The sequence below is a fragment of the Arachis ipaensis genome, chromosome B5 (assembly GCF_059453495.1).
Source record: "Arachis ipaensis isolate K30076 ecotype BB chromosome B5, ASM5945349v1, whole genome shotgun sequence".
NCBI lineage: Eukaryota > Viridiplantae > Streptophyta > Magnoliopsida > Fabales > Fabaceae > Arachis > Arachis ipaensis.
In genome coordinates this window covers 9,043,871-9,115,489 of record NC_142440.1, presented here as the reverse complement: position 1 = coordinate 9,115,489, position 71,619 = coordinate 9,043,871, and the positions used below count along the sequence as shown (strand labels likewise).

The 71,619-nt window shown below is 32.4% G+C and overlaps 6 protein-coding genes across 8 annotated transcripts; 4 read left to right on the top strand and 2 right to left on the bottom strand.

Moving 5' to 3' along the window:
* The first annotated feature begins 1,422 nt into the window (after window positions 1-1,422).
* Window positions 1,423-3,594, top strand: LOC107642793 (Peroxidase superfamily protein). Its single transcript, XM_088488830.1, has 4 exons — window positions 1,423-1,851; window positions 2,007-2,198; window positions 2,458-2,620; window positions 2,796-3,594. The coding sequence occupies exons 1-4, from the start codon at window positions 1,636-1,638 to the stop codon at window positions 3,203-3,205; spliced, it is 981 nt and encodes a 326-aa protein (XP_088344956.1). The 5' UTR covers window positions 1,423-1,635; the 3' UTR covers window positions 3,206-3,594.
* Window positions 3,595-20,495: 16,901 nt separating this feature from the next.
* On the top strand, window positions 20,496-25,183 carry LOC107642792 (CDPK-related kinase 5). The gene is made up of 11 exons (XM_016346266.3): window positions 20,496-21,389; window positions 22,012-22,142; window positions 22,322-22,363; window positions 22,524-22,632; window positions 22,946-23,024; window positions 23,111-23,407; window positions 23,487-23,599; window positions 23,887-23,994; window positions 24,074-24,136; window positions 24,235-24,402; window positions 24,698-25,183. The coding sequence occupies exons 1-11, from the start codon at window positions 20,823-20,825 to the stop codon at window positions 24,833-24,835; spliced, it is 1,815 nt and encodes a 604-aa protein (XP_016201752.1). The 5' UTR covers window positions 20,496-20,822; the 3' UTR covers window positions 24,836-25,183.
* A 2,261-nt stretch (window positions 25,184-27,444) lies between these two features.
* Window positions 27,445-30,038, top strand: LOC107642791 (SAP domain-containing protein). Of its 2 annotated transcripts, none has more exons than XM_088488864.1 (8): window positions 27,445-27,701; window positions 27,813-27,930; window positions 28,370-28,431; window positions 28,537-28,588; window positions 28,677-28,782; window positions 29,110-29,208; window positions 29,293-29,416; window positions 29,506-30,038. In XM_088488864.1, exons 1-8 carry the CDS (start codon window positions 27,485-27,487, stop codon window positions 29,934-29,936), a joined length of 1,209 nt encoding a protein of 402 aa, XP_088344990.1. In that variant the 5' UTR covers window positions 27,445-27,484; the 3' UTR covers window positions 29,937-30,038. The 2 variants fall into 2 exon arrangements, with proteins under 2 accessions (XP_088344990.1, XP_088344989.1); XM_088488863.1 differs by having other exon boundaries at window positions 27,458-27,701; window positions 28,516-28,588.
* A 1,708-nt stretch (window positions 30,039-31,746) lies between these two features.
* LOC107642790 (Transducin/WD40 repeat-like superfamily protein) lies at window positions 31,747-44,081 on the top strand. Its single transcript, XM_016346264.3, has 24 exons — window positions 31,747-32,188; window positions 33,543-33,652; window positions 34,317-34,482; window positions 34,586-34,686; window positions 34,816-34,888; window positions 34,987-35,125; window positions 35,326-35,486; window positions 35,646-35,770; window positions 35,850-35,949; window positions 36,644-36,740; window positions 37,194-37,245; window positions 37,380-37,481; window positions 37,575-37,721; window positions 37,865-38,027; window positions 38,107-38,337; window positions 38,930-39,096; window positions 39,380-39,508; window positions 39,777-39,894; window positions 40,016-40,211; window positions 40,368-40,479; window positions 40,551-40,705; window positions 41,265-42,681; window positions 42,832-43,026; window positions 43,253-44,081. The coding sequence occupies exons 1-24, from the start codon at window positions 32,056-32,058 to the stop codon at window positions 43,721-43,723; spliced, it is 4,860 nt and encodes a 1,619-aa protein (XP_016201750.1). The 5' UTR covers window positions 31,747-32,055; the 3' UTR covers window positions 43,724-44,081.
* A 362-nt stretch (window positions 44,082-44,443) lies between these two features.
* Window positions 44,444-48,574, bottom strand: LOC107640078 (ternary complex factor MIP1 leucine-zipper protein (Protein of unknown function, DUF547)). Of its 2 annotated transcripts, none has more exons than XM_088488917.1 (11): window positions 48,278-48,574; window positions 48,021-48,161; window positions 47,571-47,663; window positions 47,384-47,500; window positions 46,824-47,243; window positions 46,430-46,728; window positions 46,254-46,353; window positions 46,100-46,159; window positions 45,893-45,976; window positions 45,658-45,774; window positions 44,444-45,036 (listed from the first exon to the last, which is right to left on the bottom strand). In XM_088488917.1, exons 2-11 carry the CDS (start codon window positions 48,084-48,086, stop codon window positions 44,746-44,748), a joined length of 1,647 nt encoding a protein of 548 aa, XP_088345043.1. In that variant the 5' UTR covers window positions 48,087-48,161; window positions 48,278-48,574; the 3' UTR covers window positions 44,444-44,745. The 2 variants fall into 2 exon arrangements, with proteins under 2 accessions (XP_088345043.1, XP_088345042.1); XM_088488916.1 differs by having other exon boundaries at window positions 47,571-47,666; window positions 48,278-48,416.
* Window positions 48,575-55,848: 7,274 nt separating this feature from the next.
* On the bottom strand, window positions 55,849-61,608 carry LOC107642789 (uncharacterized). The gene is made up of 3 exons (XM_016346263.3): window positions 61,327-61,608; window positions 58,660-60,496; window positions 55,849-57,918 (listed from the first exon to the last, which is right to left on the bottom strand). The coding sequence occupies exons 1-3, from the start codon at window positions 61,338-61,340 to the stop codon at window positions 55,927-55,929; spliced, it is 3,843 nt and encodes a 1,280-aa protein (XP_016201749.1). The 5' UTR covers window positions 61,341-61,608; the 3' UTR covers window positions 55,849-55,926.
* Window positions 61,609-71,619: the final 10,011 nt, after the last annotated feature.

Here is a 71,619-nt window from a genome sequence, read left to right as displayed (position 1 = left end):
ATAATTTGTAGTCATCAAATAGCTATCAATGATGATTTTAATGGTGTAAAATTGGTGCGAAATTTTATTTAATGACTCACTTTTTTTGCTGGTTACATGCTGGTCAGAATTTGAAAAAGTTGCTGATGTCCTAAACTTTTCCAATATTTTATTCAATTACTTTGTATTTTATAAAAAATCATGGTACGTATTTATATAAAAACAAAAATGATATTTGTATACTAAAATCAGCTATCAATATATTTATATATAAATATATGTGTAATTTAATTTATTTTTAATGTGTATTTATATTTTATTATATATTTTATACTAATGACTAACTCGGATGGCTGATTTTAGTCTACATATAATATGATTGGTATAAAAATATGGGAGCCACTTAAATAAAGATGTTAAAAACGTCTTTTTTTAAAGATATTTTTTAAAAATTAAAATTTAACACATAAAATAAATTAAATTGTATTATTTTTATTAAAATTAGACCGGACAAATCAATTTAGCAAAAAAATTAATAAATTAAATTTTGAAAACTTTAAATTTTAACCCTATAATGATAGAGAAGAAAATGGCTAGAATTTAGAATCCTCAAAATTAATATATATAATAAGAGTATTTTAATCATTTTATATAATAGAGATATTGTAGTCATTTTTTATAAAAAATAATATTAATTTAGACAGATTCAAAATTTGATTCACTATTTTTCGATCAAATTAATTTGTTTGACTTAATTTTGATAAAAATAATATAATTTAAGTGATTATATATGTTAAATTTTAATTATTAAAAAATATCTTTAAAAAAAATATTTTTTACGTCTTTATAAAAATATCCCCTAAAAATATATAAAAATTCAAAATAATAACTATTTTAAAATAAAGAGCATGTAATTTGCCCAATAACACCACCCTGCCACTTAAGCAATTGTTAATGGCCTCCCATTAAAAATGGGAATGTCTAAGAAGAATATTATAGCGTCACTAAAATTTATAGTTTTTATCATTAATAACTAAAAATAATGATAAAAAAAAAAACAACACTGAATTTTGTTAGGAACTAACTAAGGTCTAGTCAATTTTTGTCAACTCTTTAATAAATTGAATTTTAAAATTTGTCTTAACAAAAATAAATTGATATATATAGATGTTTGTTTTGCTAAGTATTGTAATATTTTTTTTTATATACTAAATAGATATTTTTTAATATATTTTTTGAATTTTTTGTATTACAGCTGTAAAAAAAAAAAAAATTTTAATTTTTAATTAAATTTACTTAATCAGTTTTTAATTATTTAAATTTAAAATTAATTATTAATAATTATAATTAATTAAATTATTTAATTCTTAGACGATTATACACTTGGTTGCTATACTTTTCCATACTAATCATCCTTAAATATTTCTCCTAGTGTAATAAAATATTTGAGGAAGAGCCGCAAGTTTTGACTAAAACCAAAACGGGAATTGGATAGTGGCTCTGCCACTCTCTGTAAAAGTTAACTAGCATGCATCATGCATGTACCTTGTCTTCTATAAATTGTTATTCATGTCACACACACATCTTCTAACATATAACTCAGTTGTTATTACTTGTTTGCTTATCTTATAACACGTTTTTTTTTTTGCTTTCATTATGGAATGTACTAATAATAAGCATCCTTTTCTTTTCTTGTTCTGGCTAGTGTTCCTCACTCCTTTAGTGTGCTCTCAACTTTACTATAATTTCTACGACTCAACTTGCCCAAACCTCACCAGAATCGTTAGATACAACGTTTTGTCAGCTATGAACAATGACACAAGGATTGCAGCTTCTCTCCTGCGCCTTCATTTCCATGATTGTTTCGTCAACGTAAACAGGCTTTCAAATTATGTTATTTGCTTGGTTTTGGGCTTGTTCTATATATAACCCACATAAAACACAATCAAACTATAAAAAAAGATATGTTATTTACTAATAAGGTTGAATCTACATATGTTGTTCATCTTTCATTTCTTCCTATATAGGGATGTGATGGATCTGTGCTGCTTGATACAACCAGCACTTTTACTGGGGAGAAAAATGCTCGGCCTAACAAGAATTCAGTGAGAGGATTTGAGGTGATTGACACAATCAAATCAGCATTAGAGAAGGCATGTCCAGCCACTGTGTCATGTGCTGATATACTAACTCTAGCTGCAAGAGAAGCTGTTTTTCTTGTAAGACTCTCTAATCTTATTAATTAATGAGGAATGCTAGGGCCAGCAACTTTTGTGATTTGTAGCCATCAAATAGCCATTAATGATGGTTTTAATGGTGTGAGATTTCACTTTTCTTTGCTGGTTACATGCTGGCCAAAATTTAACAAAGTTGCTGGCCCCTAAACTTTTCCTTAATTAATTAGTACTCTATAAGCTACACCCATATTAAACATGCATGACAAACTAAACTAAACATTTTTCCTTCAAATTTGGTAAGAGTAAAGGGCCATTTTGGGTTGTCCCTCTTGGTCGTAGAGATGGCACGACAGCAAGTGAGAGCGAGGCAAATAATTTGCCATCACCCTTTGATCCACTTGAAAATATTACAGCCAAGTTCGTTGCCAAAGGTCTTGAATTGAAGGATGTAGCAGTGCTCCTAGGTTTGCTTCGCTTCTTCATTCTTAATACATTAAAAATGTTATGTACACGTAAAAAATCAGTCACAAAATCAGCTACTATATATTTGTATATATATCACAAACATATGTTCTATATAAGTGACTGATTTAGATAATACAAGTCATCATTTGAATATTATGTAATGCATGCATGCAGGTGCACACACCTTTGGGTTTGCACAATGCTTTACATTCAAGGCAAGGCTATTCAACTTTGGTGGAACTGGTAAATCGGATCCAACACTAGATGGTTCACTACTACAGAATCTACAAAACCTATGTCCAAACCAAGCTAGCTCTGACACAAACTTGGCACCCTTGGATCCTGTGACAACCAACACATTCGACAACATGTATTACAGAAACCTGCTGAACAATTCAGGGCTGCTTCTATCAGACCAGGCTCTAATGGGTGACAATACCACTGCTTCATTGGTCAACACGTATAGCAAGTGGCCTCTTCTCTTCTTCAGAGACTTTGCTGTTTCTATGGAGAAAATGGGCCGCATTAGTGTGCTCACTGGACAACAGGGCCAAGTAAGGACTAATTGTAGGTTTGTCAACTAAACAAAAACACTCCATGTTTGGATTTGAATTAGTAGTGTCTCATCATTTGTGTTTTTTTTTTTTTTTGAAAACAAACACTTTAATTTGAAAGTGAGGCTTTGGTTAAGTGACAATATATGATGCCTCTTAATATGTTGCATTCGAATTCATAGTAGATAAAATCTTTAAAGGTGTGTGTAACTGTGTAAGTGTATAGTATACATAAGTTTGTGATGTCTAAAATTAAGAGTTGTTGTCCAATATATTTGACAAAAAAAAAAAAAACTTTTATTTGTAAAAGGGGAAATTAAAAGAAATATCACCTTTGTAGATTTGTATCAAAGTGGAACAATATTGTATCATCAAGTAATAATGGCAATATTGCATAAATAATGTTTTAAGCCCTTCAATTCTTGATATGAATTTAAAAATCTTTGTTATGTGCTTCACGATTGTAGAAGAAGGGAATGTCTTATTTAGTTGATGATGTAATAATATTGTATTATGTACTAGAATATATTAAGATTAATTAATATTTATTAGAATTATTTATTATATTTGAATATTTATTATAGGATATTATGTTTTTATTATGAGTTTAATGTTGATGCACTAACAGCGTAAAGCACTTTACACAGTCGTGCAATCACATCTATTCTTTTGGATGACTATTCATGCGGTCAATATAAAAAATAGTTATTTTTTACTGATGTGACATTATATAATTGAATACACGTGTAAAACTACTCTGCTTACATCAAAATTAAATTCTTTTATTATATCAATTTCCTTAATACTTATAAATATATTTGCATATTGTATCATTTCAATGAACATAAATTATTAATTTTCACCCCAAATAAAATTATAAAAGGAAGAGAATTGCCTTCACCAAGTCCTAATTACTTATAGCTATTTCTTATATATAGAATTTTCTTCAGGCCCAGAGGAATCATCAAACTCACTGGTGATTTCGTACTTTTTATTTATTTATGTATTCAAAATTGTGATGATGGTGATTAGTCATATGAAGGAATATTGAAACTTTGATGAATATTGACAAGGAATTAATGTACACTTGGCTGTTTGCTTTATGTTTTACAAGTTTCAAATACAAAATTTGAGTTATAAATGTAGTGTAGGAATATTTGGTTTGTGTTTGTTTGTTATGGTGTTTCGTTGTGGAAGAGGGAGGGTAATAATATAAGCATGCGCATCAATAATATATAGTGGGGGCTCTTTCTTATGATGGTATAATTCTGAGGTTGCTATCAATGCGTTAACCACCATGTCCACTTCTTCATTCCTCTCATCTCATCACTCTCTCTTTGACTTAGCTTCCATTAGTAACATCATTACCACAAAGCATCTTTTTACATCCATCATTATTGTTTTAGCAGGTCAACTAATACCTTTCTTCTATTTCAAATTCAATTAACCATTAAATAATATATAATATAATGATAAAAATGATATCTTTATATACGTATATATCATATCATATAAGTTGAACTTCACTTATGATATTATCCAGCTAGCCCTGAATATTGATTACTTCTAACCTCCCTTCATGATCATATACCCAAAAAAGAATGAGCTTATTCAAATGGTAAACCTAGCACAATATTTTAGTAACGTTCGCAATAACGTTATATGGAAATGAGTTATTTGAGTTTACTTATTTTACATGATAAGGGAGGTTAAGTGATTTTAAAAAATTATTTTTATTGTATGAATGATGATAAATAATCATATACTTATTATTTGGAAGTAAAAGAGTAAGTTCTAAGTATTGGTTCTCGTATTTTATACATCTCAGCAAAGTCGTAGAAAAAGAAAATTCTTTGCATTAGATTAATTGTGTGAATTAATGTAATAGTTGAAATGGGAACTAAGTTAGTTGTTATAATTAATTTAAAAATGAATATATTTTAACTAAAAGTTCACGTAACTTTATCAATTCTATTTGGGAGCTAATTTCAGGTAATATTATTAAAAGAGTAATGTTATGGAATTAATATTATAATAGTCAATTTCAGTTAATACTATATAATAAGTTACTAAAATCTAACTATTTTTTTTTGTTGAGTTTGATTTTAGATTAGTTTTGGAATGATCTTATTTTTAATTAAGAGTTTTCAAATAATTTTTTTAAATATTAGTGTTGGTTGCAATATTGATCGTGCAATGTTGGTTTTCAGACTTCCTCTTATTTAAAATGGATCTCAACTAATAATTGGGTCAAACGAAATAACAAACTTATTCGTTGAAGTTATATTTTTATATCTTTTTACAATTATTCTCTGCATACAAGTTTATACAAGTCATTTTATCCTAATTCACTTTAGGCGCCTTTTAATCTAACTAACTTTTTAATCAATGCGCGAATATATAACTGCCTTTTACGAAAGGATTTCGTTTTTGTTTTCGAATTTTCTTAACGTTTTCGATCTACGTTCTCTTCCATCTCTGCGTTCTCTGCGTTTCTCTTCGTTCGTTCTCTATGTTTTTGAAATCAAGCTCTAAAATCAGTTTTGAACAGTTATCTCGTTATTGAAAATAATGAATAATTCAAGTTTAGATTGTCAAGTGAACCAGAACGAAGTTGATTATTGTTTTGAATCCAATCAAGTGGCTGAGATGTGGTTCGATTCTAGTTAATGTTTTCGTTAGTAGTTTAAGATTCTGTAGGTGAATAGTGTTGTTTTTGTTTGTAAAAATTGTTGCTCATCGTTGATGGTTTGAATTAAATATAAGAGTAAATTACCATTTGTACCCATAAAAAATACAAACGCTGACAAATATACCCATATAAGAATAAAACGACAATTATAACCACGGAAGATGACCTCCGTGTACCAAGAGTACCCAGACATTGGTTACGTAATTGGTCTGGTTGGGTACTCTTGGCACACGGAAGCCATCTTCCGTGGTTACAATTGTCGTTTTATTCTTATATAGGTACATTTGTCAGCGTCTGTATCTTTTATGGGTACAAATGGTAATTTATTCTAAATGTAATGTAAAAGTTCTGCATTAAAGAAAATATTTTTCTGTATTTGTAGCAAATTTCGGTGTAACACGAAGATATTTGAGTGTATTGTTTCAGAATTTTCAGTGTATGTATGCTGATAAGTTATGCATAATTCAAAACTCTTCTTCTCCCTCCTCCTCATCTTCTGCTGCTTCTTCTTCTTCTTTTTCATCATCATCATTATCATCATCATCATCTTCTTCTTTTTTTTCTTATTCATCTTTTTTTTCTTGTTTTATCTTCTCAAGTTTCATCTTGTTTTACTCTCTTAATAAGAACAAAAAAAAATCAAACAAAGAAAAAAAAGAAACACATAATGGTACAAAATTACTTGGAAGAGGATGAACTTACATTCATTCAACTAAAAGAAAGAAATAAATAAGGAAAAAAAGAAGAAGAAAAAATACAACATTAGAGAAAATATTTTTCTGTATTTGCAGCAAATTTGGGTGTAACACGAAGATATTTGAGTGTATTATCTAAGAATTTTTTGTGTATATGTGCTGATAAGTTCTGCATAATTCAAAACACTTCCTTTTCCTCCTCCTCATCTTCTTCTGCTTTTTGTTCTTCTTTTTTTCTTATTCATCTTTTTCTTTTTGTTTTTACTTTCTCATGTTTTTTCTTGTTTTACTCTTTTAACAAGAATAAAAACAAAAAAAATTAAACAAAACAAAAGAAGAAACACATAATGCTGCAAAATTACTTGAAAGATGATGAACTTATATTCATTCAACTAAAAGAAAGAAATAAATAAGGAAAAAAAGAAGAAGAAAAAAATACAGCATTAGAGAAAATATTTTTCTGTATTTGTAGTAAATTTGGGTGTAACACAAAGATATTTCAGTGTATTGTTTAAAAATTTTCAGTGTATGTGTGCTAATAAGTTCTGCACAATTCAAAACTCTTCCCCTTCCTCCTCCTCATCTTCTGCTGCTTCTTCTTCTTCATCTTCTTATTTCATTTTCTCATAATTCTTTTCGAATTCAGCTTCGCAACTTCCTTCATTTTTTGCGATGATTTTCAGAGATTTTGATCCTTGTTTGAATTTTGAGCGTTGCGGTTTTGATTGAGGGAAAAGAACCGTTTGCATTATTCAAGAGTTAGGGAAGCGTGTGTTACATGCAATCTAAACTGAAGGTCGTTTTTGTTGAGTTTGGACCAACTTGTATAAACTTATATACCAAAAAGATTTATATGTGTAGCAGATCTCATCTTTTTATCTCTTTTTTATTCTTCTTTTTAACACCACAATTTCACTTCTCACTGTTGATTCTAATCACCAGTTGATTGTTTGTTGTCGTAGACTATTTTAAATTTTAAATAATAATTTTTAAATTCTAAATCTAAATCTTATAAAAATAAGGATTTAAAATATAATTTTATAATAAAAAGTTGATTAATGTTGATTAATTACATATTAAATTTTTATATTTTTTTAGTAATATAAGGGAGGAAAATACATGTTTAAAGAAAAATAGAAAAAGAAAATGTAATATAATATTATTGGTCTCTCTCTCAACTAGGGCTGAAAGTGAGACGAGTTGAGTCGAGTTAGACCAAGCTCAAGCTCGGCTCACGAAAATTGAACTTGGCTCACAGCTCGACTCATTAATAATCGAGCCTATTTCTTAAACTCAAGTTCATCTCACCGAAAACTCACGAGCTAACTCAAATAATAGGAGCATAATCTATAATTTCATATCAATAAATTATAACTTATATATTTTTAAAAATTAATTTTATATATTTTGTATCTATTAATTATAATTTTTTTATATGTCTAATATTAAAATTATACATAAAAAATAAATATAAAATTTTAAATAATTAAAAATTTTAATATATATAATATTAAAAATATAAATTAAATGCATATAAAATATGTGTATTAATAATTTAATATATATATATATATATATAATCGAGTCCGTTTATGAACTAATAAACAGAACTTATTCAAGCTTAAATTTAACTTATTTAATTTATGAGCTCAATTTTAGATTTAAATTCGATTTTCTATCCTATAAATTCAGTTTATTAAAATATTAACGAATCAAATTCAACCTAATTTATGAACTAACTTGACTGAATTTAAAACCTACTCTCAACAAAATTAAAGAGGGTTGTATTATACAATATACACTACATTTAATATTCATTAGGAAACTTTTAAAGCATTGTATCCACTAGACATTAGTTGCTTATCCATGACAAAACCCATTTTTCTTAATCAGGTTGATTTCCTATTGGTCATTGGTGATGTGATAGGAAAGGAAAGTAGTCGCTTTTGTGTGTCCAACACGATGAATTAATTAGTGGCGGTTGAAACAGAATTTCTGTTAATCGGTGTCTCGATGATACTTCATCTTCAATCGAACTCTTATTGAAAGTATCCTAAAAAATTAAAATTAATACGAATAAACTACTAAAATAGTATTCAAAAATTTGTATTACTGATAAAATAAATTTTAAAAATATTAATTATAAATAAATTTTTAAAATATTTAAAAATATGATAAAAAAATTAAATATTAAATATATATTTTAAAAAATGATTTTAAAAATTAAATTTTGATATAAATTTTTTTAATTATTATTAAAAAATAAAATTTTTTCATCCTTCAAATTTAGTAACCTTTTTGTCTAATGAATTAAAAAAAAATTTGTCAATGACTATATTTTTTTAAAAAATAAAAAAATCTAGAAATTAAATTTTACTTTAAATATTTTTGTGTGCTTTCTAAATAGTTATTCAAATATTGTCAAAAAATTTAGATATAATGAATAAATTGTTTGCTAAACATAAAAGTTTTTTTATTACTTACAAAAATATCATATTTATTGATTTTTTTTGTCATGTTTTTAAATTATTCTGATGCTGTTTTGTCGACAATATTTTTCAAAAAAATTTTTTGTCATGAATTGAATCTTTCGGATATCAAATTGGTACTTCATCCAAATTAAAGCAAACATAATAATAATCCAAATTAAAGAGGGCATATCAACGAATGTGGCAACTGGGCAAAAATGATTAAGTGCCTAACAACAAAGCAACATTAGCTGATAATAATAATCACACAAGTGATGATGATGCATGCTCCAATACGTGTGCTATGTGCTACTTTTCTACTTTATATGTTATAGACATAGAGATAAATTAAGGTATGAGTAATATTGAGTGTTGAAATTTTGAAATTGCTTAGGAACATTTATTTACATGGGGAACTGAATTATGTTGATGGCGTGGTAAGTGGGTAACAAGAAACATACACAATGAATAATCTGGGAATGAATCTCTTCGTATGAAGTTTCAATTTGAAACAAAGATGGGAAAACGAAAGCATATATTAATAATAATGAAAGGAAGATACATAGGGGACCATTTAGGACTTATCCATCATTTGTATATTAATTCTTTTTCCAATAAAAATTGTCTGTTAATTTTATATATCATCATGAAATTGTGAAAGCGGGTCGGATGGATTCTTCTGTTTGTCATTTATATAAAAATGGTGATTCATTTCAAAGAATCTCAGAACCAGACGCCAAGAAAGGTAGAAATTCTATTGAAGGTAAGTTACTTCATAAAAAAAAAAGCGTTTATGACGTTTCTTTAAATATTAAACTTAGGCTTAGTTTTGGAGAAACAGCTTAATTAATTTTCTTTTGAAAAAATAATTTAAATAATAAATGATTATATTAAAAATAGTTTATAAATAAGTTATTTTATTTTTGGGTTTTTAGCTTTAAAAGTGCTTATTTTATAGAAATATGATAAAAAGTAGAAGTATTATGAGAAAAGTCATTTTTTTTTAACTTCTGTATAAACTCTTAAATAGCTTCTTAAAAAGCCGTAATTTGATTTTAAAAATTATACCAAATATTAATACTACTACTTTTCATAAGTTAAAAAGTTAAAAAAATTTACTTTTTAAACTTCATAAACGGACCCTTAATGTTATTGATAGTTGGAATTGGTACTAGTTGTTAGGGACGGATTTAATCGGAAGAGTGTGGGGACAAGTTCTGAATTTTAAAATATTTTTATGCAGTATATAATAATAAAATTTATTTTTATAATTAAATTTGACCCTATTATATTATTAAATTATTTTGTTGGATTTAATTTTATAAATATATAAAATTTTTGTATTAAATTAATTTTAAATTAAATAAAATTATTTTATTAAAATTGTTTTAAAAAATATTAGAGAATTAATATTTTTTGTTAATATTAATTAATATTTTGAATTAATATTAATAAAATATTAGAATTTAAGAATTAAAATTTAATATTTAAAATTTAGAATATTGACCAAAAATAATAAATTTTATTAGTTTTAGCATTATTCTTATTTTAAATTTTTTTTTGGTTAGGCATAACTGAAAGTAGTTTAAACCTAAAATTTTATATATAAACTAACTACTAAACTATTTGCCGTTGCTTTAGTTGCTACATTGAAAATAGACAAAGAAACATATTTGTTATAATAATTTTCAAAATTTAAAAGAGCATGTATATATATATTGAGACACACTCACGCCAACCTCTTTTAACTTTATTTCTTACTTGGTTATTTTTTTGTTTGGCCTTCACCAAACTAGTGTTTATCATCATGTGGCAAAGAGAAAGTTAGCAAACACTACATAATGTAAGGCGATAAATACAAATTGCTAACTTCCTTTTTACTTTTTAGAAGCGTTTGACATATAGCGTTTTATTTGTTTTATTTAATAAATAAAGATTATCGAAGAGGGAGGCGGTGAGAGCATTGATTTGCCTCAAAAGGGAAAGCCATATAGGGCCTCCGTCCTCGGCCCCTCTTCATTAATGATCCTTTCCTTCCTACATCATCAAAACCCTCATCCATACTCCAACTCCATAGGAAGGTTTTAATTTGTATTTTGTAAGAATAATTGATTTTTGGTGTATAAATAATATGTTGGGTAAATAATTAAATTAGTTTTTAAAAGATTATTTATTTTTAAATTGGTATTCGAAAAATTTTTTTAATTAAATTTATTTTTTAAAGATTTTAAATTAGTCATGCTAATTATTCTGTCATTTTTATTCCTAATGACGTTAGAGTTTATTGATATGATACGTTAAGTAATATTACAACATATATTTAGTAGTCTTAATTGACTATTAACATAATTAATTTATAAAATTAAATAAAATCAACTCCAAATTAAGAGATTCCAATGTCTTAAGTTTTTTTTCTCAATTATTAGATTTTGATTTGATCTAATTTCATAAATTTATTATGTTAATAGTCAATTAAAACTACTATATGTGTGTTGTGGTGTTACTTAATGTGTTACATTAATAAATTTTGACATCATCAGCAAAGAAAATAATGGAAGAACTAACGTGATTAATTTAAAATATTTGAAGGATGAATTTTATTAAAAAAAAAAATTTGAAAACCATTTTAAAGAACAGGTATATTTCATAAACGAATTTGACCATTTACTCATAACATGTCTGATTATATATATGTAAATTTTTTTAATTTTTTCAATACATCTGTAATTAATATTTGGATGTCAATGAATTCTAGATAGAGTAAAATAAGAAAAAGTAATATAAGAAATTAATTTTAATTAGTTTTTATTAGTTATTTTTTTCAATTTTAAAATTTTTGTTTTTTAAAAAATTTAATATTTATAATTTAATATTTAAAATTAAAAATATTTGATTTAGAGTTTATAATTTAAAATAAATAAAATAATTTAAAAAAAATTAATTGGTATCGGCTAAAAAAAGTTAGCTCTGAAACTACTCGTAAAATAATATTTTAGTTGATCAATAAAAAAATAACACTCTTCTAGTTATTTTTTTATTGATTGATGGATATATTCTCCCTAAAAGATAGAAAGATTACTTCATAATACAAGCACCATGTTGACATAATAATAAAGGTTTATTATTAAATATAGTTTAAGAAAATGTTTTATATATATAAAATAGGGTAATTCACATCAATAAATAAAATAGCATCTAATTTTACATCAATGTTCTAAAATAAAAAATGTTATATGTATGTCTCGTTTTTATAATATATTTATATAAATCGAAGTTATTGATTCGATTTATTATATATTGATGTAAATCGAAATGCATTGATTCGATTTAGTTAGAATAGGAGTAAATCGAATTACACTGATTCGATTTACTAGAAAAATCTAAATCAACACTACCTACTTCGATTTATTGTGGTAAGAACCAAATAATTTGAATATATCAAATTCGATTTACTAATATATTGATGCCAAGATATAAATTGAATTCATCTAATTCGGCTTACTATAAGATACAACCTATATAAATACAATCAGAACGGTGGTGGTTCATTATAGTGGGAGTTTTAATGGCTAGTGAATATAGTTTTCTAGTTTTTGTGTACTATAGAAGGACAATTAAAAAAAATGCGAGATGGAATAAAATTTACGGATAATAATCCGTTGAGTGTCTTTATCAAACTTTCTATAAGTTTTGTTAAGTTTCAGCATATTATAATCCAAAAACTGGGACTGTATGGCATAAAACGGGTGGAGAGGTTATTTTATAGAATTCCAATTTCTGTTGTACGAGATGGTATAAAGTACGACTCCTTTGTGATAGACAGTGACAAAGATTTGCAAGTTTTGTTTCACTATCGTCGTCAGTTTCTCGAGGTTAGAACCTATGAGCTATTGGCCAAGTTTGGAGATGTGATATGTAGTTCAGGAGAATCGAACCGGAATTCTTAATCTTTAGCAATGCCTGGATCCTTTAGTTCAATGTCTGTCGGTGTCTCTTCATCTGTGCCTGTCATTGCACTTGAGGTAGTTTTTGTGACATCTCCGTCCTTCATAGCTGATCTAAACTGCGATGGTGATGGACAGATAGGGGATAATCGATCTTTCGGTCAGCTAGTTATTGCAATGGTCGGTACTCCTGTTATGATTTCAGTTTCTGGGGATGGTGAAAAACCAGATGGTGTGGAAGATATTCTGCGAGATGATGATGATGATGTGGAACCCGCCATGATTGATGATGATCTAGGGAGGGGTATTCTAGTTGGGGCGGTAGAGCATCGAATTCGGGAACTCAATAATACCCCCTGCACTTTTGGACTTTAAACTTGGAAGCCACGATACAACAGGGGTTACCAGGTGTAGCATCTGGATTTGGGGGCCAGATATACACAAGATATAGGAAGTCTAGCCGAGTTTCATGTTGGTCAGCAGTCTCAAAATAAAGAGGAAGTCGTCTTAAGCGTGAAGACTTATAGCATCCGTTATGGGGTTGGGTACAGAGTGCTGGAATATGATCATGTCAAGTATCATGAAAAGTGCAAAGAGTTTGGAAACGGTTGCACATGGTTGATTTTGATCACTCTTCGCCAGCGAAAAGGTATTTGAGAGGTAAGAAGGTATAATGGACCTCATACATGTCTGACCATGTCGATATCCAGTGATCACTGGATGCTTGATTATCATGTTATTTCTGCTTTCATACTGCCTATGATAAGAGCTAATGCGGTTGTATCGATCAAGATACTGCAAAATGCGATAGAGATACATTTTGGATTTAGACTGACTTACCAAAGGATTTGATTGGCTAAGCAAAAGATCGTTGCGCGAATTTATGGGGATTGAAATGAGTTATACAATGAGTTGCCACGATGGGTATTAAGTGTGTAGATGACGATGTCTGTTACTGTTGCAGTGTTAAATATGAGCCCTATGCGAGTTGGTGGCATAGTAAATGAGTCCTCACCTTATTTCCATCGGCTGTTTTGGACGTTTCTACCCTGTATCTAGACCTTTAAGCATTGTAATCTATTAGTTAGTATTGACGGGACCCACTTGTATGGCAAATATGAGGGTATATTGATGGTTGTGATTGCTCAAGACGAAAATTCTAACATCATTCTCATTACTTTCACACTTGTAGAGGATGAGAATGCCGAATCGTGGTCATTTTTTTTGTCTCACCTTCGACAGTATGTGAAGCTTCAGCTGGGTATTCTAGTCATATCAAATAGGCACAACAGAATCAAGGCTGCATTGGAGGCTCCTGACGATGGATGGCTTCTGCTTAGTGCCTACCGGGCATATTGTATCCGACATGTGGCAGCAAATTTTTCCTTGAGTTTTAAGGGCAAGGATGCAAGGAGTTTTTTAGTGAATGCTGCTTACGCCAAGATAGAGGTCGAGTTTTTGACTATTGGTTTGACATTCTACGATCCGAAGACCATGCAATGTGTGACTGGGCTAACAGAAACAAGTATAAGAAGTGGAATCGGCATCGTGATGGAGGTTGGAACTTCAGACATATGACAACTAACATCTTTGAGTGTGTAGACTCCATCCTAAAAGGCGTAAGGAAGCTTTCAATTTGTTCGTTGGTGAAGTCCACTTATGCAAAGTTGGCCAAACTATTGTTCGTAAGGGAAGAGAGGCAGAGGCACAGCTGAAAATCGGACAACAGTTTAGTCAACATCTGATGAAGACAATAGAGGCTAATTTAAAGGCATCAAGGTGTTTCACGGTGACTATGTATGATAGGGATAATTTTGACTTTACTGTGGCCGGCATTACTCTGACTGGTAACTTCTCACTTAGCTCTTACAGAGTGTCCTTGAGGGATCAGACATGTGATTGTGAATATTTTCAGGCACTTCATTCTCCATGTTGCCATGCTTTGGCATGCTGTGCATACTTATGTCTGAGTTGGGCAACCTATGTCCATAAGATGTATTGCCTAAGTACGGTGTTCAATGTCTACCAGATGAAATTCACCTCTCCGATCCCAGAAGGTTTTTGGCCACCATATGATAGTCCCACCCTAAATCAATATTCTAAACTGACATTTTTAATTAAAATTTAATTCTAAATAAATTTTTACTCACTAATTATTCTAACATTTATAACATACAAATTAAGGGAAAAAAAAATCTAAACACTACTCTGACCAACATTTATATTCACTATTCTAAGTAACATTTGTAGTTTCAAAGTTCTAACAAACTACTAAATCACTACTCTAACTAACATTTGTAATTTAAAAATTTTAACTACGGATTATAATAAAAAACTCTAAGTGACTTAACATTTCTAACATTTATAATCTATCGTGAAAAAAAAATTCATTCACTAACCTCTTTATTGATGTTACGAGCAACATGAGCGACTCTATCAAACCGGTAGCTAGATACGATGCGAGTCATCTTCCATATCCGTAGTTTTGACTCTTGTCTTGTTGGGGCCTCACTTTTCTCTCTTCGGTGGGTATTGTGGGGGGAAGAAGTCGTGGAAATGTAATTCGAAACAAACAAATTCAAATTATATATATATATATATATATATATATATATATATATATATATATATATATATATATATATATATATATAGTAAATCAAACCCACCCAATTTGATTTACCTTTGGTATCAATTTCCTATAAATTGAAGCACCCTATTTTGATTTACTAGGGGCTGTAAATCGAACTCACCTATTTTGATTTACGATTTACTATGGGCCTTAATTCGAAGCTCCTTGTTTCGATTTAGCAGGTGGCTAGTTCATTTCAACTTTTTCTCCTACTAATTCGAAGTTGGTTGTTTTAATTTATCATTTTTCATACTAATTTAAATCTTGTTTGATTCGATTTATCATGAGAAGTCCTAAATCAAATCTATTTGGTTCGATTTACATAAAAATACAAATAAGACAAATCATATAATATTATTGCATTTAGAACATTTATGTAATATTGACTTTCATTTGTTTTGTTTATGTATTTTATCCTATAAAATATATCTATACAAATAATTGGATATAAGAAGGATAAAGTTTTCAAGATTGAAAATGTGAGGATGGCTCAATTAATGAAGAGAAATTGGGAATCTGTATTTTTTATTAATATTCATTAACGTATTTAATTAATATTTTATTAGATAAGAGTATTATTTTGATTTTTAATATTTTATTTTAGTCTTAAAAAAATGTTTAAATGTCTTATTTTAAGTTTAAAAAATTTTAAACATATTTAATGTTGTCTTATCATTAAATTTAATATAAACAATCTGTATATTTAAGAATCTGTATATTTAAGAGTTAATAACTTTTAATTTCAACATGTAAGTAACATTGATTCATTAACGATTATTAACGAAAAATTTTTCTTTTGATTTTAAAACGTTAATGATTGATTGATAGGATTTGGACTTTTTTTAACAAGGAGATCAAGAAAAAAAATTGTTACAAAAATATTTTGGTTATATGTCTCTAATACAAGGAAGAAGATGTAACTTAACAATAATATTATTAACTTTCAAGTCATTTATTTCGTTAACTATTCGTGTAATTAAATTTAAGGATAAGACAATATTAAACATGTTAAAAAAATTTTAAAACAGAAATAGAACGCTTAAAATGTTAAAAACTAAAATAAAATTTGATCTAAAAATTAAAAATCAAAATAAGAGTGAAATGCATATTTAAACCAAAATCAGGTCAAAATTACACAATTCACCAAAAAAAAAAATATTACATGGATCTCCCATTAAGACGTTTTTATATAAATCGAATGAGCCCCATTTGATTTGCCCACTCCCACACTAATTCGAATCAAGTCAAGTCAAATTACTATAAAAAGATGCAAATCGAATCTAACCAAGTCGATTTATGCATGCATGAAATATAGCCTAGTAAATCGAATCAAACGGATTCGAATTATGGATGCAATTCATGTGCCTAGTAATTAGAAACAACCTGTTTCGATTTATCTCTTGTGTTGTCCTTATATAATTCGAATGGGATTGATTTGAATTACCACAAAAAAAATAAATCGAACAAGGTAAATTTGATTTACTGTGAGGCCAATGTATATAAATATGATATAAACGTGAATTCCTCATGGGAGTAAAACACAATGGCTAGTGAGGATAGTTTTTTGGTGTTGGTGCACTATAGAGGGTACGGTCGATTAAGAAAAAAACACGCTCTGGAATTAAGTTTACTGTTAAAGATCTCCTCAGTGTTTTTCTGAAACCTACAACGACCTTCACTGAGTTCCTGAATTCTATAATCCAAAAACTGGGGTTGCAAGGCGTGAAACGGATTGAGAAGTTATTCTATCGAATTCCGATTTCAGTTTTGCGAGATGATGTGAAATACGATTCGTTTGTCATAGGAAGTGACGAGGATTTGGAAGTTCTGTTCCATTATCATCGGCAGTTTCCTAAGGTCAGGACCCATGAGCTATTAGCCAAACTTGTAGATGTGATCTCCAGCTCAAGAAGTTCAAACCAGAATCCCTAAACTCCAGCAACGGCAGCCTGTTCAAGTTCGAGGCCTGTTGGTGCCTCTTCATCCATGCCTGTAATTGCACCTGAGGCAATGGTGGTTGCCTCCCCGTCCTTCACAGCTGATCTAAACTGCAATGGTGACAGAGAAGTTGGTATTACTGATACGGCACCGGTTTCATTACAGGATGGAATACCGGATGGTATAGACAATGTACTGCAGGATGATGATGACGATCATGATGTGAAACCGGACATCATTGCTGATGGTAGTGGTGATGACATAGCAGGGAGCAATCCAGCTGGGGCTGGTGGAGCGTCTAGCTCAGGGACTCAACAGTACCACCGTATTTTTCAAATTTGAACTTGGATGCCATGAGACAGCAGGGGGATCCTGGCGAACCTGTTGGAATTAGTGCCAGAGATACACATGGTACCGGAGGTCTAGCGGAGTTTCAGGTTGGTCAGCAGTTTCAGGATAAAGAAGAGGTCGTGTTAAGCGTGAAGACCTATAGCATCCGACGCGGGGTTTAGTACAAAGTGGTGGAGTCTGATTATCACAAGTACTTTGGGAAATGTAAGGAATTTGGCAACGGGTGCATATGGTTGAATCGGATTAGTCTCCGCCAGCGTAGAGGTATTTGGGAGGTAAAACGGTACAATGGACCTCATACTTGTCTGACCACGTCGATATTGAGTGATCACAGGAGTCTTGATTATCATGTAATCTCGGCATTCATACTGCCAATGGTTAGAGCTGATGGAGCCGTGTGTATCAAGGTACTGCTGAATGCGACAGAGGCACATTTTCAGTTTTAGACCGACTTACAGGAGGGTTTGGTTGGCTAAGCACATTTCGCTCCACAAATGCACTAACCAACGGCTCATCCAACCTAAACCAAGTCTCGTGCAGCCTCGCAAGATGGTATAAACTGGCCATATGCAAGTACGGAACGATCCTCCCGTCCAGTCGCATATCTTGCTGCCGTCGCATGCTCGTGATACGTCGGTGGGGTTGCATAAACAGTGTAACAAATTGTCTCTTAGGACCACATCGGAACATATTTATATAACATTATCAACTAATGCATATCTTAATCCAAATAATACAACTTGTACGCAACCAAATAATGTTACGCGTTCAAATACAAAATAACATCATATATTCATCAAATTGGACCTAATAAAAATTAGTTTAATATTAACAAAAAAATTTACTTAATGACTAAGTTTAATATTAACAAAAAAATCTTACTCTAACTAAGTTTCATTCCCATTATCTTCACTACTTATACTCTTCTATTTATTTGTAATCACTATCCAAATTAGAATTTGCTCTGACAAACCTCTAAAAACTAATAAATCACTAATATAACCACTCTATCTAATTTAACAATTGTAAATAATGACTAGCGTTATAAGAGACAAAAAAAAGTAACACATTAAATCCTATTTTTGAAAAAAAATGTGCACACTAACCTCTTCATTGATGATACCAGCTATATGGGCGACTTCATCCAAACGATAAAGCTGGTCCGGGTTATCCCCCATCAACAAAATATTCGAATGTTAAAGTCTTTCTTGGAGTTTTAGGGAAGAGGTTTCTCTGGAATTTGGTAGGGCAGGGTTTTGGAATTGTAGTTTGAATGAGTTTAATTCGAATTCTATTTATAGGGAAATCATTAGTAATTCGAACGAGTCAAATTCGAATTACTATAGGCGCTCATTGGTAGTAATTTGAATCAAGACACTTTGAATTAGTAGAACTATGGGTAAATCGAAACAGGTTGTTTCGAATTACTAGGTGCACAAAACTAGGATAATTCGAATTGGTGTGATTCGAATTAGTGGGACTCACGTGCATGCATAATTTGAATCCTTATTATTCGATTTACTATGCTATATTTCATGCATGTATAAATCGACTTGGTTAGATTCGAATTGCATATTTTCAGAGTAATTCAACTTGATCTGATTCGAATTAGTATAAGAGTGGGCAAATCGAATGAGACTCATTCAATTTATATAGAAACGTCCTAATGAGAGATCCATGTAATGTTTTCTCTTTTGGGCGAATTGTGTAATTTTGAGTTCCATTTAGTTTAAATATGTATTTTACCCTCAAAATAATATTTTACTCTATTTTATTTTATACTATTAAAATTAAAATTTAATATCTAAAATTTAAAATTTAATATTTATAATATAAAATATTAACTAAAATATTAATTAAAAACAATAAAATTTGTTGGTTATATAATATTATTTATTAACAAATACTACACGATATATTTTCACGTTATATTAAAATTTAATAATTTCTATTTTTTTATTTTTAATAATATTTATTGTAAACTAATAAATACTCGTATACAACAATAATAAAGTCTTGTCCTACTAGGTGGAATCGACTACATGAATCAAACGATGCTATTGAGTTTTATCGTGTATCATGTTAATAAAAAAGACCGTTTACATATAAATTTCATTTGATCTTTTTTTAAATCTTTTTGTCTTTTATCCCTTGTCCATTTTCTATCTTATCCATCCTCTTACATCCTCCTAACTGAATTTTTTACTCATATTCAAAATAAAATTTAAGTAGTATATGAAATTTAAATATCTAATACTTATTTAAATAGATAATTAAACTAATTACTCGAAAAATCCATGTTAGTTTTTGGTAGTTCCAACTTAGTTTGTCTATGTATAAAAGTGATCTCATTAGAACGTAATAAAAAAGAGCTCCAGCAGAAGCTTTCCACGTAGAGAGTCTACTGTGCGATTTGCATAGACAATTCATGTGGACCACTGATGGGCCGGGTCCACACTCCACAGTCCACGGTCCACACTCCACACATCTTCCCTTTTCTTTCAAGTTTCAACGATTAATCACAAAAAAATATATATATTATTAATTAATTAATTGCAGTAAACGAATTAAAATCCAAAAGAAGATCAATTAATTTAGCTGTTAGCTTAAGTCAGAAAACGAAACTATCACCAGTTTCCATTTACAATAAGAAGCTCAGTCAGTAGTACACTACACAACTACACACTTTCTCTTTCTCTCTTCTCACTCAACCCAGTCCCCACCATTCTTTAAACCACTCTCACCTTCGTTCATCAACCAACCTAACCAACCTTAAATTCTCACAAAACCAAAAACCCTACCACTACACTATCCTCAACCTCGTCTATGTCATGAGGTTACAATTACATGCACTCCTTTAACTTCTTCCACCACCATTCTTTAATCCCGTTACACACAACTTTTTTTTTTGAGTTGGGGAAATTCGAATGGGTCTCTGCAATTCGAAACCCTACTCGAATCCCACCCGTTCTTCTCGAAATTTCGATCCTCATGGCAATTCTTCAACAGCTAATAATAATGATGGTGCTGGAGCTCATTCCAGCTCCGTTAATGGCGGAAACCCTAGCGCTGACGCACCCAACGACGGCGTTAAGAGATCCCCGTTCTTCCCATTCTACACTCCGAGTCCGGCGCATTACTGGTTCTCCAAGAAGTCGCCGGCGGCGAGATCTCCGGCGACGTCCGACTCCACGCCCAGGCGGTTCTTCAAACGGCCGTTCCCGCCGCCATCTCCTGCGAAACACATAAGGGCGGTGCTCGCCCGGCGGCACGGTTCGGTGAAGCCTAACGAGGCCACCATACCGGAAGGTAGCGAGGCCGATGAGGTGGTTGCGCTGGATAAGAATTTCGGGTTTTCGAAGCATTTTGGAAACAAATTTGAGGTTGGAAGTGAAGTTGGGAGAGGGCATTTTGGGTACACCTGTGCTGCCAAGTTCAAAAAAGGGGAACTGAAGGGGCAGCAGGTGGCAGTGAAAGTCATCCCCAAAGCTAAGGTTTGTGAATTATATTAGCATTCATTTGATGAGATTCTTAGCTGTTAATTTCTCAGTAATTGCAGTTACCTTCGTCTTTTTGAATGGTTTCTTAGATTAGCTTGGTTATGTTGTTAATTTTCTTAAAAAGGGTGTCTTTTGATGGATATTTGATGAAGGAAATCAATGGATCCTCATGAGAAGATCAAGTATCAGAATATACATATTTACACATGAGAAGATCCATGACAATTCTCAGTGGATAATTCGTTGGGAATGTTAATCAGTGTAGTTGTAGAGTTAATGACATGTGTTATGCTTGCCAATGGTGGTGATCATGCATTTCTCCATTTCCGTTAACATATGAAGTTTCTATCCGCGACGACTGATGTATAAGTTTATCCTGTCTAAAATCTCTAAACGTGGCACAATGTTGAGGCGGACATTATGGGATGTTCAAATTATCCAACAGTAATGCTGTGATGTAAGGAAAAAAGTCTTACCACTGGATGGGTTCCCCGAATTAGGCTAGCCTTGGTGAAAATGAAGCAAAGTCACATGGTTCATGTGGCATGTGCAACATATATGTTATCTTTTTGAAATTTATGTAAAATGTATTTTAATTTGTATGTTTTAACTGTAGATGACTACTGCCATTGCAATTGAGGATGTCAGAAGAGAAGTAAAAATATTGAGAGCTCTAACTGGGCACAAGAATCTTGTACAGTTCTACGATGCATATGAAGACCATGATAATGTCTATATAGTAATGGAGTAAGCTTTGATTACATTGCTTATGTAATTTGAATGCTATATTTTATTATTTGTGATCATTTTGCTTATAGTGTCAAGACTCTCTGTCCTTTTCTTCTAGATGATTAAGCAGAAAAACACTTTAATTTTTCTTCATGAATAACGTTTTTCCCCCTCTTAATCTCTTCTGCATCCTGCAGATTGTGTGAAGGAGGGGAGCTGTTAGACAGAATCCTATCAAGGTATCTGTCTTTCTTTCTTCTTCTTCCTCTATGTGTGTGTAAATTCTTGTGAGTTTCCAATATTTGGTTTCTGATGATGGAAATTTGGTATACACAGAACTGAGTTGAAGAGACAAAAAATTGTGTTTCATGGCTAATGGATATCTCTCTATGTACACAGGGGTGGAAAATACACTGAGGAAGATGCAAAGGCTGTCTTGAGACAAATATTAAATGTTGTTGCGTTTTGCCATCTGCAGGGTGTTGTACATCGTGATCTTAAACCTGAGGTAAAATTATATTCACAATTTCGGTAGTTGTTTTTCTTCTCCTGCATCAGAATATTGAGCCTAGGCCATGTTGCCCAATATATCTTTCGCGTTAGAAAAAAGATGTTTGTTTCCATTTTATGTTAAACAAGATGGGTAGGAGACAGCAAATTGTAGGCTCTAGTGAAGGATTTTCTCATTAATTGATGTACTCCTATACTCTTGCATGACATATTTCTAATATTGTTATGATTTTGTTTCATGTGGTATGTGGATGTTATTTTCTTATTCTTATCAAGCATTATATTCTAAGGATTGCTAATTTTTGGATCAGAACTTTTTGTTCACATCTAAGGATGACAACTCGGAGCTAAAGGCCATAGACTTTGGGTTGTCAGATTTTGTTAAACCAGGTATATTTTGATTTCATTCATGCATGTTGCATGCCATTTACTATCTTGGAGTTGCTTTATATTTTACTTTTTGTTGTGCCTTTCAGATGAAAGGCTTAATGATATTGTTGGTAGTGCGTATTATGTGGCTCCTGAAGTTCTACATAGAGCTTACAGTACCGAGGCTGATATCTGGAGTATTGGAGTCATTGCATATATTTTATTATGTGGCAGCCGTCCCTTTTGGGCCCGAACTGAATCTGGTATCTTTCGTGCTGTATTGAAAGCTGATCCAAGTTTTGATGAACCTCCTTGGCCTTCTCTGTCAGCTGAGGCAAGGAATTTTGTTAAGCGACTATTAAATAAAGATCCACGGAAAAGAATGACTGCAGCACAAGCATTGAGTGAGAATCTCAGTAAATCACTGGAGGTTCCCATGATTTATTATATTTCTATTTTGTTGCTTACTATTGTATGTCACAGGTCATCCATGGATTAAAAGCAACAAGGATGTAAAAGTACCCCTGGATATTCTAATATTCAAGCTCATGAAAGCATATATGCGTTCCTCATCTCTACGAAAAGCAGCTTTAAGGGTGTGTATATGTATATAATAAAAATTTGTATTCATTTAATGTTTATATTCTTTTCGAATGAGTTGATTATCTTATCATGAAAATGCTCTTTGGAAGTATGAACTAAAGACATGACAAGAAGTTTTATTTATGCATTTTCTTTCCAATATTGAAGGTGACTGAAGCATTGCACTTTTAGGTGCTTCTTTTCTTTGTTATGTAATGCTCTTTTGCTTTCAACTGATCACACTATACATTAAGCTTCTCAATAACTAAGCAGAATATTATTGTGATGGGCACCAACACAGGCACTGTCCAAGACGTTAACTGTAGACGAGCTATTTTATTTAAAGGAGCAGTTTACACTTTTGGAGCCAAACAAAAATGGAACCATTAGCCTGGAGAACATCAAAGCGGTTAGTGTTGTTTCAAATTCTTTTTATATACTTGGTTAAGATGATGGTGTTTGCCATCTCACAAATTTGACATGGTCAGGCCTTGGTGAAAAATGCAACAGATGCTATGAAGGAGTCACGCATTCCTGACTTCCTTGGATCAGTGAGTTTTATGATTTAACTCTAGAAATGCTTCCGTAAATTATTCAAATAGAATATGTACCAACAGTGCTTACTGATTAAAATGAATTTGGGTCGCAGCTTAATGCATTGCAATATAGGAGGATGGATTTTGATGAGTTTTGTGCAGCTACACTTAGTGTTCATCAACTTGAAGCACTTGACCGGTGGGAGCAACATGCACGGTGTGCCTATGAACTTTTTGAAAAGGATGGAAACAGGGCTATAGTCATTGAAGAGCTAGCTTCGGTATGTTTAATTTGACCACGATCATAGCTTATGCATACATGTCTTCGTACAAACAATGTGAACATGATGATTTTACATGTGACAATATTTACTGTGTCCGAAATATGCACTGTGACTTCGTTTTTTCCCCCCCTCCGATCATGATGTCATTCATGACTCGATGCCCATTCTTAAGTTTCCTCCTGAGTAGACATTGCACGAAACCAGTTGAAGTTGAAGTTTATGGGCTAACTATGACCTCGTTTTATAGTCATGTAAATGCATTTCTGATCAGTGATTTTAACTATATTATCAGGAGCTTGGCCTTGGCCCATCTGTCCCTGTTCATGCTGTTCTTCATGATTGGATTCGGCACACTGATGGTAAGTTAAGCTTCCTTGGATTTGTGAAATTGCTGCATGGCCCATCTCGAAGTCTTGTAAAAGCTCAGTAGAAACATCGAAACACCTGAATCTCCACGGAATATCGAACGCTGCTGTCAACTAAAGTGATTGATCTGGCTAATTAAATACTAATTGATATCACGTTCATACCCCTATCAAGGGATTGCGTGTTACATTATGGCTCGGCATATATCATTAGTGTCTCGGGTTATTTAATTAACACTTGGAGCAGGGTTGAAGGTGCTCCTATAGCATTTGTATTTCCCACTGTAAAGGTGTAGTGTGTTAAGTTGCAGGTGAGAAATATTACTGATTGTTATTAGAATGTCACAATATATTGTTGTACGTTGTAACAAGGACTAAGATTCACAATGAAGTGTATAAGCTACACTTACTAGGTAACATTTTGCGTCGGCAGTTGGAGTTTTGTTATGCATCCAAATATTTTTATTAAGTCCAACTAAGATAGTCCAAATCCAACAAAAATCATTCACGTGGTCATACATGTGCATGAAATCACGCATCTTCTTCCTTATGTTAAAAATAACATTAAAATTTTTGAATCTGTGACAGAAAATTTTTAGTTTTGATACAAGAAATTATTTATTTTAATATCAATTTCTCAAAATTCTGGATTTGAAGCTAAAGTTTTTTTTTCTTATTCTTCTTTCTTTTTTTTTTCTTCATGCAGAATTTTTGTGTTTTTATGTATATAGTTATGTAGTTTTTTTTCAAAAATTTATGTTCATTTTATTGTTATAAAAAAAAAAGATTGCATAGTTCTTTCTTTTTTTTTATATTCTTATTAGAGGATAAACAATAAAAATTATGTGTAAAATAAAAAGAACTATGAAAACAAGAAGGGAGAGAAGGAGGAGTTGTTTGAGAAAAAGCATAAAACAACAAAATAGGACCGAAATTTTTTAATCGCGACACAGGAATTTTTTTAACTTTGACATTGAAATTTTTTAACTGTGACACATAAAATAGAATGCTGCAATTTTTTTGCTTCTTCTTCTTACTCTGTCTTTCTTCTTTTTTTGTGCAAAATTTCTATGTTTTTATTTATAGAGTTATGTATTTTTTCTTTAATTTTCTATGTTTATTGTCAAAAAGGATAAAGTAAAAAGATAAAATAAATAGTATAATTTTTTTTATTTGTTTGATTTTTTTGTTTTAATTCTTCTTAGAAGGTTGTTAACTGTGACATAAAAGTTACTTAACTCACATCGAAATTTTTTAAACATGATGCAAGATAGAATGTTGTATTTTCTTTTTTTCTTTTTCTTATTCTTCTTTTTCTTCTTTTTTCTTCATGTAAAATTTATGTCTTTTTATTTATAAAGTTATGCATTTTTTTTTAAAATTTTTTGTATCTATTGTCAAAAAGAATATATCAAAAAATAAAAAAATTGTATAATTCATTCTTTTTAACTTCTTTTTTTTTGTTTGATTTGTTTCCTTTTTACTTTATTTAAATACTAAAACCAAACGACATCATTTAACCCTATGTTTAGCATGGCAAGTCAGAGTTAGTTCACCATTCTGTTCGTTAACTCAGCACCTAAAAAGGTCTAGGAACTAATATAGTATCTGGAGCTGAATTTTAGGGACTAATATAGTAAATTTTGAATCTGAAAAATTAGAAGAATAAAAATCGTGAATTTCAGAAACCACTGTAGGAATTTATTTATGTTGCTCGGTTGTGATACTTCATTGCATACTCTTGTATAAAACCGTAAACCCATAATGGTGAGACTTAGGTCCCTGAAGATTTAGACTTTAGACTAACTAGTCCGTTAAAAAAAAAGGTACCAATTTGGTCAACCAGGATAGCAAATGGTGGGCACATTTTATTAATTCATCGACTAAAACGTAACAGTTATGCTTATATGTACCATTAATTACTTTGACGTGTTTATCTATGAAAGATAGTCATGTAGATAACAACTTTTGGAGCGAAACTTCACTTGTTTTGATAGGATTTGTGATAAATAGAGAGTAGTTGATAAAAGATATATGAAAACTCAAAAGATAATAAATATTTCACTGTCTAAAACTACATCGTTTTTAGCTCATGTGACAGTAACGAGACATGCACCACTGTAAATAACAAAATACATGGACAATTCTATTTTGTTTCGTACTATTCATTGACAGAAGGACATACATGTCCACTGTTTACTATCTCAGAGGACCTAATTGGTACTTTTTTTTTCAAAGACTAGTTAGTCCAAAGTCAATATCTTGGATAATCTAATTGTCACTTTACTCTATTTAAATTAATTTATGTAAAAATAACTCACATTGCCTATGTATGACAACATGGATGGAATAAAATAAAAATAAAAAGTCTCATTCTCTTTTTTTTTTTCTGGTCTTGCTCTCATTTTTTTTTGTTTGCACCAGGGTATCCATCAGGCCGGAAGCCCAATAACTAATCCCTCGGGTACTGCAGAGGCAAAGTGGTCTTGCTCTCATTTATTCTTAAAGCACCTAATAAATTCGAACAGAGAGGCCTTTTTATTTGGTAAGGGGCTGAAGCCCAAAGAGAGAGTAAGCAAGGTATTAAAGGAGCCCAAGAAAAAAGTCAAAGCCCAGTTCTATAGTCAGCTGTTTTTCAATATTTTTGAAAAGTTCTGACAAAAAATACATTTTTCAAAAGTAATTTATACGCGGGCGTGCGAGCGTGTGATGACATGGATGCTGGTAGAGGAAAGCGCGCAGTGATTGTGATCTCTTCCGAAGAAGAAGAAGAAGAAGAAGAAGATGAATATGAGGAAGACTCGGGCGACGGGGACGACGATTACACCGATCGCGATGACTCGTCCGAATCCGATGACACTGGCAATGGTCACAACGATGACGGGGACGATGATGAGTCCCTCTCCAACAAAGTCGTCGCCCTCCTTCGAGGTTTTGGGTTTTTAGGGTTTTCAGTTTTATTTATCTATTCATTAATCAACTTAAATGCTACACTATATAGTAAATAGTGTGTTAACTGATATCAGTTTTTCGATTTGGCAGAAGGAAATGACATAGAATCGTTGAAATTGAGAGAATGCAAAGCCTATTTGCGAAAACACGGCCTCAGGATATCTGGGACTAGAGCTGTTTGTGTTGCGAGGATACAGGAGCATTGGGGGTAACTCCTTTCTCCATTTCATGCAACCCATTGTGTTGAATATAATTATCTAAAGCAATTATGAGTAAATAAGCTTCGTGTTAGGTTTGAATGTGATTCTAGGTTTAGGAGTTCAGGGTGGGTGGTGGAATGAGTTTTATGTGTGAGACATATAGCTGTAACAATTGGAAAATGTCTGTCGATTAAGGACAGTTAGACAGTGTATGAAGCAATTTGAGGGGAAAGGAAATTTTATATGAAATGGCAAAGCTATTGATGATTTTGTAGGTATCATCATTTCCTGTTTTTAAGTGTTTTCAAGTTACATTTGAGGGACAAGAGTAATTTTAGTAAATATATTTCTTATAACTAATTATTTATAAGAATTAAGAATATACACCCTGAAGATTTTAATGCAAATGAATTGTTCCCTTGGCAAGTGACTCTTTTGATATCTCAGGTTAAAAGATGGAAACGGATACAATCTCTACCCGAGATCATCCTTTATCATTAATTGCACTGGTATATTGTTCTTAGTGGCTCCCCCCCCCCCCCCCCCCTCCTCCCTTTTCTCTGACTTACTCTTAAAACTATCCAAATAAACAGTAATCTTCTCGATGTCTTTAGGTGATGTCTGCAAGGGAGATGTCGTTTTGTTCAGACAGAAGGTTTATGAGAAGTATTCTGTTTCTCTCATCATTTTCTATCTATGCCTGTTTTCCTTCCAACCGAAATATTCTTTCTCAAGCTGACTAACATTCTCCCAGGTTTGATAAAAAGACTCGGAATGGAAGAGTTATAGGAAGCAGAACTGTTGCTGGGAGAGTTGTTAAGGAAAGCTACGGTGCAGCTAAACAACAACACACCTTTACTGTAAGACTCTAGCTTTACTGTCAAATAGATCATTGCGGGGGGAAGAAAGACAAAGTCGCCTGCAGTATATCTCTGGTCTTTTACAATGGATGGGAATTACTTCGTGATATGTATTCTATTGCAAAGATTTGTGTGTTCTATGTATCACAAGATTATTATGTAATAATATACTTGGTTTCATACCTACATATCATGACATAAATGTCTCCCCCAGATTTTGTGGATTAGTATAAAGAAGAACTCTTTTCACTTCAAGAACTTCTACTTGTCTATGGTGGTGAGTTGGTGATTCATTGCTAAAACAAATTCTGCTTCTAATACTTTCAGGTTGAGGTGCTTTGGAGTAGTGGGAATAGGAAATTACCTCCACTTTTTCCTTTGCTTATAAAGGGCCGAAATCTCTATAAACTGAAAACATATAGACAGGTGAAAGGCAGCTTTGGATTTCCATTTTCCTTGCAATCATTAGGATGTTAATATTTCTTACTTTTATTGTTCTTCACTCTTCAGAGATGGAAAAATGAAGCCGATAGAGTTAAAGTGCTTTCTGAGAAGCACAGACGAGGTGAAGCTGCAAGGTCTGTGAGGGCAATGAGGCAAAAGAAGAAACACGGTTATGCAAATGTATCTAAAGGTAGTTTTGGCGGAGGGGTTTGTTGTTCACTATCTTCCTGTTTTTGACTTTATTGGTTATCTAATGATGACACTGATAATAATTTTTAGGTATAAAGCGGCAGCATGAAACCCAGAATACAAAACCATCAAAAAAGAGAAGATCATCTGAACAAGATAAGCTTAGGGATGTTGGTGGCCGTAGAAGAGCTCAAGAGGCTGCCTCATCAACTCATACAACACGAATGGAGAATGCAACTTCGAGGTTTACAAGGGGATGGCATACGTCTGCTGAATTTGAGAATTATCAAGTTCCAGTTCCTCCATTTTATGCTGATTATCAACACCACTCATATCCATCCCAGAACAACTCTCAATTCAGGAATAGGAATGGTCCAAGTGAATTCTTTTATAATGAGAGGGACCATATTCCATATATAACTGGATTCCCATTTTTCAGGCCTCATGTAGGTCAATTCGCATCTAGATCACAGGTGCCTAACAATAGTCATCTTGCTCGCACAAACCCTAGATATCTTTGAATTTAGAAAATGTTGGCAGGTGATCATCACAATTATCTCCAAGAACCATGTATCTCTGGAGAACATAAGAGTTGCAGGCAAAATCTTTCATTTTGGCTTTAAATATATAGGGAAAAGTGGCATGTTACCTGCTGTACACACGACACAACAGGTGGCGGATATAAGAACTCATTACCTGGTTTCATAATCGAAACTAAAAAATTAGATCAAGTTTTGGCCTCCATTGGATAATAAGGCAAGACATAGATACACACAAATGGTATAAAAAAAATGAAATAAAATCTCAACGTCATTATCACTGTCAATCCGTCGTAAGAAGTTAATTTATCTCTTCTCATATTAATGAAGTGTTCGTAAACTAAAGTGTGAGATGTTCCACATACCACAAAAATATCCAGTAAGAACTGAGCAATTTTATCGACCACTGTAAGGATTAACCTGTCACGAAAGGGTTTGTTGTTGGTCTATGAATTATTGCATCCACAAAGCAAAATTTAAATGTCTGACATTTATTTAAACAGACTAGTAAACTAATTAGTAGGCCAACTCAATTTGATTAATTCTTTCTATACTTGATATTTATTATATTTACACTTGACAGATTTTGGTATTATTTTCTAAGTTCCCAATGTAGATTTTTTTTTATATTGGGCCAATAGGAGTGAATTTTCAAAGACGGACCAAAATTGTGTATTATAAATTGTTGTAGGTCTTTATAAAATATAAATAATATTTTGTTTTTATACAATTAAAAAAATTATTATAAAACATCAATTTTTACATAATTATAATTTTTTACAACAGTATAAAATACCAAAATAATTATCATAACAGTATAAAATATTAAAATGATTAAACATTCTTGTATTTCATACAAAAATTCTTAATATAAGTAAAAAATTTATCCTCCCAATGTAATATCATAAATTAAAGAGAAGGTCAGACAGCGTATGTTATTGCAAATTGAGTAGAATCATGCGCCTTTCTTTTCTTTCTTCCTTTTTCAGGTTTGGATACACATTTCCACTCTAAATTTAAAACTCTTATAAGATACGGGCATACGACATATATATAAAATATAATTAATTTAGTAATTATTTTTAAGTTTTTAATTATATAAATATTTAAAATATTTTGTATTTTAATAATTAATAATATATATTATTTTTAAATTTATTTTAAAAATACATGTTAAGAATAAAATTGGATACGTTGACACGTAATGATATTTTGGTGTGTTTAAATGTGTCCAGAGTTTTTATTAAGACACGGTTGGACACAAAAGACACGTGTATCGAATGAATGTCTATGAATGTCGTGTCTAAAATGTGTCCGACACATGGAAGCGACAAATAAAAAAAGGTGTCCGTACTTCCTAGGTGTTGTCTAATATGAATAAACTCAACGTTAAAAAAACTTATTTAAGGGTTTGCTGTTTCATGCATAACATAAGATTCGAATATGTAATACTTATTTAAATAGATTAGTAAACTAACTACTAGACTACCCAAATTAGTTACTAATGTAATTATTTTACTCTTAGTTAATTGAAACTGACTTTTTTTTGGTCAAGTTACGGCCTACTTTTTTTTTTTGGTATAGTTTACACCCTACTATAGGCACACTCTTAATTATTAAACCCAGTACACTTTTTAAACTTTTGGTCATAGCAAACTAACATTTAATAAGTAAGGACTCTGGGAAAATTGGGCAGAAGGCGATACATTTTGTGAGGCCTGTGCTGACTGCTGGATCCAAATTTCAGCCCATGGGCCTACAGGATCATATCAGCCCACTACTAGGGGCCAGTGTTGGACTGTTGGCGATGGTCATTCCTGCATCATTTCTTCTTCGTTCTTCCCATTTTCAACCTTCTCCCCCGGTTTGAATTTGGAGTGGTTTTTGCTTCTGCTCTGCGATCTGCAATTCCTCGTTATTCCAATTCCATTTCAGTTACAGTACAGATCGTTGTTCCGATTCCAAGCTCACGTAGCATCTGTACTGAACTTCGAGCAAGATCTGAATCCTCTTGATCCCGTTCCCGTATGGGAATCCGCAATTTAACGATGGAGTTGTATTAGATGTTCTGAGATTGGCTTCCAAGAACCGAACCGGATCCATGGAGTGGACAACGTTGCAGCATCTGGATCTGCGCCATGTAGGGCGTGGCGTCAGGCCTCTGCAGCCTCATGCTGCCACCTTCCATCCTTACCAGGCGCTCGTCGCCGTCGCCATCGGAACCTACATCGTCGGTCAGTAACTACGCACCATCGCTCCCGCTCTCTCTTGTATTTTGCTTTTTTTTTTTTTAATTATGGAACCTTAGATAATTGTGTAATCGGATAAGTTCTATGTTGTTGGATCGTTGCTTGTTGAGCTGTGATTGAAGATGAAATTCGGTTCTTATTATGATTGTGGATCAGAAGTTACGAGGATGTGCGTGGCATAAGCTACTTATGCTCCTGAATTGATCTGTGTTCAAGCTATAGTGTAGTTGATTTTGTGCTTCAGCCTTGAACCGAACTGTACTTCGTAGCTTATAAATTTAAGTAAACCAAAACTAAGCCATGGTTCTTAGTTTTGATTGGTTCTTATTAGCTGATGAGTTGGTATGGCTTCGCCTATTCTTATCTGAAGCATTATCAATCATTCTTCTTGAAGCTTGTTTGGAGCTGGGACAACTGATTATGATTACTTTAGAAATTTTTCTTGAATTATATCCATAGTGGTGGATGATAATTCTACTCATCACTCTATTTAGAATACTAGGTCCTCACCTTGAGTTTTTGTGCCATGTAATTCTATTTATATCCCTTGACTCAGTGCCCCCAAAAGCATGATTCAAGCCTGCATGTCTCCAACTTGCCAATTTGGAGTCAACTATTAATCTTCTGAAATCTAAGACTTAACATGGATTTTTATTCTCGTGATTTTTTTCATGGTTTAATGTTTTAATATAACCTCTCTCTTTTTTCCCAGTCCCATTTCAGATGTTGTTTTTCATTCTGTTAGGAGTATTTTCTTGTATGATATGAGATAGCAGCATCATTTGATCCATGTATGATCCTACTTAGTGGAAAAGGTTTTGTTGTTTTTTTTTGTCATTTCATGCTGTTTTGGAGCATTTAATCCTTCCGTTACATTAATCTCTCCCCAAGAATAAAGAAACAAATACATATGAAGCAATGCAACATATGCACAAGTTTAAGATTACGTTTGCTGTTTTAGATTTAGTGCTTCAGTTATGAATAAGCTGTGTCCAATTTGACTTTTCAAGCAAGCCTTTAAAGTCATTGTTCAGTGTTGAATTAAAAAACCTATCCAGAATTAGGCGGATGTGCCAGTAATTCATAACTACTATGACAGAAGTGCTAGATTTATATTGCTAGATTTACTCATAAAGCTTTTGTGTTTGAAGGTATGTACCAATAAGAACAATCTTTTATTATTGCATGGTATATGAGCCATCGATTTCCCAAGTTAATTCTTGTGAGTTGATTGTGTGGAGTAGTCTTACCTTTCTTGTGTGCTGTTTCCTTCCCCTGCTATTTTACATTCTTTTGGCGATTTTTCCCTTACTTATTTGTATGCTTTCCATATATGCAGAATTTGATGCATTAACAGGAAGCAAGATTTCTGCTCTTGACATTGGCGCACCTGTTGTCCGTATGTCTTATAGTCCTACAAGTGGGCACACTGTGATTGCAATCCTCCAGGTTGAGCCTAGTAAACTTTGCTTGGTTGTTTATGTGGATAAAACTATTGTTTAAAATAATTCTTTGACTAGATTTCTTAGTTCATGGCGGTGATGGGAATTCGAAAATAAAGATAGGTGTAAACTATAGGTTTCAAACTAGGTGGATGAATGGAGGAGTGCTTCAACCGTTATTTGTGATAAAAGATAAAAAGCACCTCCCAAGCTTCAGGAAAAAATTTACCACACAATTTTGTGGCAGCAACCATGTGGGACGAAGTGTTGGATGATATAAAGACTACAAAACAAATTTTAATCTTGCAGATATCAGGATATTGTATTGGACTAGTGAATATACTAAACAAGTTAGGATTAAGAATACATGCATTAAACATAGTTTGGATACAGCTTTTTTGTGTAAAAATGGTTGTCTCATCTTAGGTTATATGGAAAAGGCTTGTACATGTCCTATTAAAACAGATTATGCGCAGGGTGGTTCAATAGCTAAAAGGTAGAACAAGACCGAGAAAAACGGGAAAGCTATATGGTTCACAGTGTCGTACTCTTTTATATGTTTGAGAGTAATTCTTTCTGAATATAGTGTCTCTCAATCCTGTTCTATACTCTTTTGTATGTTGTGACTGTGAAGTTTCTTATACTTACAACTGCTGGATTTTTATCTGTAGGATTGTACGCTACGAACTTGTGATTTTGACCTAGAGCAAACATTTGTATTGCATTCACCAGAGAAGAAGACAGACCAAATTTCTTCTGATACAGAAGTCCATATGGCTTTGACCCCACTACAACCTGTTGTGTTTTTTGGCTTTCATAAACGAATGAGTGTGACAGGTTAGATGTCTGGTTTCTATCTGTGGAGATAGATATGCTGTTGTCAATAATTTGATACTTATGTAACAATTTTGTTGCTTTGTCTGTTTTTGCATAAATGAAGTTGTTGGAACTGTTGAAGGTGGCAAAGCACCCACAAAAATAAAGACAGATTTGAAGAAGCCTATTGTGAATATTGCCTGTCATCCTCGCCTCCCCGTTCTGGTAATATGTTTAATTATATGTAGTTCATCTTATTTGTATTTCTGCTGCAAGAAAGATATAGTTATTGGTCTTTCTTCTAGTGGTGCTTCAAACATTTCCTTCTTGACTTAATTGCTTTTTTTGTTTTAGTATGTTGCTTATGCAGAAGGTCTGATTCGAGCATATAACATTCACACCTATGCCGTTCATTACACTCTGCAACGTGAGATAATTTACCATGCTTCTTGTTCCTGCTGATGTGGTTTATATTTCTCTTGAACATCATAACTTTAGTTTTATTACTTATTGTTTTCTCTCCAGTTGATAATAATACTATAAAGCTCAATGGAGCTGGTGCATTTGCATTTCATCCAACTCTCGAATGGATTTTTGTTGGTGATCGACGTGGTACACTTCTGGCATGGGATGTATCAACTGAGAGACCTAGTTTGATTGGAATGTGAGTGGCTGTAATTTACCTATGGTTGATGTTTTCTCATTCTGTAATTGAGCAACCTAGGGTAATAGTTATGCTCTCTTTTGCATTTGTTTTTCATTTTTTTTCCAGCCAGTTGTTGGCAATGTTTAACATGAGGCTTGAAGTTTCTGTTGCTCTTGTTCTTGACTTTGGATCTGTGCATTTTATTATTGCTATTTCAGAACACAAGTTAGCTCACAGCCGATAACATCAGTTGCTTGGCTAGCCTTGTTGCGTTTACTTGTAACAGTAACGAGGGATGGGAATTTGCAAGTTTGGAAAACACGGGTTATAGTTAATCCTAACAGACCTCCTGTGCAGGCAAATTTTTTTGAGACTGCCGGTAGCTATCTTAACTCTTACTGACTGTACTCTGTATTTCCTCTGTTTTTGAAAGCTTGTGTCGCCTATATTAATTGTATTCTAAGTTTTCTGTTGCTTCACTATTCTGTTTTTCATTTCAGTAAATTTGGTTTCTAACAGATACTACTTTCTGATGCAGCAATTGAATCACTGGATATTCCTCGCATCCTTTCGCAACAGGGTGGAGAAGCAGTGTATCCCTTACCACGGATTAAAACTTTAGAATTTCATCCAAAATCTAATTTAGCAGCACTAGTGTTTGCAGTTACGTGTGACCTTACACTTCTTATATTTTGCTTGCAAGTGAATATAGTAAATATAAATTTGGTGTTCATTTTATCAGAACGTACCAAGTGGAGACCCTTCTAAAAGTAAGGCCACATCCAGTAGAGAAGGGAGAAAGCAACTTTTTGCAGTTTTGCAAAGTGCACGGGGATCGTCAGGTAATTGTTTTTATTTAGCTGGAATCACAGTTAATGTCCTTAGTATTTCAGAATGTTTGCTATTTGAATTTTGAAGAAATAAAAACTTCTACAATTTGTGTTTGGTTTGTTTTCCACTATACTTCCACTTGTCATTATGATGCTTCATAATATTCACTGAGCTTTCATGTTTATTTTTTTTGTGGCATGTGATTTATCCCCCCCCCCTCTCTTTTCTTCTTACCTTTCATAAATATATTTCATAATATTCTATTTGAATTTCCTTTTAGTGCACAATTTTATGTAATGTCTTCACAACAACAACAAATTATTAGCCCATTAGTTGTGGTTGGCTATATGGATCAAACAATGCTATTGTGTCCAGTCATGGATCATGTCTGTACTTAATCTGATTCCTCCTAACTAGATGCTCGTTTGACCTTCTCTCAACATGTCCAAACCACCTAATGCTGTGGAATGTCTTCAATTGCAAGGCTTAATTTAGTCATTTAAATTTCTATCATATATGTTTGTATCTATGTGTATATATACTCATTTGTGATGCACATAATTGTACTTATTTTATGAAGTTACTGTTGCATGCTGTGTGTTCTCTTTTGCTTCTATTAGAACCATGCGTGTCATGTTTATTGAATATTTGCCTTTTCTCTGTCTATTCCTTTCCACATATGTTAATAGTAGAATTGCTATGCAGCATCTGTGTTAAAGGAAAAATTGGCAGCCTTGGGATCCTCTGGAGTTTTAGCTGATCATCAGCTTCAAGCTCAACTACAAGAACATCATCTGAAAGGGTGAGTTGGCATTTGAAATTAGGTAGATGAAAATAAGCCACCTGAACTATATAGAAAAATGGGGCTTGAATTCAATCGGTTAATTATATGATTTCACTCAAATGCCCCCAATGTTTTTGCTTTGATTTATGGTCATGAAGGTTGATTGGGTATATACTGAATAGCATATATCTGAAATTGTACTTGATATCTGTTCCTGCTTGTTAGATTTTGCTGTGACAATTTCGTAATATTAGCGTGTCACTATGCATATCATGCTGCTTCCCATGGGATTGATTTTCCATAAACTTCTGTTGGAGATTAAGCCTTAACTAACTAGTTCGAGTTTTGAAACCATTACAAATGCTTTTGCAACTCAATATTGATTATTTTCTCCTGCCATTATATAGTACATGAAGCATGTGACATGTAATTATCTTCTGCCGTCATTGACAATCTCACTCCTTCTTCCAGCCACGGTCATCTTACGATATCAGACATTGCAAGGAAAGCTTTTCTTTACAGTGTATGTTACTTTCATATTTTTTTTGTCTTTCTTATAAGCCTCAAGTCAGAAGGATTCAATAGCTTACCTGAATTCTGATCACGAAATTTGGTGGATGCTGTTGTATGTTCCCTTACTCCACGTTGTCCTTGTAGCATTTCATGGAAGGCCATGCAAAAAGTACTCCGATATCTCGCTTGCCCTTGATCACTGTTTTGGATACCAAGCATCACCTGAAGGACATTCCAGTTGTCCAGGTATGATCCCTTTGGCGATCTGATTCTGGTACTTGATTGCCTGTCCTTACTTCTGTTGGGTTCATTCTACTGATACAATTTATGCACTGCCAGCCATTTCATTTGGAGCTAAATTTCTTTAGCAAAGCAAACCGAGTTCTTCATTATCCTGTCAGGGCTTTCTTTGTGGATGGACCAAATCTTGTGGCACATAATCTCTCATCTGGATCTGAGAGTATCTACAGGAAGCTCTATAATTCGGTAATGTGGAGAGTATAGTATATTTAACATGTATCTTGTCCCTGTAACTTGTATAGATTTGTGTAGATACTATGATTCCTGTGGGTGTTGTAAGTGAAAAGGAATCCTGTATTCAACCTTCTAATGCTTATCCCCTTGTATAGATTCCTGGGAACGTGGAGTATCATGCAAAATACTTGATTTACAGTAAAAAGCAACGCCTGTTTCTTATAGTTTATGAATTTAGTGGTGCTACAAATGAAGTTGTGCTGTACTGGGAAAATACTGTCGCAGAGACAGCAAATAGTAAAAGCAGCACAGTGAAAGGTACTTCCACGTGTGGAATGTATTTCTTTTCTATTGCTGGTCATGCTTTATGTGACATAATAATTCGATTGTCTTGTAGGTCGAGATGCAGCATTTATTGGTCCCAATGAAAACCAATTTGCCATTCTCGATGATGACAAGACAGGGTTGGCATTGTATGTTCTACCAGGAGGGGCCTTGCAGGATCCTAAGGAAATTGAAAAAGCTTTCCAGGAAGACCAACCTACAGAAACTAATGTTGGCTCAATTCGTGGTCCTACGCCATTTCTGTTTGAGACTGAAGTTGATCGGATCTTTTCTACTCCATTAGGTACTTGAGTACACTGTTTGTATGCATGGGATCTATTGACAATGATATTAATAAACATTTTACACAAATGAATTACCATTTAGGATATGAATTTTCACAAACTCCTTAATTGGACTAAAATTTTCACAAAATCCATTATTTTAATAATTCTTTTTAAACTATTGATTTTATCTGCTACATGATCACCTTTTTGGCCCCCATTTAGGGCTCAACAAAAGGTCCGATTAAGGGTGTTCTCTTAGCTGAAACCTAAATGGATATTGGTGTGTCACATGTTTTTGTTTGTTAGGTCTTGAACATTTACTATCTGTCTCATCCTCTTATGTTCATTCTTATCTTAATCAAATTTCTTTTTCTATAAAAGTAAATGTATTTAGTGTTAAAATAATTATATTTTGTCCCAATAATATTTAATCATATTTTGGCAGTTGAATTTATTAAATAATTATCTAGACAAAAATCATTAACCATAACTGCGTCAAGTCTTAATATGGGGTCAATAGATCCCTTTCTACCCATAAACAGTCATTATGCGCTTAGCAGTAGTTTATTGTTAGGTATAAAATATTGAAAATTGTCCTTTTGGTTGTAGATTCAACTTTGATGTTTGCTACTCATGGGAACCAGATTGGATTAGTAAAGCTCATACAAGGATACCGCCTTTCAACTTCAAATTCAACTTCTGATGGTCACTATATATCAACCAAGGGTGAGGGCAAAAAGTCAATCAAATTGAGAAGACATGAGATTGTACTGCAGGTACTGTTCAAAACCATGCTTATTTAATTATTAACTACAAACTTAGAGCTTGCTCTGTTGTTATAACAGTGAAAACCTTTTTGTAATTTGCATAAAAAAAAATAAAGTTCTTTCGTATCACTCACAATGAGAATGCAACTTTTTAATCCTTGCCTTCCTTCATAAAAGTCCTTAGTTCTAGTATTATTTGTTTTCGAGAATACATATATAAAAAAAAGTGTTATTAAAGGGCCCTGATTATGGTTCTGATTGGTAACAGATCATTTTTGTTCAAATTTGACAGGTGCACTGGCAAGAGACTCTTAGGGGACATGTTGCAGGAATTTTAACAACACATAGAGTTCTTATAGTTTCAGCAGCTCTCGATATACTTGCAGGCACTTCTACAAATTTTGACAAGGGACTTCCTTCAATATCCTTATAATTTGTTTCTTACTCTCTTTTATAAAGTTTAAAATCAACTAACCATTTATTCACATTTAAATTAGCCCAGATAACATGAATGAGAAAGTGGAAAATAAACTCTACTCACTTGCACTCAAAGCCAGGAATTCTGTTGAAGATCATTTTCAGTGTTCTTTATTTATACCTTTCCACTTTCTTCCTACTTGGCTGAGCAGACCTTAAATTGTACTTGTCATGTGGATTACCTTGCTTTTAAAGCCTTAACTGTTGCCCACTTTAGATCACTCTTATGGGTTGGACCTGCCCTTCTTTTTTCTACTGCCACTGCTATCAGTATACTTGGTTGGGATGGGAAAGCTAGGACTATCCTCTCAATTAGTATGCCTTATGCAGGTAACTGTTACTGCATGCTGGGATGTCATTGTATCTTAGCCATCTGCTTTGGATGTTTTATTCTGTCAAAATATTGTAGGGTATTGTACTAATGATTTTTTTTTTTCTTTTAATTTCTCAGTCTTGGTTGGTGCATTGAATGATCGATTGTTGCTTGCTAGCCCCACAGAAATAAATCCCAGACAGAAGAAGGGGGTTGAGATTAAAAGCTGTCTTGTTGGTCTTCTTGAGCCTCTTCTCATCGGATTTGCTACAATGCAGCAAACTTTTGAGCAGAAACTTGACTTGTCAGAAATACTATACCAAATAACGTCAAGGTTTCCTTCTCTACCACATATGTATTAGGACATCCTTAGGAAAAATCTAGCTTCTTTCTATATCTTATAAAGTTTTAGACATAAAGTTGTGTTTTTACATTTCTTTATCATGAAAGTTGGTAATGACTAATACTGTAAATTATTATGTGTATGAAGGTTTGACAGCCTGCGCATAACACCAAGGTCTCTCGACATCCTTTCCAGAGGTTCTCCAGTTTGTGGAGATTTGGCAGTGTCATTATCCCAATCAGGTCCACAGTTCACCCAGGTAATGATGAAATTCTTTTGTCCTGCCACTTTAGTTATGGCCTATCTAATCTTGTTGAGGTGTGACCTTAGGTGATGCGAGGTGTCTATGCTGTGAAAGCTCTGAAGTTTTCCACTGCTTTATCTGTTTTGAAAGATGAATTTCTGCGTTCAAGAGATTATCCACGATGTCCTCCTACATCGCATTTATTTCATCAGTTCAGGCAGTTGGGTTATGCCTGTATCAGGTAGGTTGACTAGCAAATTTTATTGTACATATGATAGGCTCTTTATACCTCTTCAAACTAATACCTACACTGAAAGTATGCTCCATTAGCTATTACTTTTCTTTCAATATTGCTTGTGTTTGGTTCTACTTCATTGTCCCAGTCAATAGTTAATTGCTGATGCATAAAATTAATATATTGCATCTCCTCAATAATTATATTTTCATAATTGTTTTTTATTCTTGTGTGAATTAATATAGCAAGAGTGTGAATGAACTAGAGCTGCCTAACATATAGGTTGATTAACTCATTAACATGTTAATAGGAGCCAAAGCCAATGATAGATAGATTTTACCAAATTTTATCACTATTTAATTATGCTAGACCTCATATAACCAATATGATAATTTAAAATAAAGGATTCATATGTCAAGGACTACTTATTCAAGCTGGAACCCACAAACAATAAGACATTACCTAATATTCTAGCAGTGCTCATACTATTGATGATCCTTTAATTACATGGTAGTGTGATATAGAAATTTTTGCCCACACTTTTGTAATTTGAGATCTCTTACAGGTTTGGTCAGTTTGATAGAGCAAAAGAAACCTTTGAAGTCATAGCTGATTACGAAAGTATGCTTGATCTGTTTATATGCCACCTGAATCCAAGTGCCATGAGGCGCCTTGCTCAGAAGTTGGAAGAAGAAGATCTTGATTCAGAATTGAGGCGATATTGTGAGAGGATTTTACGAGTTCGATCTACTGGATGGACACAAGGCATATTTGCTAACTTTGCCGCAGAAAGTATGGTTCCTAAAGGACCTGAATGGGGTGGTGGAAACTGGGAAATTAAAACCCCTACTACTGCAAAGGATATACCTCAGTGGGAGCTTGCTGCTGAGGTAACACCATATATGAAGACTGATGATGGTACAATTCCATCTATTATTGTAGATCATATTGGAGTGTATTTAGGCTCAATTAAAGGAAGAGGAAACATTGTAGAGGTAAGGGAAGATAGCTTGGTTAAATCCTTCATCCCAGCAGGTAATGATGTTAAAGCAAATGGTCTTGCATCCTCCATTGAATCCATGACTAACCAATTGAAGGGGGTTGAAAATTCCAAAGGTGATTCATTAATGGGTCTGGAAACCCTTAATAAACAGATTGCCAGTTCCTCTGCTGAACAAGCTAAAGCAGAAGAAGAATTTAAGAAATCCATGTATGGAGCTGCTGCTGATGGTAGCAGTAGTGATGAAGAAGGAGCATCAAAAACCAGAAAAATACGTGTTAGAATTCGAGACAAACCCATTTCCTCATCTACAGTGGATGTCAATAAGCTTAAAGAAGCCACTAGTAAATTTAAACTTGGTGAAGGGTTAGCTCCGTCAAGGAGCAGGGCATCATTAAGTGGTGGGAGCCAGGAGTTTGGCCAGATTTCCTCCCTACAAGCTCCTGCCGGCATGGTTGCACCAGCCGGAACGGCTGCTTCTGTTTCAGCTGCTGGTGACCTGTTTGGTACCGATGCATTTACTCGGCCAGAACCAATTTCACAGCCAACTACGGGGTCCGTAGGTGGAGGACTTAAGGCAGGACCTATTCCAGAGGACTTCTTTCAGAATACAAGGGATTCCCTGCAGGTTGCTGCAACATTGGCTCCTGTTGGGACATATCTCTCCAAATTTATCCAAGGGAATGACAGCAGCAGGACTCCTAGCCAGGTTGATGCTTCTGGAGCTGATTTCAGCCGTCAAGGTGCTGTTCCCCCTCAAGCTGGTCAACAACCTGTTGTTCCAATTGAGTCTATAGGACTTCCGGATGGTGGTGTCCCACCACAACCCTCAACTCAGGCTGCAGTCATGCCCCAATTGCAGCCACAGACATCAATTTCCACCCAACCTCTTGATCTTAGTGTACTTGGAGTACCAAATTCTGCTGATTCAGGAAAGCCTTCTCAAGCTAGTTCTCCACCTTCTACCGTACGACCTGGACAGGTATAAATATATACATGATAGGCATCCATATAGATGTTGAATGACCAACACTTTTAACTAGAGTAAAAACCTGTTTTAGTTCCAGTTTCCTATTGTTCAGCAAGTACGATTTTTCATTATTTGTTTCCAATCTCATGACTCCTGTGTCAGGTTCCCCGAGGGGCTGCTGCTTCAGTATGCTTCAAGACTGGACTGGCTCACCTTGAGCTAAATCATCTTTCGGATGCGTTGTCTTGCTTTGATGAGGCTTTTCTTGCACTGGCTAAGGAACAATCCCGTGGAAGTGATATAAAAGCTCAGGCAACAATCTGTGCTCAATACAAGATAGCTGTCACTCTTCTTCAGGTACTGTCATCATGCCTCAAATCTTAGAAACATAGATAGAATGAATGCATTCTGACCAAAATAACAAATTAGATAAATGAACTGTTTCCATAAGGCATCATTACCATCGTGGTAGTTTTCCTTGACGTTGATGCTTGTTTAATTAAGAAAGCAATGGGAGCAGTTTACCTCCTACCTTAACAATCATATATTTGTCCACTTCAAATAGCTTTCTTCATGAATGCAGGAAATTGGACGTCTGCAAAGGGTCCATGGTCCTAGTGCAATCAGTGCAAAAGATGAGATGGCAAGACTTTCGCGCCATCTGGGCTCATTACCTCTTCTGGCTAAGCACAGAATAAATTGCATTCGAACTGCCATCAAACGAAACATGGAGGTGCAGAATTATGCATATTCCAAGCAAATGCTCGAACTGCTGTTCTCTAAAGCACCTCCAAGCAAACAAGATGAATTTAGGAGCCTGATCGACTTGTGTGTTCAGAGGGGCTTGACCAACAAGTCTATTGATCCATTGGAAGACCCTTCGCAATTTTGTTCTGCTACTCTAAGCAGGTTGTCGACCATTGGATATGATGTATGTGATTTATGTGGAGCCAAATTTTCAGCCGTGACTGCCCCTGGATGCATCATCTGTGGAATGGGAAGCATCAAAAGATCGGATGCAACTGCAGGACCAGTTCCTTCGCCATTTGGTTAACTAACTAAGATGTGTGATTTTAATTGCTGTAAACATGTATCACTAGTAAAGCTGAAAGCTGTTGTAAAGAGAAGCAAAACTGGTTGGAAAAAGCTCGTAATCTGGGAAAACCACAGTTCTTCCATTTTGTATACTACTTTAGTTGTGTGATTAGTTGTGTGGTCTCGGCTCCTGCCGCCTTTTCTTTTGGTTTTATCTTTTTTTTTTTTCCTTTCAATTTTGCGAATCATGATGTGTGATTACTGATTACGCATTTTCTGTAATTATGGAGAGTTGTCTCCAGTAATTCTAACATTCATTCATCCTTGAGTTAGAAAGTGTTATTGAGCGCGATTTTATCAGTAATATATTCATTCGGGTAAACAAGACATCATCTTTCATTCTTTTGTGCAGAATTTAATTCTTTTAATTGCTTAACGAACACCCTTTTCTCAGCGATATCGTTGAAAAGGGTCTTGGATCAACGGTGCCCGGTTTACTGTTCCCATCTGTGGTTGCCTTTGTCTATCAGTCTATACGTAAAATGTTGAACTGTGTGGTTGCCTTTGTCTCTCAGTCTATACATAAAAGGTTGAACTGTTTATATTTGTTCAAGTCAACGAGTGAGCTAATTACTGAATTGGTTACGGGTATTTTGCTTTTAGATTTCTCAAATCGCATAATGACATCCCACACCTCTTAAAAATGTATACGGGAAAGTAGTATGCATGAGGACGGTAGTTGAAAAGCAAACAGAAGGTGGCACTTGCCTACCTACACAAATGTTTTATTAGATTAATAACTAGAGTGATGCAAGCTCATACACCCTTAACGTTTAACCACACTTGCGCTTATTACTGGAACTGCCTATAAAAGCATTACAACTAATGCCAACTGCAACGTCCTAAAGGCCAAAAACCCTTTACTAAATAAATAAAAAATAAAAAGGTTACATGCTTTTGAATCTGTACTTTCTATGTGAACTATCCAATGTACAAAACTCCGGAAACCTTGGAAGAGTTGAGTGAAGAGTGTAGCAAGTGTTAATGGTGTAAAAGCAACCTGAAACGGAAGTCATAGGGCATGACTTGCACCGAATGTGTTCCCCTTCCGCCAAGGCATTCAATTGCTTCCTTTCTGAGTTGAAAGGGTAGTTGGAGGCACACCCAATCCACCAATGACGTCATGTCCTTTGCAAAGTCAAGTAAATACCAGTCCAGTAACTTTGGTATCATTAGCTTCTTTGTCTTCGTAATCCCAACTGACGCCTGCAAATAATCCCTCTTTGCTGCTTCTAACTCATTTTCTATCTCTGATGCTGTGTACACCCTCACCTTCACATCAAAATAACATACATTTTGTTCAATCAATTCACCCAGCCAAGCAAATATATTCAATTTTTTAACTTATATATATATAAAGGAAAAGTGTTTGCCCCACACGTGACTTCTTTGGTCTGAAGGTCATATTTTGTCAGACTAGTTGATCACATGCTAAGAGTAAGTCAGCATGCCATTACTTTAAAAGGAAATAAAAGATTTTTCTTTTAACAACTATCGTATATAAAATATAGAGAAAATGATAAATATGTCTTTAACCTTTTGTCCCGCGGATATTTTCGTCCCTGACTATTGGAAAATACTTTTAAGTTCCTGACTTTCACAAAACTTGGACGGATCAGTCCCTCCGTCCAAATACCTCTGTCAGGGACTGATCCGTCCAAATTTTGTGAAGGTCAGAGACTTAAAAGTATTTTTCAATTGTTAGGGACGAAAATGTCCGCGAGACAAAAGTTCAAGGACCTATTTGTCCATTTTTCTAAAATATATATTAAAAATAAATTAAACAATACATATTTTGTATGTCTATGACATTTTTTTTACAACATGATCCAATAATGAAAGAACATGCATAAAGTCATAACAGGATTGTGTTGTAAGCTGAGAGAAACATACCGCAGGGGAAGACCAGCTTCCACAGGAAAGTGCAAAGGTAACTAATGGCTCAGACCATTCCAACCCAAATATGCTTCGTGCTTGCATCTCATCATTCCTTGCAGCTTTTGGGCACGTCTGTCGCATTTACCAAATATCAGAATTCAAGTCATCATGCATTGTAATCTACAAAAGCATCACCAACAAAATAGCATAGGAAAATGAAACCAAAAACTAAGTGCAATGCTATACTTACAAATTTGAGGTGATAAGGTAGTCTCAAAATGAAGTGCTCTATTGTGATTGCATTGAACAATTGGCCCCCAACTATTATTCTTGCCTAGCATAATAACCATTTTATAATCTTAGTTAATTTGATCAAACCAATGCTTTAGTCTAATATGCTATAGAATACTGTTGGAAAAGTAAATGTAGGGAATATTTTATAGATCACTGTCTGTACCTTCTGCATTAGTGCTACAACCATTTCAGGGCTTTCAGGAATGCCATGCTCTAAATATGCCTACACAAATATTCAAGCCAGAAAACATTATGCTGATTATCCTCAACATGTTACATAGGCTAAGATATTAATGATATCAAATTATATATCTTACATTCAGCATGCAGGAATTATATGTGTTTATCCAGAATGCAAGCTTCTCTTGATGAGTAAGACCCTTCAATTTCACAGAAGCAAGCTTCCCAAGTAGAAACCTGAACAAGCTTATTAGATTAGAGGAACATAACAACCAAGAAGAGGTAGTAAGTAGTAACCCTTTATATAACTTACTTTAATCTGTGGATCAGAAACACTGCATTTGTTGTTCGGTTGAGATCAACATTGGAGGCTTTAATCTCACACAGATTATTGTATGCACCAACATCTCTTCTTGTTTTGGAATCTGAACAGATACCATAAGGATCATTCAACTGTTCCTTTTCCTTGCCAATTCTCAAAAATATGCTACACAAACACTTGACAAGATCCTCTGAAACTCTGTTGGGTGTGCTATCAACTTCCGGTGCCTTATCGTCCGACGAACTTGAGGAACTCTGTGCTCTTTCTTGATCTACTAATCTCCACTCTAACTAAACACCCGGAAAAACAAATCATTGAACAATCATCTCTCATAATACTCATTCAGTTATCCAGATAACAATTGAACAAAAATACTGTTTGGTACCTGCAACTTTAAGTGATCCACACATTTCTCAGATGATTGCTGTTTCATTGGAGATTTCCTTACTGGAGTAATCACTTTAGCAGCCTTCTTTTCTGGAGATTGCTTGCTCTTCACAGGGCTATGAAACAACTTATTCTCCTTTCCTCTTCCCTCCTCCAAGACGGATGACAACGAATCTTGTTTCATATGAAATGGTTTTCCATTGGGACTAGCTGATGAATTAAGCTCACATTGGGACAAAGATTTTGACCTTTGATGTTTGGAATTGTTATCAATTTCGTCACTGGAATTTTCAGGATTCCTCTTAGAGGAACTGTATACAGCTTCCTGATATAAACCTTGTCTGAAACTCACAACTTGTTCTTCTAATCGAACCACTTCCTCTTCTAATACTGCTACCTCAGCCACAAGCTCCAATGTCTATAAACAAAAGGACAAAACATTACTTGTAATTCATTTTCAATGCAACACTACAAACAATCTATGTATGTAAGAAACCATATTACATTGCTCAAATTTGTGTTCTAGTAAGGAAAAGATGAAGGAATGAATGGACTAACATATGGAGGGAGATAAGGAGGAAGGCGTGGAAGAGATCCCAAAGGTCTTGTGAAAGCTCTTTCTAATGCTCTATGCACATTCTCTTCATGTCTCAGCTTTCTCTTCAACTTATCAACCTGTCAAGTTTGAAAACATTAATTTACTGTATGTACTGAAGATTTATTTCACTAATAAATTATCACATACATCTTGTATCAAAGCCATTTTCCTTTCTCGATTCGATCCACGCCCATTTTTCTGTGCAGGCATTGCTTTGCTCCCTCTACTTTCCATCTTGTCCTGCTTTGCACATTCAGAGATAGAATCTTTGAAAAGCAGCAAAAAGAAAGAACTAGCTAGAGCCTCTGATATGTTTCTTATGACAAGTAAAAGAGCCAAGCTTCCACTTTCCAGATTCGGATAATATTCAAAAGAGGAAGAGAAATTCTATCTGCCTACTACAGTTTAAAGTAGTTTAAGCATTGAAATCAAAACTCTTTTGGGAGCTTTTAAGCTATGTAACCATAAGAATAATGTTTTCTTGTAGTAACCTACAACCTCATATGACAATTTTCTTCTTAAGATCTTGCAGTAAGAGAACAACGAAAAGTAGAAGAAAAAGAATGTAGAGGAAGAAAGGTAATGAATGAAATGTACTTTGCGACCATCATTGAAAGGAGCTTTCATTGCCTGAAGAGTGGTGCGTGCTCTGTTGTTATTCATCTGCTATAGGAATGCCACTTTTTCAGAAACCGAGAAAAAAAAAAGAGAACAATGCAATCCTTATAGGCTATGGCACTGCAAAAAAAAAAGGCCAAAAACATGTGAGAAAAAGAACGGGTTTTGTGTGTGTGAGTGATAAAAAGTAAAACTTGCAACTCAATAAACAATAATAGAAAGCAGCAGATACAAACCGAGAGACCCTTTTGGAGACAGAGTTACAGAGAAGCAAACTCAGAAAGATTCATTTTCATACAATTCATAAAGCGGGAAACTTGGAAGAAGGAGAAGCAGACACAGCAATAACAACTGCCAGCTTCTTCTGAGAGTATAATGAGCTTGGTTTATACTTTATAGTATTTATATATATATATATGAAATTTTAGATTCATGTGAAATCTAATATTATAGGTCCTTGTGGATCCACCACTAATAATATAGATTCTGTTCACCAAAAAATGCTTCTACAGGATAAGGGAGTGGACTGACATGGAAAATTCTTAAGCCTTATTTATATTTATTAAATATATTCTCTTTTTCGTCTTGGTGCTATTTTGCAAGGCTTATTATCTTTGTTTGATATAGAAGTTTTTCATATGAAATTATTAGTTTGCTACCCATATTTTAGAATGGACTCAAAGTGGAAGAAATAAAAGTTGTATTAGAAAGAAAACAAAAGATAAAGGGTGCACTTTTCATCATAGTGTGAAAGTGAGTGCCATAAACTGCTTATTCTCTGTGTCTGTTGCTAATATTGCTAATTGTTTTTCATTTTCTATGATCTAATATTATTCACTTATTTGTACATTTAAAATTAGAAAATAGCTTTAGGATTGATTCACTATGATTTTAGAGTAGGCCAAGTGAAAAGTTATTAAAGATTAGTGAGATTGAAAATGTATTCTATATTTCTATCTGGCACTGATAAAAGGAGAGAAAAATAAAAGCTAAAGAGATAAATATGAAACTTTTCCAATTGAAAACTTTGTGCAAACTTGCCTATTACAACTTTTGAATCATTGAGCATTATTGATCCTTTGAAAGAGAAATGAAGGGGAAGGATTTTTAGGTTTTTTACCCAACTTTATTTAAAGCAGAGGATATCTCACTATTTAATGAGTTCTAAATTCTAATCATTATGTTAACGACTAGTATTTATCATAATTTGATTCATATAAGCAACTAAAATGAAGCAAAAATCAATAAGAAATTCCGCATGTTGCACATGTCAATTATATTAGTTATAAACTATATTAATAATTACTAATTCAAGCAGTCTAAGAAGTTTGCCATTGTAATACTTAATCATTTTCAAGTTTTTAATCTTAAATATTTGTTAAAGAATAAATAAAATTCCAATAATAATAACAATAAGGGGAATGAGTGGACTTTGTTAAGGCATGTGATCACAACTAAAAAGCTTATTAGTGAAAGGTAGTGTCCTCAAGTAGCAGACAGACTCAAGAATAGTTTATTCACATAATAATCCATATTCATTGATCATAAAGCGGACCATTAATGAAGTTGATACATGTTTTCCATTTCCAAATTGATTCTATCTAAGATCTGATTCATAGCTTATTCAAACAGCATTAACTAAATACATATTTAATTCTTAATTGTGAGCCAAACACAGTGCAACTTTTTTCCGAACGTGATAAAAGGATTTACTAATCAATGTTATTATTATTAATAGACTTTTATTAAAGACATTAATTAAGATATCTCTTTTTTTTTTTTTTGGGTTTCCACGGTATCCCCAACCCGACAGGCCAAGGACTAATCCGTCGCGGATTGGAGCTCCATTTAAGGGTCTGCCGCTGGTCAATGGGTTGCTGCATGCACAAGGCGGAATTCGAACCCCCGACACTTACTTAAGCGGACGAGTGAACTGAACACTCGAAGTTTGTTACATTAATTAAGATATCTAATTAACTATTAAGCATTACTTTGACAAGAAAAAAAAAGAGATGCAATAACGTTGAACTATTTTAATAATAAGTAGCTAGAAGTGAATAGAAGGAATTTATAAAACTAAATACAAATAATTGGAGACATAAGATTAAGATGCAAGCAAGTGTGGACTTGATTCTGCCAAGTTCAGAGATGCTACAATAGTTTTATATTTTAATTAATTAGATTAGTACGTTAGATTCTCAACTACTATTAATACGACGGATTAATAATAATTGTCAAAGGATATCCCTGAAAATGTGTTCCATTTCACTGTCTTGGCTTCTAAAAACGACACAAATTGGAAAGGACAGAAGAAACAAAGGAAAGAGACCAATGTCATAGACTTGTTCTAATAATGGCAGTGAAAGAAAACAAACAACACACAGCTTCACTCTCCATAGAACACACTATATATATTTAATCAATTAATTAAGAAATGAAAAAGTTAAAAGTGTAAGTAAGTAAATAAGGTGGGGGCTTGATGCAGAGACATTCCCAATGCATTAGAGACAAATAATTATTTTGAGTTAAATGACAACTCTAATAATTAACATGCATGCGTGATTCAGACGCCTTCATTCTCACCCTCATATATATATATATACTCCCTTTTTAATATAGAATTTTGAGTAAAAAGATAAATAAATCTTTAAAAATTTATATTTTATATATGTTATGAAATTATTTATCTTAAAAATTTAATATGAATAGTTATATTCGTAAGAGTTTTTGTTTGGGTTTGTTTTATTTTTGTAATAGGTTTTTTTTATCTTATGTTATTTTTTCATTTTTAGGATTTGGATATAGAATTCTGATACTATGTTATGAAATCATTCATCCTAAGAGTTTAAGAGAAAAAAAAAAAAAGATAACATAAATAGTTATATTTATAACATGGCAAATTAATTCTTAAAAAAATACTAATAAAGCTAGCGACATTACCTTTAAATTAGCCTTTATGATTACGGTAAAAATTCTTAGTTTGAATCTATGATGCACTGATATTGACACGGAATACAACACGACACGAACATGCCAACACGCGAATTTTAAAATCTTACAAGACACGGAGAGACGCATACATATAAAATATAAAGTATTTTTTTAGATAAATCGTAATGATATTTTGATATTTAATTGATATTAAAATATAAATAATTTTTTAATTATTTTTAATATCTTATTTTAATTATATCAAGTATTTAAAATATTTTTTTGTTTTAATAAATAATAATATATACTATATCTAAATTTATTTCAAGAATATATGTTAATAATAAGACTGGATACGCTTGATGGTATTTAGGTGTATCCAAGTGTGTCCGACGAAGAATTTTTTATTTTTTATTAAGACACGGTTGGACGCAACAAACATGCGTGTTAGACAAATATTGGTAAGTGTCGTGTCAAAAATGTGTCCGATATGCAGATACAGCAACTCAACCAAGTGTTCGTGCTTCATAAATTTAAATTAATTTATCCATATTTATTATTTTAAAAAATTTTATTAATATTTTTTTCTTTAAGAATTAATCTATCTAAAATATAAGTCTTCAATCATTTATTTATCACTTTACTCTAATATTTTATTTTTGGATTTTTTTAATATACTAAAATAAAAGTGATAGTATTATTAATATTAATTAATAGTAATAAGAATACATAATACCCAAGTCCCCAGGCTGTGTTTGTGTATGTGTGAGTGTCATAATTATACCTACCCACACATGTTACTCTCTCTACATACTACTCACTCATCATGCCACTCCCATATACATATACATCATTGTTTTTTTCTTACTCATTTTCTCAATGTCATCCACTAATTAATACATGCACCATGTGTACAACTCGCTCGCATTTTTATTTTATTCTTTTGAAGCTTTTCTTTTATTTAATTAAACATAGGAAAAACGGATGAATGATGAGGTTTAATTTTTAGTAATTGGAACAAATTAACATGACCCGGTAGTCTTTTATATATTTATATTTATTATAATGTAAATATATTTTTATAGGTTGATAAAATTTCTAGGTTGACGCATAGAATATATAATATTATAAGGCATGTACATATATCGTGGTCTATCTAGAATATTTGAGTTAAATATGAATGTGATGGTAGAGAGAGAGTAGAAGGGTATGCTTGGCTGTATATGTGTGTAGGGATTAATTATATTTCCTTTATTAGTATTGAGGACATTACCATTGGGTACCCATCTTCTTCATCTTCACTATCTAATTAACCTTTGAAAGTGAAATGTCTATCATTTCGTATTTCTTTACCCTTTTGTCGAGTACCCTTTGAATTTCAATTTATAGTTCTTTATTTTGATTACATAAGTTTGTAAATTATACTTGTCATATATATTAATATTGTGTGTAAGATTAAGATTATGGACAATGAACTTTTGACATTTTAGTAGATTATCTCTACCTTTGTCACATTAACATTTTGGTCAAATTTTCATTTTATAAATTCTTGTAAGTTCTAACATTACATCAAATATCGTCAATTTTTTTAATTGCTTTTAGATTAATTACCATTCAAATAATAGATATGAAATATAATTACTTGTATTGATACAAGAATATATAATTAGAGGTTTTTTGTTATAAAATATTTTTTTATTTGTTTTACATTTATAGAATATAAAAATTAAATACTAAACACTGAGTCAGTTGAATTCTTGATAATATAATTTAACTAGTAGTAATTCTTTTTATTACATACAGTATAGTTACAATGATTATACAACTTTAACAAAATAAGTAAAAATATTGCCAAGATTAAAATCTTTTTTTATAAATTAAAAAATGTTAGTCATGATAATGATAAATTAATGTTTTATATATTTATTGTATGGGTAAAAATAAATGTAATTTCATCTTGTTCTATATGTTTCTGGTTTCTAGAAAGAATATGCAAGAAATGCAGCTTTTGAATTGGTACGTAATGTGTAAGAAGGGAAAGATTGTCGAATGCAGAAGGAGGGTACAAAATAAAGTGGGGCACGCCAGCACCATAGAATTTTGTAGTAGTAGTAATCGTAATCCATGGAAGTGAGTAGTGAAGCCATAAGCATAAAAGTAGAACCACGACATCTTTATTTTGTTGCCATCCATCAAAAGTGAAATGACACAGCTATTTGCACATGACTTACACCTCTTTCATCCACTCATTTCTTTCACCCTATTTATCAAAATATCTGTTACAATTCACAAATATATATATATATATATATATATATATATATATATATATATATATATATATATATATATATGGTTTGATTTAGTTACCTACCTAACTAAATGTAATTCAAAACAAAGAGTAAAGTAAGTTTCTTGTCTCTTCATAAAATCTTTTTTTATTTTAATTCTTATAAATTTTTATTTTGGTTTTGGTTGAGTTAAATTTACAAGGTCTTTATTTTAGCTTTGCTCCATTAATTAAGTGTGATATGAAAAAATAATAGAAATGTTTGAAAAATAATAAAAATTAGTCTAAAATTGTTTTATTTTTTATTTATTAATTATTTTTGAAATAAATACATAATATTAAATGTAATAAATATGTGATTTTAGAAGTTATATACATGAAATTATAAATGTTAAGTTAAATAAGATAATTTTATATTATTATTTTTATAGCATTACTAAAAATTAAATACTAATGTGACATGTTAATTAATACTTAACGGAATAAACTAATGAGATGACAAAAATAAAAATACTTTAAATTTTATTTGACCAAAATAAAAAATTTATAGAAATCAAAATAAGAAACAAAATTATTTAAGTTTCATTTTACTCTTTAAAATGTCTTTATGTAAAAAGATAATAATGAAAAAGTTAGATAATTTGATATGGTATTTACTTTAATGAAAATATCTTTATGTAAAGATGATATTGTGAATCGTTAGATAATTTAACATGTTTGACTGAATTATATAGTTTATAATATTATTTTCATATAAAGATATCTTTATAGAAGTACCCACCATTTAATATATTTGACAACTTAATGTTAAAGCAAAAAGTGAAATTTTGGTAAAGAGTAAAAATTATTTTTTAATAAAAAATTTACCAATAAAAATTTATCATGTGCAATACATATATTCATTCCAATAAAACCTTTACTCCTCACTTAATTTTATTTTTCTTTTAAAAAATTCTCCTTAATATAACAAATATTCATATTATATTTATTACCCTTATATAAAGACATTTTCGTATATTTGTTTAAGAACTTGTAGAATCAAGTGATCGCTTTCTTGCCAATGAGTAATAGCTCAAATGGCATAATCTCCTCATACTCAATTAAGAGGTTGCGGGTTCGAGTCTCGTATTTTTGGTAAAAAAAAAAAAAAAAAAAAAAAAAAAAAAAAAAAAAAAGTGATCGCTTTCTTTGCATAGATGTGTTACCGAAATTGTTGGTTTCATGTCTTTTGCTTTGATTGGGTGATGGGCTAAGATCTTGGCCAACCCACTTGTGAATTTTGAGTTTTGAGTGACGTCATTGATCTTTTTGAGCCACGTAGTTTTCACATCTGAAAAAACAATAATGGAATCTGAAAAGCCCAAAATCATTCTTCATGTCACACGAACGATTCCGCCTTTTTTGTGGTACTGGCCCAGCCCAATTACTTTTTCTTTTCACTCAAGTCTACTTTCCACTTATGTTGATATTGAAATTAGTCCAGAAGATTCAATGAACATCAAGCTGTAAAGTATAAATTATAAAAGTCTTGTTAACCAATAAATTTTATATAAGCTTTTGTGAGAGGAAAAAATGACATGATATTATAGGTTAATGGTCAAATTGGACCAATTTTTGAAACGTCTAATATTTCAAAAATTAAATTATGGGTGATCTTTTAGGAACTATTTTGATATAATGTCTTTGTGTGTAATAATTTGTCAACAATAAAAACAAAAAAAAAATGTTTTTTTTTCTTTGTGGCATATGATGGTAAAGCCAAGGAATCTGTTAGGACATATCACTTTAAAGGATCGTTTGTAGTACATAGTGACAGCAAGAGCAAGAGTCGTAATCTGTACGTGGTAGAATGATAAGATAATATTATGGACCACTTCTTTCCGAGTGATTCAATTACTGGTTACTGAAGTGACCAATTGAATAGACCATAGATCTTGTGGTAACTCTACTACTACCTCATATTGTTTGGTACATCAGCAATTTGTACAACTTTGCATCCTCATACCAATTTTTTTTTTTTTTTTAATTTAGTTAAGGTGTGTATTAATAGTCAAAGTACTCAATAGTTAATAGTTGATGCGATTGGTTATTGCTCATAGAAGTTTCATTTTTCTTTGCTTTTTTCTCTTTTTAGATTTTAAGTGTAATTATTTGGATATTGGCTTATACATGCTTGTTTAGCATTGGCTTCCACTATAGCTTGCATGCCAAATATGCTATGGTGGATAACATATCACCAGGGAGATTAAGTAAAGGACAATAATATTTTTAACATGGATCTGAACAGCAACTTCAGTCCAAACATGCAGAATCTGTTGGGAGGTTTCAGCTTTCATGTTTTTTGAGAGTCAATCCTGCCAAATCTCAATCAGAAAATCTACTTGGATTTTCACCATTCATTGACAGGGTATGCCGGTAAAAATCTATACTTGACATGTTCAAGTAGATTCTCCATATGGTCCATTTCCAAGTTTTATTCTCTGGAATTATAGGATTGCAGATACTGATTTCGTTAACATATTCACAAAATTGAGTGCCTTTTACACTGAGATGACAATGGATGTGCATGTGGGAGGCCATGAGAGATATATCAAATCCTTTATTTCTATTGATTTTTTCAACATAGACTAGGCAAGAAAGTGTGAAATAAAGGTTTTCAACTTACTAGCCTTCTTGAGAATTTGTCATGAGGGTTTGAGGGCCCCTTACAAAGAAGCTGTCAAAATTATTTTCTGCAGGACTGGACTTCATGGAAGTAACATTTTTTGGACCTAACAAGTGAAATCCAGAAAAATGATCACCCCAAATATCATATCTATACTCATCTGCAAGCCCTTCTTCCTCTTGCGCTTGAACAGCTTTTTGGTTGTGACGTTTGGATCCAGGAGCCCGAGACTGCAATGTAACAGCAGAATTTGACACCAAGGAGGAGGGAGGCGACCCACCAACAACAGCAGTGGCATCACAAGTTGTCTGAACATGCATGCTAGCAGCACAACTTGAAGCTGAAGGTGGCGCATGAGGAGAAGACCTACTACTGCTGCAGTGTTTGAGGGGAACCTCAGGCTTAGAAGATGGGGAAGAAGCTTGATTGTTTTCAGAATGGGCAGCCACCTGTGTCATTGAACTACTAAGAGCCTCAACGGGTTGCACCAAGTTAGAAGACAAAAGCCAGTTACATTTAGGTGCAGCAGAGGGGACTGGGGATAAGGGAGATGAGGGTGTAGAGTTCCCACTCTGACTACTTGAAACTTCAGATAGTGCTTGTAATTTGGCACCATGAGACTTCCTCTTCTTTCTTCGACCCTTTTCTTTACCAGTGTTAACCATGAGATATGCCAATTGAGGTGCCTTGTTTGTATCAGAGCCCTGGACTGTTGTGGATGACCATTTACCTTCATCTTGAGTTTCCAACAAATGACTAGTCTTCTTATTGTTTTCAGACGTCTGCATCAAGTTTTGCGACTTTCCCAGCTCAGACGGATTGCCTTGATCATAAGAATATCCACCACATGAAGCTTCCACGAGATGGTTCATCTTCCCAGACATGGATAGCTTACTCTTTCTCTGGTTATGATGAAGCAAAGATGTTCCCATAGCACTTTTTATGGTTGTCTGGACTAAGTTATCATCACCCTTGCAGAAGTCATCCAAGGAGTCCAATATTGCGGTTTGGGGAAATACGAAACAAAATATCAGTAAAAGTAAGGACGCAACAAGAAGAATTCCAAGGTATTTTTTCACTCGCATCCAAAACATGGATTTCTTGCAGTTACTAAGCATATCATGAGAGATAGTTGCCTTAACGGGTATCAGAAAAATACCAGTAGCCAAGGCAAGTTCAAGATCTCGATGCACCATATCTGCAGAAAAATCAGTTTGGTATGATATCAAAAGTTTAGTTGACTCCCCAGGTTCAAGAGCAAACCCCTTACAAGAAGGAATATTAAAACCATCCAACCCACATTCTCTGCCAGAAACCCTGATTCTTATCACCTCCAATGGCAAGTCTCCTGTGTTCTTTGCATATAACTCTTTCACTAAAGGCTTTGAACAGACAGAAGCCATCTCTTTCATGTTAAGTAAGTTATAAGGAAGTGATAAATTGAGTGGCTTGAGCATTTTAAGATTGAAGTCTATGCTTTGGACATGGTCAGATCTCTCTAGCAAGGCTAGAGAATGCAGACCTCCAAATCCCCTTAAAGATATCCACTCAACACCTGAAAGATTGTTTCTTATCAATGCAGAACCACTCCAAACACAGCGATTGGATGGATAAAAAATTATTGGCCCCAAAGATGCATGGTCATATGGCTGCACATAAGCCTCTGTCAATGCACTCCCTGGTACTGAGAATCCATGCTTTGTTGGTGTAGCAGCACCTTTACCTAAAGCCAAATTACCAGATGAAGAGGGGTGAAATAAATCATCCAGAACCCTGCACTCATCAATGCTTTCCCCAGAGTTCAAGACAAGCTGCATCAAAACTGGATGTTTGCTAGGATTCTTAACATTTATCCACCTAGAGACATAACTTCCAACCTGAATCATCGGAAATAGCACCTCATGTTCTTCAAGCACAGACATGCTACCAGTGGTTCCTTGAGACTTCCAGTTTCCAAGAACAAGTTCATCAACAGCTGCTGTTTCCACAACCTTCACATAAAAGTAGCAGCAAAATTAGGTTTTCATTATTTGAGGAAATATGAATAAATATTAGGGAGAACAAGCAACTTCAGTTCCAATTGCATATAAAATAAATTCCTCCAAAGTGCATATGATGATCATACTTAAATTTGCAATAATTTGTGGAAAGACAACAAACAAATGAAGCAATGATTATGATGAAAGTTTCCATTTGTTTTTAACTCGTTTAAACATGATTCCTCTAACAGATGTAATATAATGCTTTCAAAGTGATTTGTTCTTTTCTCCTTCTGGTACAAGGCAGCAGAAGTAGCAAGGAAACTAAAATAACAAGACAAAAGAGAGGAGAGAGAACAGAGGAGAGGGGAGGGATATGGGACAAGTAGACTAGAACTATAATTCAAAAAATGGTAAAAGCACAATGCAGAGCTGCATCAAAACAGGCCTCTGTACTAACTGCTAAGCTGGAGCTGACTGTCATTATCATGTTCAGTATTTTAAATTTTAAGGTTTAATAACAATATCACAGAGGAAGAAGTATATATACCATATATATCCCATGCATAAGAAATACTTCCAAGGAACTTGCATATATCATGATCAGTTGATACAGCACATTACGTATTAAAAATTAAAAAGAATCCATCAGAATCAGCAGTCTAAATTTGAAGCTTTTTTTTATTTTTCCAAGAAAAGCATCAACCTTTGTTGTCAAATAACATATGGGCAGTGATGGCTGTGGCTACTTACCCCATCTTGTGGCAATTGCACGCTTCTGCCCACATAATATGCCTTCGCATTATCAGATTTGATAAGTTTAGAGTTGTCCTCTACTCCAACATATGACAGCCTTTGATGTTCAAAACAAAGATATAGTATGTCCTCGCATGGAACCTCAATCAGGGGACTGGTTGAGTCATTTGTAAGAATAAGCAATTTGCAGTTCTCTTGCAAGTTGGAGAATTTAGGAGGCAAGACATTTAAATCTAAGCTCACCTGACTACAGTAAATAATACCAACTTGAGTAACAGTCCCAGGGAAGAGCAGTAAGCCTTCCATGTAATTGACATGGAAAAGTTTCTCGTCAACAACTTCTAGAACTTTGATAAACCTTAAAGCATATGGGGCATAATTTTTTAGAGATATAGTGATGACATTATCACCACTATCACAAGTAGCTAGAACCTCAAGTGTAGCTGAAACAAATATACCTACAGTGTCAGAGGCAGCATTACTGTCCACTTCAGCTTCAATAGGAACTATAATAGTATCAGACTTGACTTGTGATGATCTCAGTAAATGCAAACAAAATGCACCAAAAATTTTCCCCTCAAACCCACTGGTAACATCCATTTCCATTAGCGTTGCAGAGCTATGCGGACCAATTTCCCAATTCCTATGGGGCCTGATTGCGACCATTGGTGAACCGATTTGGCTATTCTTCACACCCAGTCGATCCTTAATAGTTGGGAACAAAAGAGTATCAAAAGCCTCAAAATCATGTACATTACACATTGCTTCAGTTTCAACAGAACTATGCCCCAAAGAAACTGATATCCAAGCAGTTATCTCCTCCACATAAAGGGTTTCATCAAAGGGATTGAACAATGACAAATTCTTGCTGAACCCTCCACCAGGAGAAGTTTCCAGATCAGATAAGGGCTGAATGCCAAAGGGAGATTCAGTAGCATATCCTTTAGCTTCTACTATGAATCCACCAGAACTTGTCTGCAGAATCAGGTGAGCTAATGACAAGCCTAGACATCTAGGGAAGAAAACAAAACAAATCAATGCTGATTCACCGGGTCTTAGTGAAACCTCACTGAAGTTGCAAGGGTAGAACTGTAGGTCAGTGCTGAATGGCTCATAGATGTGTAGTATGCTATCATTGCATGTATTAGCCACAGTTAGGAAAGCTTCTGATGAAGAATATATATAATTTTGACCCCAGTCTAGCACAGTGGGTCCAATCCTTACATTAGGTGAGACAGAACCCTCAAAGGAACTTGATTTGGACATTTCAGAGTACTTTGACAAAAAATGTGTTGTCTTCTGCCTACATAAAGAGCCTCCACAAGAAGAAACATCGCTTCTGCCAGTTCTATGACCATCCTGGGCTTTAAGAGATGGTATTTCATTAACTCCCTCTCTGGAGTTCATAGAACAAGAAATAAACTTTCCATTAAATAACCTAAACACACCATAGTCAGATGACCAGCTACTGTTACTTGCCTGCCTGCTATCATGAGCCACCTCTATACAAAATGGACTATCATACGCACTACCAGAGCCTCCTAAAGAAGTCTCTTTTATACTTCCCTCTTTATGAGAGGACCCCAATAACATTGAAGGAGAGCAGAATGAGCGGGAGTTTGGACACACATTTCGAAAACTGTTATCTAAACTAGAGTCACTACAAATGGTGTCTGAAGTATCCACTTTGCAACTTTTTGTTAAAGAAGCATAAGCATCGGAAGCTGGTGGATTTTGCATCCCATTGCTAGAGTGTCCATGTGTGTCAGGGTAAAAGAAGGTACATGCCAGAACCACATAACAAGTGAGCGTTGTGACCAGCTGCAACAATCCCCTAATGGAAACACAAACAAATGTAAGTCTTTTCTTCTTCTTTTTGCCACTTCTAACATAAGCTAATATGCAAAACATTTAAAACACAAAATGCCTCCACCAACCCAAAAAAAGAAAATGAAAGATATGTAAAAGCAGACAAAAATTTTTTTTTCTTCTGATAATTTCCTTTGGTTCTGTTTCAGTTAGCAGACAATAACAGTTACAATCATCTTCCCAAATAAATGAAAATTACAACCAAATGCAATTACAGCTCACAGTAGCATAGCACTTATAAAGGAACAACTATTCTATTCTCTGCATGAGCTTCGTGTACCAAGCGTTAGATTAGTAGCAAGCAGCATATAATGCCAAAAACTAATAAATAAATATATCAAACACAAATATAAACATAGGGAATAAAGAAGTACAGAAAAGGCATGAAGCAATAAATTAGAATTCAGGCTTGCATGCTACAAGTAGAAAATATAAGCAACCCTATCAGGACCGTTGAGTTAAGAGGATACAAAATTTACCATACTGGAACCAACCAATCATCTATATTTAAACATAAGACCAGCATCAGTTGGTGAAAAATAAAAAGCGCCGAAAGAGGGGTATCAATTGCTTAAAACAGAGCACTCTAGGTACCAGAAAGCACCAACTCAACTATTAAAGTAAGAAAAATCATCAGTGAATAGGTGGCACCAAAAATAGAATAAGGCAATAAGTAGACAAATAAACGAGAAGAGATAAACAGAATCATGAGGTTCCAAAACGGGGAAAGTTTGGAAATTTATTGAAAATAGAAAGCAATGAGTGAGAAAGTAGGAGAAGAGATAGAGATAGTACCTGTGGGGGAACATGGAGAGTGTTGGAAGAAGATGAGTGAAATGAATGAGATGATTATTAGGGTTTGGGAGTTGATGATGATGAAGGAGGAGGAGAGAGAATAGAAGACATAGAAGTGAATAGGAACAGTGCGCTTAGAAAGAAAGCAAGAAAGAAAGAAAGAAAGAAGAGGGAAGAAGAAGAGAAAATGAAAGTGGGAGCTCTGAAAGGCAATTAAAAAATCATGAACACACCCAAACCCCAGACACAACTCTCAATTTTGCAGACACCATAGTAGACTGTAAATTAAAAAACAAACCCCGAGGTTAAATTTCTTTTTTTCTTTTCCTTTTTTGTTGACAAAGAAAAACAAAAGATGCGTATATAAAATAACATTTTTTTTATGGAAAAAATAGAGTATATTTGATATTGCTGTTGAAAATTAAAAATTATTATTTTTCAATACAAATTTTCTCTTTAGTATCCTTAACAACGTGTTCGGCTGCTCGTTGGAAGGGTGGTCAGTTGTCTAGCTAGGTATGAGCAACGGTGTGATGTTAAGAATTTGGACTTGGTGCAAATTTGGCGAGATAGTGGTAACAAAATATATATAATATAATAATAATTTTTATAATAAAATATTATTTATATATAAAAATTAATTATTAAAATATTTATTAATTATTATATATTTGTATATAAATATATGTATTATTTAATTTATTTTTTTATTTCAATATATATATAGGTAGTTATTTTTATGTATATATAATATGATTAGTCTTTAAAATATCTAATTTACAAATTAAAACACTAAAATAATAATTTAAATAATAAAATATAATTTAAAATTTTATTATTTAGGTTTTATATTTTAAAAAAATTGAGTAATCTTTTTGTTTAACAATACAATCGAAATATCTCTCTTTTTATATAGAATAATGTTATACATTCAAGTTTTTTTTGGTTAAACAAGCCTAACCAAATTAATCTAAGATAGCATTTTTGTAAAGGATACTCTTTCGAGTCGATTTAAAAAAAAAAACATAAATTTTATTTAAATTGAAAATTGATCATTCTAATGACATCTAATATGAAATTTTTAAATTGATTATGAAGTACCAAAAATTGAACAAAAAACTATTGTGGAGTCAAATTTAATAATTTAATGGGGACAAATAAATATTATTATCATATACTACTAAAAAAATTTCAAATTGTAGTGGGACGCTTGCCCCCACAAGCACAAACATACATCCGTCCCTGAGTGCGACCACGATCGTCGGTAAATCGATAGGTGGGGCTATTTACAAGAATACTCCAATATTAAAATAAATGTCTATACGATAACATACTTAGGAGAGAGGTAGGTCTTTTCTCTTTTTATCTATACTGATCGGATGGACCCTTTCACTGAGAGATGGCATCACACGATATGCCTTGGCTCGGACGAATAAAAAATTCGTCGAGTTTAAAATAGATCGGTTAACTTCCAATCTTTATTGGATTGGACCATAACACAACGTAATTAATACAATTATATTAATTATATATAAAATTTTAAATATTAAATCACTCGTTCATATAAAATACACAAAATTTTGTTTTGAGGTAGTGGGACAGAAATTGAGAATTAGGACTTAATATCATGTTTGTTGGTGTAGAGACTGATACTAAAATTTCAGTCTTTATCTTCAAAATTTTAGTATTTCAGTACCTCCAAAGAATGAGGACACAAATGACTGAAATTTTTAGAGATGGAGACTAAAATTTTAATAACATTTTATACCTAAAATACCCTCATTTTAATTAATGAGTAAAGTATCGTTTTTGTCCCCAAACGTTTTGGATAAGTCCTATTTGTGTCTATAACGTTTAAATCGTTCTATTTGTATCCTTAACGTTTATAAAAGTGATTCAATTTATCATATTATCAATTATACTAACAAATCAGATTATATTTTTCAATTATTCTCACTTGAATGTATTCATTCTCAATTAGGTCTCACTTGGATGTGTTCGATTTTAATATTATACCCACTATTTGTGTTTATATTCAATTATGTCCCTAGAAAAGTGAATTATGTAAATGTTGTAGGAATTAGTTTTAACATTTGATGAGCTATTTTTCGGAGTAGATCATCGATTCTGTCCTAAACATTTGTATTCTAACTTCAAGAAAAGATTTTTAAAACTCAAACTAAAGCGCAGTGTAATTGATGGCAGGATAACATTGAATCACTTTTACAAACGTTAGGGATACAAATAGGACGATTTAAACATTAAGGACACAAATAGAATTTACCCCAAACGTTGGGGACAAAAACGATACTTTACTCTTAATTAATTAATTCCAATTTTATCCTTTGTGCAAATTAAATTAAAACTTTATTCTTATTTCATTTTCTGTCTTCTACTTTACATCAAATACAATACTAAAATTTATTTCAGTCTCTATTTTTCAGTCTTTATTTTTCAATCTCTGTCTCTCTTCTAAACGCTACCTAAACGAATAAACATTTTTATAATCAAATCCATAATCAAATTTTATTATTCTTTGATAAATATCTTAATATACATCAATTCTCATTTTATTTAAAGCGATAATCCATACACACATTTATCTGAATTTTGTTATGCCGGTAAGTTATTGAATTAAGTTGGTTAAATTTAATTACTAAAAAAACTTAGCCATACAATGTTATTCTAAAATATATATATATTATAATAAAAATATATATTAAAAGTAAATTTAAAAATATATATAATAATTATTTTGATAGCTATTTTATATGTGTACACATAACATCTTTTGTTATTAACACAGTCACTACTTAATTGTATTTTCTTTAAATTTGATTAATTATCTAATTTTAAATATTCATAGAGATTATGAAAATGAAGATTATCAAAAAGGATTTTAAAGACGTTTGTTAATAATATGTTAAATAATTTTATTAATAAATTAATATTTTTTATCAATAATCAGCCAATAAAAAACTTTTAAAAAATGTTGTCCGAAACAAATTTTCTGCATTAGTAGTTTTTTTTCTAATGTTACGATTTAAAAAAATATATATTTCTAGCATTTAATTTTATTTTTAATATTTTTTATTTATATCAAAATTATTCTTAGACTTTAATTTCATCTAAAATATTAAGGATAAAATTTATAATGTATAGAAGTAGCTTTAAAATAAATAAAAAATATTAACAACAAAATTAGATAAATCGAGAACATCACGGATAAAATTAAATGAAATTAAACTTTACGAATATCTAAAACAAATCACAAATATTTAAAACAGAAACATACTTTATTTTTAAAATAATTATAAATTATACCTTGTACTTACTTTTGTTAAATTATAAAATATTTTTTTTAATTATATTTCATTTAAACTTCCATCTTCTGCTTTCCTTTATGAACTAGTCGGACACATTTTATTTGGCTCCAATTTGATCTAGTATTGTATTTTATCTTACTTATTTTAAAAATTGAGTCTAATTCTAAATTAACCTGAAATAAAATGGGTTAAACTGGTCGAGTCAATCCGAAACATAACTTAAATCTGAATCCGACGAAATATATTTTAACTCCGCATTGAATTTTAAGTCGGATAAAAAAATTTGTATACTCCTACTTCTTTGTATCCCTCTTTTGAAACCCAACCTAAATCTTGCACATTCTTACTTCCGTGTATCCCCTCTTTTTCCTTTTTTTTTCCACTTTCATAATTTTCCAAACACCCATGAAGGCAAAGAGAGACAATTTTTTAGTTGATGGAAGCTCAACAAACTACAACAGGTTCTTAACCTATGAAGGAATCTCCCTACATTTTTTTTAACATATTTTTTAAATTTATCTTTTTATTTTTGTCACTGTTTGGAATTACCATCAACAACTTTTTCAAGAGCAGTCTCAATTAATTGTTATCTCACTAGCTTCATGTCCAGCATATTCTTGCAACAAAGATTTCTTTGATCTCCAAAATTATTCTCCACTAATTCAAATAAAGTCAAAAATAAAATAATGAAAAAAATAGGATGAATTACAATTTCTTACAATAGAGCATGGGATATTTTCAAAATATTTAGGATCAATTTTGATAGGTTTATAAATAATTTTTTTTATTTTTATTTTATAAAAAGTTGTAACATTAATATTTAGTATCATTTTTTAAATTAACTATACTTATGACCTTTTAAACAGTTATTTAAAATATTTATAGAAAAATTAAAAAAATATTTTTTTATAATAGAAATTTGTATCACTCACTTTTTAAAATAAATATTTTTGTGGCTAAAAAACTATACAAAATAACTAAATAATAAATTATTTTTAATATAAGTCCTTGTTTTAAACTCTTTTTTTAAAAGAACTTAATTAACCAAATTTATCCCTAATAGAACATTACAAGTAATCTCTTCTAAAAAAAGATTACCGAAACCTTGCCTTAAAATATCTTAAATTTGTGTGAAATATACATTTCCAAAGTGAAATTAATCACAAGCAACATGAAACAAGAAGGTTTCAAATGAAATCTATAACAATAGTTAGAAATATTTTTAGAGATGTACAAAGATCAAATCAAATTTAATATTTAAAATTTCGATCTAATCCGCACTAAAATTATCGAATTAGATCGAATTTAATATCACATTTTTTTAGTCTTAAATCAGATATTAGATATATCTGATTAAAAAAGATAAATAACAAATAATATCTCTAAAAATTAAAAATTTTAGAAATAAAAAATAAAACAAAAGTATTTTTTCTCTTTCTTACACCTATTTACTTCTAAAATACTATTAAACAATATATTTTTAAATAATAAGAATAATACAACTAAATTATATATAAATAATAATAGAAATATCAGCAATAATTAACTCAAAAACAATAATAATAAATTTAAAAAATTGATAACAATAAACAATCGGCCAATAAAATGGTTAATAGCCTTAATAATAAATCAGACAATTAATAACAATCAATTAAATAACTCAAAAAATAATTATAAATAAAAAAATGTAATTCATACATATTAAATAGCTAATCTCAAAATTTTAGGGTAAAATATTAAACGATAAAATACAAATATAATTTATGTATATTATCTATAATACGTAGAATTTTAGCAGCATGATGCAATGGAGTCCCCGCAAGACGACCTTTACAATAGTTGAAATATTATAAGAAAAACAATTATCATTAGATTTGGCTATAAATTCATAACCCTAAAATATTATCATCGGAATTGATGTTCCAACGTTAACGTCGACGGTAATATTTGGAGGGAAAAAAGAAATTACAGCGCGCTCATTACCGTCGGATTGACAGGCGGGTAAATCTGACAATAACATTGTTTAGTGAAACGTTGCATTTTGAGCACACACAAAGCGTTACTGCCGAATTTTTTCGACGATAATCATACCCTAAATGAAAAGCACGAATCGTCATCTCCCCCATTTCGAATCTCCCTCCACTTCCGTTCTCTGCCTCCTCCCGTCGCCGCTCCACCGTTCCGCTGCCGACTACGCCCAACGCTTCATGTTTATTTGGAGAAGCAGAACCTCCACCGCGACGTTCGTCGCTCTCTCCACCATTCAATTAATTTTTTAACACCATTTTAATCAACACCATACAATTTAATCATATATGGGTTGTTTTTTTGGCCCAAATTTCACTGATATTTTAATAATTTATTCTCATTTTTCTTACATATGCTTTTAGTAGAAGTTGGTTTAGTTGTGAGTTGTGATTGATTGTCTTAGTAAATTTATTTTGTTGAAAGAACATTATTAGTTAATAGACTGCTGAAAATAATTAAATGTCTATTTGTTTTACAATGTGCTCTTTTTTTGGGTTAAATGTGCCTAAGTTCATACTCATCATTACAATTTGCTTTTTTCTATAAACATGTATATAAAATTCAGACATGCTTCGATTTATTTTCTCTATTTGATTTGTTCTGTTTGATCTCTTTTATCTTTTTCACTTTTATTTCGATTTGAATGCTTATATAGTGAGAACATGCTCTTATTATTTAACTCGTAAATATTGTATGCTGCTTCATTTTAACTCATACTTCTTTTATTCACTTTATACCACTTCATATGTCAAAGATATACCTTATTTGGTTTATAGAAATAGTTGCATTTATTTATCAGTTATTTTTTTAGTTTTTAAATAAGTACACCAAGTCTGGTCGTCAATGCTATTTTGTGTTTTTTGACGCGAAGTATCCAATGATATAATTTTCTGTATTGGTATTATTATAATTTATTGTTCATTTGCTGTTCTGAATTTCTATTAATTAGTAAGCTATTTACAAACAAGACGACCGGTAGAGATGTTTCGGATCAAACTGCTAGTCGTGGTCGTAGCTGTGGTCGAGGTAGAGGGAGGATTTTTTCCGGTACCCCCGGAACTACTAGATCCTCTCCCTCTACTTTGACCACTTTGATGACGTCACAGGTTACGGGCTTAGCGAACCAACCGTTTATCATAGTCCCTGGCCCTAACTACGTGCCTCCGTTTACGGCGACGACGCCACCTCCTACCATTCAATAGCTCATTGTCATGGCGACACCACCTCCAACAACGGAAGCTGTGTCCCCGGAGTCTTCTCATGGAAGTGAGGCAGCTGATACCCCTCCACCACTTCCCATCGTACGATTGACCATTTGGCCTGATGGCGGTACGGGGTAAGTATCACTTTGAGTCTTATATATTTTCTAATTATTGTTATTGCTAAAAGTGCCTGAAAAGTTATTCTAGTTTAGTGAATTTAGGTTTATTGGTTGCCTATTTACTGATTATGGTTATTGTTGAAAGTTCCTAGAAATTGATAATTCCTTTTTAGTGGATTTAGGTTTATTTGATTTTTTTTTATTATAGTCATTGCTGAAAGTTCTTGAAAATTAATTCTTATTTAGTGGATTTAGGTTTATTTGGTTGCCTGATTATGGAATTTCTATTTACTAATTATGGTTATTGTTGAAAGTTCTTGAAAATTGAAAATTGATTCCTGTTTAGTGAATTTAGGTTTATTTGGTTGCTTGATTATTGGAGGTGTGACCATGCCCAGATGCGCGCCCCTGGCATCGACCCTACTGCTGGCAGTACCGCTGCTGGTGGCACACGAACATCATCGCTTTCTGCGCCGCCGACTTAGGGCCACGAGACTGACAACGACAAAGACTACCTAGATCTGTAGTTATTTTTGTTTCGCTTTTATTGTTTCATTATATTTATTTGATGTATTTAATTTTTAATTTATTTTAACATTGTATTATTTATTTTAAATAATAGGTTTTCAATATTTATGAATTGAACATTAATTGTGTAAAAAATAAATTAAAATTGATTATTTATTTTAATTTTTTTTTTAAATTGACATTACCGTCGGATTTATCGTAGGAATAATCTGACAGTAATAGTGCTCGAAATAACATTTTTTGGCGCCAACAATACCATCGAAAAAATCCACCAGTAATCAATTGGTTTTTTGAGCTAGTAATCCATCGCAAAATCTGATAGTAATTACCGACAGACGAAAAATTTCAACAATAAACATTTACCAACAAAATTTATACTATCTAATTATATTTGACAGTAGTTAACTTATTGTTGAATTTTTTATTTTTTCAATAGTAGACGGTATTTAACGTTTTTTTTTTTTTCTGTGTGTAGTGAAACCAACCGTTGAAGAAAGTCAAGAAAAACATAAATCAAATTCAATTTTCTTCTTCCAATACTACACTTTGACAAGAAAAGTTAAGCATTCAGTATTTAGTAGAGACAACCAACCATCTCAAATTCTGGGGTTGCGGTTATAACCATCTCAAATTCTCAACTACAAAACCTACACAGGTGCAATGGTATCCAAAACTACATCACGAATGACCCTATGCTTTACTATAATTTTTTTTAAGTCTCAATTTTGCCACAAAATCTCAAGAATTTTGTTCAATAGCAATTCACCACAATGTTCCAGCTTCTTTCAACTTATAATAAACTAATTCCATTGATAACACTCAACATAATTTTCCAAGAAGTTAAACAAAGAAATCATTAAAATAAATAAGATAAAAATTCATTACCTCATGCCTGGACGGTATGAATTGATAATGGCTCCAAGTTCTATCAAAGTTTTGGCAACATTATAATAAAGCTCAGGATTATTCATGCAACAATCAAGGGGAATTTTTCTTCTCTGTCTATCCATTACATAATAAAAAAAAAACCCAACGCAGGAATATAAACAAATAAAAGGGGAAAAAAAAATCAAAACCAACAACAAAATCCAAATTGATCCAATCCAAATAAGCCTCTTCATCATTATCACTATCATGATTATGATCCTCTTGATCACACCCACAATAACAAAACTAAGAAAAAGAAAAATCACATTTTAGGACCAATTTTGGTAAAGTTTCATTACCTCGAGGCCAGCACCATCTCTGAACAATAAACAAAAATCATAATAATAAACACAAAATTATCAAAAATAAAATTTAAAATTAAAATTCTAAACAAAATTTCAAACACATAATTATCAAAACAGAATTAAAAAATCACTAATAAATCAAAATAGAATTAAAAACCTCTAACTCTAAACTAATAAATAAACTAAATTTGAAAAAAAAATAATAGGAAGAAAAGAAGGACAACATACTTGGAGAGAACAAGGAGGCAACTTCGACAAAGTGGTGGCAGCACAGATAACGAAATGGTGGTAGCGGTGACCAACCAACAGGGTTGTATTATTATGTTTTTTTTAATAAATTAAAAAAATAATAGAAAAAAGGAGGAGAACAACATACCTGGAGGGTGGGAGGAAGGAGGCAGTTCCGGCACAGGGAACAGCGACGACAGCAGTGCAGCAGTGGCGAGAGCGACTAACGCGACGCAAGGAGTTCACGCAGTCTTTGAACGTTGTTGGTGGTAGTCGACGTTGGTGGAGGGACTGCCGGAGGTGGTTTGTGAGAGAGAAAGAGAGAGGGAGGGGGGAAGGTTAGAACGAGGGAGAGTAGTTCAAAAATGAGGGGGAGAGGGTTTGCAGTTTGAATTTAGGGCAAGATTACCGTCAGAAATCTGACAATAATGCTTTGTGAATAACCAAAACAGAGCGTTGCACTAATTTGGATAAATCCGACGGTAATGATCACACTATTTTTTTTCTTCAATTATTATCGGCGAATTACCGTAAAAAAACCGAACCCAACTGTTATCTTTTATCCGATGAATTTATTGTCAAATTTGCTGGTAAATTTGCTGCTAACGTCTCACACTAAATTCAATAGTATTCAATATTTTTCTTATAGTGTAAACCGAATATAATAAATTAATATATTTATATATTAAATACATATTTTTTTTAAAAATAAATATTTTATTTTTTATTATATTAAACGATTGATTGTTAAAAAGATAGACCGATTTGATTGATTACTAAATTATGTGACCGATTTTTAAAATATTTTATTTTTTTAAATAAAATAAAGATAGAGAAATTTGAATCCGCAACCTCTAAGTAAATATGGAGAGACTATGTCGGTTGAGTTACATTTAACTATTAGGACAATATAAATAGATGATAAATTGATATCGATTGTAAATATAATTTTCTAACTGATGAAATTTATCAACATTTACCTCGTAAATTCTTACTTTATAAAAAAATCTATTTATATGTTTTCAAAAGTTGTTGGAAAAAGGTATTTTTGAGTTCTACTAATTGAATAATAACAAATTTGCAATGTTGATTATAAATCTGTTGTAAACACGTTATTAAATCTTTTTCTCAAAATAATTGTTATTACCGTTGTTAAGTTATTATTGAGTATAAGAAGTGTCTCATATGAACATATATATCCATGCTCAATAAACATTGATTAACACTAAATTCTATAAATAATGTTGTTTACTTATTAAATGTACAATAACCGCAATTTAATTTCTCGTTGAGCAAGCGGAAACTGAGTCAATGCTTATATTTATTTATTAGAGTCAAGATTTTAATTTAACAGGAAATAATGAAAGCCATGCACGGAAAGGAGCCGTGAGAGGGACGTTGGTTGTTGACTTGTAAATTTAATTAATATTTACTAATTGTATCACATAAGATGGTAGGAAGTGATGTCACGGGCCTTTCATTTTCATGGCTTAACATAATATATAGTTTTGAAAAAGTTTTAAGTGTACCAGGAATACTGGTGTTTCAGTTGTTTTAACCGTTGATTTTAATTAATATATATTATATATATTTTTTATAATTTAGATCAACGGTTAAAATAACTGGAACA

Coding starts and splice junctions, on each gene's coding strand:
- LOC107642793 (XM_088488830.1), top strand. CDS start 1,636: ATGGAATGTACTAATAATAAGCATCCTTTTCTTTTCTTGTTCTGGCTA. Junction 1,852..2,006: donor TCCATGATTGTTTCGTCAAC/GTAAACAGGCTT, acceptor CTTCCTATATAG/GGATGTGATGGATCTGTGCT. Junction 2,621..2,795: donor GGATGTAGCAGTGCTCCTAG/GTTTGCTTCGCT, acceptor GCATGCATGCAG/GTGCACACACCTTTGGGTTT.
- LOC107642790 (XM_016346264.3), top strand. CDS start 32,056: ATGGAGTGGACAACGTTGCAGCATCTGGATCTGCGCCATGTAGGGCGT. Junction 35,950..36,643: donor AAGTGCACGGGGATCGTCAG/GTAATTGTTTTT, acceptor ATTGCTATGCAG/CATCTGTGTTAAAGGAAAAA. Junction 40,706..41,264: donor TTGGGTTATGCCTGTATCAG/GTAGGTTGACTA, acceptor GATCTCTTACAG/GTTTGGTCAGTTTGATAGAG.
- LOC107642789 (XM_016346263.3), bottom strand. Junction 57,919..58,659: donor TGCAATTGCCACAAGATGGG/GTAAGTAGCCAC, acceptor TTTTATGTGAAG/GTTGTGGAAACAGCAGCTGT.
- LOC107640078 (XM_088488916.1), bottom strand. CDS start 48,086: ATGAATAACAACAGAGCACGCACCACTCTTCAGGCAATGAAAGCTCCT. Junction 47,244..47,383: donor CTCCTTATCTCCCTCCATAT/GTTAGTCCATTC, acceptor TTTTGTTTATAG/ACATTGGAGCTTGTGGCTGA. Junction 46,354..46,429: donor TTTCTGATCCACAGATTAAA/GTAAGTTATATA, acceptor AAGCTTGTTCAG/GTTTCTACTTGGGAAGCTTG.
- LOC107642792 (XM_016346266.3), top strand. CDS start 20,823: ATGGGTCTCTGCAATTCGAAACCCTACTCGAATCCCACCCGTTCTTCT. Junction 21,390..22,011: donor AAGTCATCCCCAAAGCTAAG/GTTTGTGAATTA, acceptor TTTTAACTGTAG/ATGACTACTGCCATTGCAAT. Junction 22,143..22,321: donor AATGTCTATATAGTAATGGA/GTAAGCTTTGAT, acceptor TGCATCCTGCAG/ATTGTGTGAAGGAGGGGAGC.
- LOC107642791 (XM_088488863.1), top strand. CDS start 27,485: ATGGATGCTGGTAGAGGAAAGCGCGCAGTGATTGTGATCTCTTCCGAA. Junction 28,589..28,676: donor AGACAGAAGGTTTATGAGAA/GTATTCTGTTTC, acceptor ACATTCTCCCAG/GTTTGATAAAAAGACTCGGA. Junction 29,209..29,292: donor AACTGAAAACATATAGACAG/GTGAAAGGCAGC, acceptor TTCACTCTTCAG/AGATGGAAAAATGAAGCCGA.